General features: G+C 42.9%; 3 protein-coding genes across 4 annotated transcripts; all 3 read right to left on the bottom strand.

Annotated features, from left to right (window-relative positions):
• Positions 1–7,613: 7,613 nt before the first annotated feature.
• Positions 7,614–44,667, bottom strand: RDX (radixin). 2 transcript variants are annotated; one of them, XM_048935342.1, is made up of 14 exons: positions 44,549–44,667; positions 37,849–37,913; positions 29,646–29,729; positions 23,380–23,475; positions 21,854–22,128; positions 19,464–19,547; positions 18,842–18,988; positions 17,258–17,354; positions 16,488–16,651; positions 15,697–15,827; positions 12,619–12,779; positions 11,827–11,919; positions 10,949–11,191; positions 7,614–9,970 (listed from the first exon to the last, which is right to left on the bottom strand). In XM_048935342.1, exons 2-14 carry the CDS (start codon positions 37,858–37,860, stop codon positions 9,806–9,808), a joined length of 1,752 nt encoding a protein of 583 aa, XP_048791299.1. In that variant the 5' UTR covers positions 37,861–37,913; positions 44,549–44,667; the 3' UTR covers positions 7,614–9,805. The 2 variants fall into 2 exon arrangements, with proteins under 2 accessions (XP_048791299.1, XP_048791308.1); XM_048935351.1 differs by lacking the exon at positions 44,549–44,667 and adding an exon at positions 43,339–43,361.
• Positions 44,668–56,528: 11,861 nt separating this feature from the next.
• LOC125688906 (maestro heat-like repeat-containing protein family member 2B) lies at positions 56,529–58,700 on the bottom strand. The gene is made up of 7 exons (XM_048935526.1): positions 58,545–58,700; positions 58,203–58,325; positions 57,815–57,894; positions 57,423–57,558; positions 57,214–57,306; positions 56,755–56,846; positions 56,529–56,679 (listed from the first exon to the last, which is right to left on the bottom strand). The coding sequence occupies exons 1-7, from the start codon at positions 58,698–58,700 to the stop codon at positions 56,529–56,531; spliced, it is 831 nt and encodes a 276-aa protein (XP_048791483.1).
• A 161-nt stretch (positions 58,701–58,861) lies between these two features.
• Positions 58,862–59,947, bottom strand: LOC125688911 (maestro heat-like repeat-containing protein family member 1). The gene is made up of 3 exons (XM_048935531.1): positions 59,709–59,947; positions 59,345–59,434; positions 58,862–59,074 (listed from the first exon to the last, which is right to left on the bottom strand). Exons 1-3 carry the CDS (start codon positions 59,937–59,939, stop codon positions 59,045–59,047), a joined length of 351 nt encoding a protein of 116 aa, XP_048791488.1. The 5' UTR covers positions 59,940–59,947; the 3' UTR covers positions 58,862–59,044.
• Positions 59,948–62,337: the final 2,390 nt, after the last annotated feature.

The following is a 62,337-nucleotide window of genomic DNA, read 5'->3' as shown; positions in this document are numbered from 1 at the left end:
CGTGTGTGTACATAAAGTTATGTTATTGCCCTGCCTGATCCGAGCAGTGAGGAGCTGAGCTCTGAAACCTGGACGCTGCTGGGAGAACACGAGGAAGGGAAGCACTGCTCTGAGCTTCCTGCCCCGGGGAGCAGGCTGAGCTCCTCCATGATGGCTGCCTGTGGGTCTGCACCCCCCACCTCCTCTCCCTTCATTGTACAACACACAGCAGGCAACATACAGCTCCTTTGCACAGACATATCAGCAGACCTGTATTGATGGCAACCTCCTGCCTGCTATCCCAGCAGTAACAAAGCCCTTTCCAAGGTGAAATCTTCCCCGCTCACCCCTATAGTCAAACTCCCATGGTGTTCACCAGAGGCACTGCTTCTACCCTGTAAGCGTGCCCCCAAAGATATATGATGACAAAATCACTTTCCCCTTCCCCCCTAAATTCAAGCTGCTAAAACACACTGCCTTGTGCAATTCCTTCTCTGCAGCGCGGTAGCACATTCACTAGTGAACCTGAACACTGACAACAAAACCAATAAGACATGGTGGGCAGCAGAGATCAGAAAAGGAAACGCAGCAGTAGATAAAGCCCTCAAGAGGATTTTGCACATGGAAGTGCCTCATTACCTCTCATGGTTAGAAACAAAGTAAACAAGCTCTCCGAGAAGGCTGCTTCCAGGCGCAGTCACTGCAGAGGCACTCCAAGTCTGGTGAGTGGCAAAACGCACAGACAGCAGGGCTCCCTGCAGCACTACAGCAGGCACAGCCCAGGCACCATGGCAGCACCGAGGCTCGGCAGCAGCCTCGGGGACCACCACAGCATCTCCCTCTTTCAGCAGGTTTGGCCAAGGATTTCAGATGCATATGGCATCTACGGGCTCACATGTAAGTGCTGTGATGATCTATCCACACAAATCTCAGCCTGAGTAGCCAGCATGTGTGACAGCAATGTGACCAACACAGAAGTTTTCAGGGTTTGGTATTCCCAATAATTCAGGTGTCCATCCACTCAAGTCCCTTATTTACCAGTTCCCATCTTCTCCTTCAGGAATGATTTATTCTCAGCGATGAAAATGAAATGAAATCGGTGCCGTCTGACCATTAGTAAGACCGATCATCAAATGAATAGTGATTCTTCAGATCAACATTAAAACCCATTTATTCAGGCTTTTGTGCAGGGTGCACAATTCATTGCAGTTACGTATACACAGTATGCACGTTCTAATAGCATACAAAAGGCAGATAGCAACAGGTTCTTACACTGGAAACGTATGTACAGACATAGCAAATCGGTAGTTTTACATTAAAAAATACCTGACAGTATTCCTGCATCATCAAGGCTATTAGAAATGGCGTAGAAAACCAATAAAACTTGGAAAGTATCTACCCTCATTTCGCTCTACCCAGGCTGGATATGGTCAGACGCAGTGCTCAAAGCCTTCAAGTTCCCCAGCGCTCGGCAGGGTCACATCACCGCCCATCTAACACGTTCCATCACATGTCAAAGATTAATACATCAGTATTGGCTCCTGTTTTACGGGGGAAAACAACTTCAGTACTTCTAAGAGCTCATTTTCTCCCAGGAAAAGACAACAAAGGAAAGATTTCTAGAGAGCATGAGAGAACCAAACATGAACGAGATGTTGGAACAGTGCTTCCCGGTCCGTCCCGAAAAGTCTTGGTGGACCAGGCAGCACCTAAGGTAAAGTGCTGAAAACTGTCCAGATTTAGAGGCGCAACAGCAGGCCTTGGCTGACCCCAGGTCTTCTGTTGATCTCTACCTCGTTCCTATCCTAAGGGCTGCAAGAGATCGTACTTTTGTAACCTGTACAGAAAGACACAGAGAAATCAAGCAGATTTAGCAAAGATAGAAGCAAAAGCAAGAAATAGAATTACGTAGCAACATCAACAGAGCCCTGTTCACTCCCTGTAACTGCTGTGAATTAGCACATTCCCACATTCTGTGTCTGAATGGATTTTGTTTCAAAGATGTGAGCAGAAAAAGGGAGCGTCAGCAAAGAAAGACCGAGGAAAGGAGTTGTTCCTGTAGCCAAGTCCCCTGCAGGAACACGGAGAACCTGACTTCACCAAATTTCAGCACGGAAACCAGGTCCAACTTTGTTCAACAGCCACATGTCAGAGTCAGTTTTGGATACGTACCAGTAGAGCCTTAATACCAGACGTTCCCATTCCCATTACCCCAGCACCCCCCGGGGGTGGTTCTGCAGCATTAGCTCACTAACACAGACAGCACATCACAGCTGGTGGGTCTGTGTTAGAACTGCTTCCACGGGTGGCTGAAACAGGGTGTGCTGTGCATAAACACCCAGTGCAGAGCACACCTCTGCAGAACGTTCAATCACAGCCACAACTATTTCAGCCAGCCCTCTGCACGCCACGCAGGTGCTGCTCGCTGTGTGAGCTCTGTGGTGAATGGCTTTGCAGGAGGATGAAAACAAACAGGGAGGTAAACCTCAGTTTTATATCAAGGGCAAAACTGAACCCTACTCCCTCTGCACACTGTAATGCTTAAAGCTGTTTTTAAATGCTGTTAGCTTTGAAAAGCTTCATGTTAAAACCTACTCAAGATCAAAATTCATACAAAAAATACAGAACTTGCAGACTTCATCACAGTGCAGCCATGAGAAGGCCCGACGCCTTTAGAGATAGAGATGTACTCTATTAGAAATCTTCAGTTTCATCTTTTTACATGTACATATAAACACATACAAATACGTAAATTACCAAGCTCAGTTAGTGCACGTACTGTTCCCTACAGTACTGTTCCTACCAAAAATAGTTCCATCCATTAGTTGATAGCAAAGCGAGGGGCAGCATCCCAGGCACAGCACAGCTTTGTACCACGCTGGGGAAGAACACAGCCGTTTCACCCTTCAGTCCATGACCCAGGAGACAGCAGAATTACTGACAGGAAACACTACTGTAGAAAGAAACGTGTGGTGTTCTCTTCTCTGAGAGTAAGACAAGGTGGGAAGCAGGAATTGGTTCAGAAACTGGAAGAAATGTATATGACATCAGCTGCATCATATAGAAGTCACTCTTAGAAAGAAGAATTGCCTTTTGATAGTCCACTATTAAAGTGAATGGTCAGGAAAGAGATTTTTTAACCCCTGCACACCTGCCATTACATTCTAAATGCATGGGCTGAAAAGCCATTGGGTGACTCCTCAAAGGTATCAGTGCTTATGTGCCAGCTTCCATCAGTGACCTGCAGCAGAGGTTTGAAGGCAGGTAAAAACACGGCCGTGACTCTTTCAAACAAGAATCTGCAGGTAAAGTTTTGTGAGTTCATGCTTCCTCCTTGTAGGTTGGTTACATCCACAACAACTGCTCTGTTGAACACTACAACTACAGCATCATACAACCATGCCTGGCTGCCCTGCTGTTTGAGCACTCATGCCCATTCTACCCAGACTGTATATCAGGGAAAAGGTCTGCCCCAGAGGTGATGGGCATGGGACAGGCAGCCCACATGGGCAGGGGCAAGATCCTGAACTGCTGGAGCCCAGGGAGTGTTTGTACAGCACTTTCAGACATACAGTCTGATTTTTGAGTGCTGCTATGTGGAGCCAAGGGATTGGACACAATGATCTCTATAGGTCCCTTCCAACTCAGGATACCCCATGATTCTATTCCAGTCCTTTCCCTTGCATAGCCCAGCCACACAGATGAGCTACACAATACATCTAAGTTTCCTCTCCCAGGTGCTCACAGAATCATGGAATGGCCTGGGTTGAAAAGGACCTCAATGATCATCGAGTTTCAACCCCCTGCTGTGTGCAGGTCACCAACCATCAGACCAGGCTGCCCAGAGCCACATCCAGCCTGGCACTGAATGCCTGCAGGGATGGGGCATCCACAACCTCCTTGGGCAACCTGTTTAGGCTCACAGTTGAGCCTCATGGGTAGAAACAGTGACTCGTATCTTCTCTGATTTTCTGAAAGCATTACTATGCTTGTTTTTCTGACATTTTTTGCTCTCCAGAATGCTACTAGGAAATGTTATATAGTCAACACGTTTACTTCTTGTATAAGGTGGCACATATCAATTCACCACGCATGCCTGGTACAAGAACATGTAGCCAAAGTTAACCCAGTGATTATTCCAAGAAGCAGCAGAAGTAGTTCTGAATTTAAGAACTACGAGTTACCATGCTTTGTAGAAACTATCCCAAAGGCAAAAGAAGAAAGAGTTGTGTTTTCAAATGATGCAGGGAAGTTTACCTGGCACTTGGGAGCACTGCTCACAAGAGAAGAGATCCAGGAAGTTAAAGCATGAATTAAACTGAACTATCAATTACAGGAAGTAAAGTAGAGATGCAGATTAACAGTATAATCATTTCTGCTTCAGAACTTTTCTGATGTGCAAACCTTGCTTTCCCATCCCAAATCCATAGAACACAGAATCCATTCAAACACAAGTTGATTTATTCCCAGTAACGAAGACAGGACAGACCAGTCTGTGATCCCTGGACATTTTTACTTGCACATTCTGGACTTAGAATCATAGAATTGCTCAGGTTGGAAAAGACCTTAAAGATCATCAATTCCAACCACCACCTGGCCATGTTACTTACTGCGTCGAAGATCAAAGTGCACTTGGCAGAAAAGCTTTCAGCTTCAGCCCTGATGCAAATGAACTGGCAATACAACTGCAATTACCATATTCATAGAGATTAATTAATTAGAAGTGTTGCTTAGATAAAAGTAAACCTAGACTATTTCAACTCATCAAGATAACATACTTTAAGGAAACATTTGACAGAAATCAGCCTTCTACTGGAAGCTCAGTTTAGCAGAAAACTATTGATGTTATATAATAAGATGCTAAATCTCGTATCAAATTAATGAAGAAATGGGGGTGATTAAGAAGTATGAAAGCTGAGGCCACGAGGAGCTGCAGACCTGATAAGCAGAACTCTGTGGGATCTCATATGCAGTCCCACAGCCTGCCGTGAGATCACTGCTTCACATGGGGACACGTGGGATTCACGCTGCTGGGACAAGCAGTGGGGCAGCAAGAACAGTGCACGCACACAGCACATCCTGTGAAATCAGAAGTGCTCTAAGGCAAAACTATCAGACTGCAGAGCAAGTCTTCTGCTGAAATTTAACCAGCTATACAGCGGTCAGGCTGGGTACACGAGGTTTTAAAGAACTCCTGAGATCTCTCAGTGCTGGGCAGCAGGCTTCCTACAGGCCTTCAGAAATTATTCAGACAATAGCAAGCCCTCCGGTGTACACAGGATAGCTTTAAACAAACAAGAGCCATGTAGTTGTCCCACCTCTGAACTTGATGCCTTTCCACCGGATCCACTTCTCCACAGAGCACACAGAACTTAAACTGTTACACACACACGCGCTAGGAACCTTTGCATCACTCAGGCCATCTCTTTTGATGTGCATTTCCACCTCCTCTTGTTTCTACTGCTGCCTGACGCCTACTGCTGTGAACAGAAACTGACACGTTGCTTACCAAAGCCAACAGAAGCACCTAATGGGATCCCAGAGGTTCCAGACATTCCATTCCTTCGCTAACTCTCCCTTTGCTATGAGCCATGTAGCCATAAGCTACTTCCTCCTGAACATCTGGAACACTGCAGGCACTGCTGCGAGCACAGCGATCTCTTACTGACAAGAAATGTGGTGCTTTGGAGCTTTGAAGGAAGCAGATGTTATTGTTTTGGGGGACTTTGTTTTTGTGAGTCTACTCACGTTAAATGAAGCTTCTATATTTGATGATGTCGGCACTCCCAGGGAAGGAAAAAAAAACAAAACTCCAAGTTTCTCTAATCTCACTTCAAAAGAACGTCGAGCCTACAGACAGTAAACTGAACAAAGTGACAGACTCTGCAAACGAAAAACCTCAGTCAGCTGGCCTACACTTACAGATCTGAGCTCAGCTCTATCAGATGGAAAATGCAAACCCTAACAAATCAGTTGCTGAATTCACTAAATAACTCTCACAGTGAATTTACAGATGCTGCAAGAATACACTGAGGAGTCCCTGACACAAATGAACAAGCCTTCAGGTTAACAATCCTAATTCATCACATGCTATTTCTGTTTTAATAGCCATCCTTTTCTCGGTCACATCCACCCTTCACTATGACACTGAGATGCTCCTTGCTGCTGACTGGCTCCCAAACCCAACCAAGTGCTGGGCAGGGAGCTGCTGCAGAGCCCCTTGGGCAGAGCACACAGTGCCCAGCAGGCACCCAGCAGGGCGGGCAGCCAGAACCACCTCCTCACCCAGGCTGGCACAGCACAGCAGGTGGGAGGCAGATCCTCTGCACCTCTAACACGGCTAGCAAATATGCTCAACGTTAAAAAAGTCTGTCTGTGTATTAATCCATTAACACTGACCACATTTTCCTGAAGCATTTTATCCAAATACATCACACTATTGGACAATTTCTACAAATAAAGTGAACACCGTATCAGATTCTTTCAAAAGGAAGATATTTAGTTTCTTCTGTTGGCTCTCCTACCCAGAAAGCACTTATGAATGTCATCAACCAGCTGATTCCACGGGTCTCCCTCATCTCCATTAAACCCTCCAGCTCTTGAAACAAATTCAGTGTCTAAGGAGAACTGAAGGTTTTCTGTATTTTCCATGCATAAAGACAGAAAATCATGCTTGTATGGAAGCTCACTTTCAAAAGCAAGATTGTATTAGTGTGGCTTGTAAATAGTAGCACTGCTCAATGTTGTTCCCTCTCCACCTCAAGCACACACCTTTAAGACACGCTCTCAGAGCACACACCTCCCCTTCCAAGCACAACATCCTTCAGTTACGTTCCCACGCAGAAGCTAACAGATGAGAAACTTGAATCTAAGGAGTCAGCAAAAGGGGGCTCCAAGGAGGAAGTATACAACTAATACCAAGCACAATCAAATGTATCAAGTGCTTTAATTTATCACAACAATTCTACTACAGAGAGTACTAAAAAGGGTTATGTGCTTGCATTTAAGTGCAAGGGCAAATGCAAGATGGAATAAAACGTCACCTGAAAGGAGGTCTAATTTAGGTGAGATCTGCTTAGCAGAGTAAATTGCACACTTCATACAGAACTGTTTCTGCCCTTCTGTGAGGGCAGCAGAGGGATGAGAAAGCACAAATCTGCCATTACAAGAATGCAAGCCCTGTGTATATTTGACAGCATTGCCTACTATGATGTGTAGAGTCATAAAAAAAGTTTCTTCATGTTTAAGACAAGACATTGACTTATAATTAAACTTAATTTACCCTGGGGCTAAACAACGTGTAGGCAGTGATTGAAAGTTCTCACATTACTCATCTGGCTCTTATGTGGCCAAATTACTCTTCAACAGAACCCATTTGCTCCGATAATTCAAATCTTGCTCTGACTCAACAGCCACCAGTGCATCCTCCCAATGGTATGTGTTGACTTTGTAAGTGGAATGTCATTCCCTAAGGATACAATTTCAGAAATTTTATTTTTACATTTCAATTGGACTGACCTGTGAAACAAAAGACTGATTACCAACACTTCTACACTGCTCTGGAAAAAGCTTAATACATTCAGCAGAGCTGTTTGGGGAAAAAAAAAGTGCATTAAATAACAACAGACCTCAGAGAAATTTACTGTATCTCTTTATTGTTAACCAATGAATGTTATCCAAAATAGTAGATGTAATTGTAGCTTAATTGTACAACACAAAACAGGATGCTAAAGGAAAAAGCACGTGGAAAATTATGTCACCAAGTAATCATTCAATGTACTCTTAGTATTCCTGCACCAGTAAGCGCTCCCAGCTGACAGCAGCTGTTACCACTTTGTTCACTGTGAAGATCTGTATTACAAATGGTTGTTCCTGGTTGTTTTTAGAAAAAAAAAAAATCACACAGCTTTATAAATGGATCTAATCCATTCAGCCCTACTCTATATACTGTAGGTTTATGAACAGCAAACTTTCCTGTTACTTTTCCCCAACGCTGAAACTGATGTATCAATGTTAGTGCACACTGCCCAGGGCAAAACAAGGACTCAGTGGAAGCACAGTATTTCACCTGCTATGGCAAACTATCCAAATTCTTCAGGAAATGGCTCACGTTTGGATGAAGCCCGTGAAACAGCAACTACACTTACAGGGCACTGCAAGTAGAAACGCCAGCTTCCACCAAGCAGCATGTGGAAGCACGTGCACAGCCTTTGCACATCAGTCCTCAAGGTTAATGAGATATGTTTAGCCCCACAAACCAAAAATATATTAACGTATTTTTATTCTAGTTTCGTGATGTCACCCCACGTAGCCAACCTTTAACTCTGCAAAATAAAAAAAACTTAGTTGGACTGTTCATAAGAAAATTAAACCTATTGTGCATGAAAAAAAAAGGTTTAATAAAATGGCAAATTTTAATAGATAAGTGTAAATTTATGAGTGCATAATATCAAACAGAAAAGAGCTGAACCATCCTCAGAGAAAGCAGGGTTCTTCCATTGTAGATATTTACTAAGGTACTCTAACAGAAGGAACAACTGCACATTAACAATGAAGGTATTTCTGAAGTTCGTTTCCTAGGATTTCTCAGATAAAGGAAAAAGGAAAAAAGGAGCAAGTCTCCTTTTCAAGAAGGAAAGGACTTAATGATCTGACATCAGATATGACAGTAACAGTACTAGCTTCACTCAAAACTGAAGCTATAAATACTTTTAACTCCAATTCTGGGAACTTTCATTTCGTATTTTGAAGTCCAACACCAAATTAACTCATACGCACTTTCTACACCCCTCCCAGAAGATAGGATACCAGTGACAGGTTACACCTCTAAAAAAAATACAAGATGCTTTTACAATTTAAGCTCAACAAAAGGCAGTTAGACAGCGTTTAGCACTATAATTCCATCTTAATGTCAAAGAAAATCCTAGGAGCAAGGACTCCTAGAATTTATGATATTACTACACAGTAACAGAGCTTTTTCATGGTGTTTGAAGGACCAGTCATCATGTATGTAGTAGTGAGGTAGGATACTGTCCCCTCCCTGGGACTGATGTTTTCATATGCTCCCTTGCCAGAAAGGTCCAGGGTCTCCCTACTGCAAATAAAATAATTACTAGCAAATAGCATACAAAGCTTTTTTGTTGTTGTTGCATTTTGTTGCATTTAAACACTTTGGGTATCTAAAATAATCACCTAGGGAAAAGCAATACATATTCCAGCCTATCAGCAGCCATGTGCTGCCTACAGGTAGTGTTCCATTCAGACAAACATCTGGAACTACCACCTGCCATCCAGACCTTTGTGAACAGGTAGGCAAAGAAAACCATCAATGATGACAGGACATGAAACACCTAAGAATTTCATTTGGGAGGCAAAAAAAGTAACTGAAAGTCAGTGATATCAAACTGTTCGTGGTGTACCTATATTGAAAAACTTAACGTCAAACTTCATCATCCTGAAATAGTACCTATCCAGTTTTGGTTCAGCTCCTTTATTCTCTCATGTTTAAGCAGTATGTACACTTGTCAGTCATCGTACACTTCACATCAGTTTTCAAAGAAAAAAACTACAGAACAACAAAACTGAAGACATGATGGGGAAAAAAAAAATCGCTATTATTCTCCACACCCTCCCCCTGCAAAGCTAGGGATGGCAGACTGCCTTACTGTTGAATAGCTTCCCCTAAATTTGTCTTTAACCACTGTAGTCAAACTGGTATTAAGTGCTTTGGCAAAGTGGGGTGCAATCCATCAAATCTGCAAAGGCCTGCTTTTTTCTCTGTTGGTGGTTCAGCTTTACGAGGAACATATATGCAAAATAACAGCTCTCACATTGCTTCAAACTCATCAATACGCTGCTTTGTATTGCCTTGTCGGATTTGTCGAAGAGTCTTGTACTTATCACGGCCTGCTTTAACATTCTCAGCATGAAGGACATCATTTTGTGTTTTCTTGGTTTCATCTCTGGCTTGGGCCAACTCAGAACTTAAAGCCTGTTGAATAAAATATTTGAATTTAAGTGCTTTAACTAATCTTTTCATGATTCTGGAATTTCTGATAATACCTATCCTGCAGCTTGGACAGGGATTCCAGAATGTCAACCAATGAAATACTGCCTGTACTCTTCAGTAACTCAAACTCTAAGGTCTATCAAAAAGACTGTAGGACAAAGAAGACGACAGCACAAGATTCCTTCCTTACAGGTATGTGAGCATCAAACAAACAATAAAAACGACCTTATAACCTAACATCCAAGAGGGACCAGAAGATAAAACAGGAAAATTACATTATTTCTATTTCTGCTTGACTGAAGACAGCACGCTCATCTCCCTGATTCTGTCAGTGACTGGGCAAGTAGAAAAGATGCATTATGGAATCATGCTATTAAAATATTGCTGCCAGAAAAAGAAGCAACTTTCCACTTCTTTCCTTTCCATCCCAAACAGATATTTCATAACATGGCAAACTGTCACCACTAACGTTAGATTATTATACTTTGAGAGATAAGACTGATCTAAAAGGAAATGCTCTTTCAGGGAAATAAGATTCATCCTCAAGGGGAATATTCCAGTCTCTACTTTCATGATGTCCGTGAGCAGCAGCAAATAAACCCAAATACTATGAAGCAAGCATCTGTTCATACTAATCAATAGATTTCAGAGCTCAAAAGGAAAGCATTAAGTTTCAATGTTCAGTATCCCAGCTATTATATAATTACTTTTAACCTTCACTGTCCAGTGTGACAACACACTAATACTTCTAAGCTACAAAGCATAATCCTGCATCTGGTCTTTCCATTTATTCTGCTCTGCAGCACTATGAACGATACTGGTTGTTAAATTAGTAATAAAAGCCAGTAACTGATAAGAAGGGTGCTTCTTGGCACACCAAACTTCAATGAGACCTTTTAAAAATAAAGAACAAAAACCCAAAGCCTGAATTATGTTGATACAACCATATGCCTTCATTACCTGGAGCTGTTTCTTAACACGTTCATTTTTCTGTGTTTCTGTTACCCGTTCCTCCTCACTCCTGTGATTCATGACACCATCAGAGGACAGTTCTGCACTGGCTTCAGCATTGTTTTCATCGTGTTCATCGTGTTCGTTCTCTGTTGGAGGAATAACTGGTGGGGGAGGAGGCGGAGGAGGAGCAGACATCACAGATTTCAGTTCTTCTTTGGTCTTTTCTAAGTCCTCCTGGGCTGCAAAAGCCTAAATACAGTAAACAAGACAGTATTTTTAAAGTTGATTTAAACTAGTTAAAAATTCACAAGAAATAATTGAGAAATCTCTCCTCCCAGGAGAGATGCCCCAGTTCTTTCATCAGCTTGGTGGCCCTTTTCTGGACTGTTTCAAGTACGTCCAAGTTTCTCCTCTACTGGGGAGCCCAGAACTAAGCACAGTGCCCAAGTGTGGCCACAGAAGAGCTGAGAATTTTGCTTTATAACCTAGTGACATTTTATGTGCCTTTGTCCTAATTCTGATCCATCTTTTCACCACCACTCATGATTTTTTATTATTACTTTATTTACACCTCCCTTTTAATGTGTTTCTTTTCCAGCACAAAGCTTCAATCTATCATCCCACATAAGAAAGCCATTTTAAATCTCTGATCATATATTTGTGATAAAATCCCCCCTTTCCTGTTTATCTGTGAGTTAAATATAAGTACAAAGTGGCTTCAAATAAGAAAAAAAAAAAAAAGGAAAACAAAACTCTTAAAAAAAAAAAAAAAGCCTCTCTCTGAAGGGAATGAGACCCAATCCCATGGAATTTCACTGGTATTTCTGCAGTTATCTCCCTTAGTTTCTCTTAAGGTCTGACTTCCCACAACATGAGCTCATTACTTTGTGCTGCCATTCTGAGGCTTCCTCCTCTTTTTTTTTCTTGGCCTCCTCCAGAAGTGCAATCTTGGCAGTGAATTCAGCAAGTTCTGCTGCCTAAAACAAAAAACAGGACAGAAGTTTTAGTTCAATCCACTTCAGCTCTGCAGCTCTGCAGTGGAAGAGAGCAGAGCCTTTGAAGAAAGTCATTTACCATTCATCACTGCTCTGCTTATTAAAAATAGAAATTTTAAACATGTATGACAGACAAAGAGAATCAGTATTTTTGTCTGATAGGAGACTGTCTGGGATGGGGAATAATCTATCTTCTTCACTTCCAAACTTGCTGGGAAATAAAGACCTGCAGTTACAAATTACCATTTGGCACTGTTTCACTTTAATACAGCTCTAACAGTTTCAACAAAAAGCTGATGACTTTAGCTGATAATCTCAGTACTGTTAAGATAAATCTTGCCTCAAGCATGGTGTGCTGAGTTTAAAGACTACCAAAAGTTGTTCTACAGTTGAGAAATATTTTCCTATAAAATTTTCATTCCCTTCTCATTTACCACAATAATTCTTCAATAAGAAGTCATCCAGCACAGAATGCGAGAAGATAATGCTCTAAGCAGAGTAAAACCTAAGAGGTTTCAGCTTTTTTTGTTTTGTTTTTTTTGAAGTCCCACAACAGTCTGTAACAAAGCACAGGGTACTTCACATACTTGTTACATCCATTTTGTAAAGTTAACTAAAATTCCAATGCAAATTTCAATTACGTTTTTCCATTTGCTTCAATGCAAGATTAAAGGTTCTTACTAGCTGCTCCTGGTTCTTCATTTGATCAGCTGCCTGCTTGGCTAGAGCAGCTTTAGCTTCTTCAGCAGCTCGGCGCTCCTTTTCCAGGCGCTCTGCTTCTTCTTTCGCACGTTTTCGCTCCTGATCCAGTTCTAGAGCTCTTCTGGTCTGTTCCTCTAGCTCTGCCAAAGGGACAGTTTGCAGGCAACATATCTTTATTTCATTCTTAGTCATATGTAACACAGATAACAGCTACCACAAAGCTTTACAGGACTGCCTAAGTGAGCCTGACTTAAGCTAAGAACTGCCAGCACATCCCCTGAAGATACACTCCATGTCTAGAAAAAATACAGTTTTTTACCCTCTTTAACACACTTTGGATGTACTTCACCTCATAGCTCAGAGTTGCAGAAAGTTATCAGCTTTCTGATAAAAACAAACAGATATGAACACACCAATCACTACAGATGAGTTTTTACATATATTAAATCACCCTGTTACCACAAAAAAACCCAAAGACTTCTACTCCATTGAAATGCTTTACAGGATTATCTTAAATGCAGTTGACATTCTAGACATGCACATCCAGCAAAATGACTGAGATCCATTTGAGAGGTCAGAGAACAGACTTCCAAAAAGTGCAACAAGGAAAAACTGAAATCAAGGAAAGGATGGATAACAGTTGTCTAGCTGCCTGGATAGGAAAATACTGCAAGCTAAAGGGCAGAACTCTGACATAAGGGAGTTAAGAGGAAACAATCCACAGGTACTGTAATTTCAAGGGAAGAATTGAACAGGGAATATTTTTTTTTTAATAATCAAAATTTGCAGCCCAAATCAGGGGCACTGCATTACAGGTATGGTGAGTTGTACAGTGCAGTACCTACAAAACTAAACAAAATGCACCAATGTTTAAAAACGCTATTTGAACAGACAAATCCTCCCAGTGAAGATGGAGAACACTAAGCTACCACGTTAACTACAGAACAAAGGCACCATTTATATAAGCATGAGTCCATATCTAAAAAGAATGCTAACCAAGCTAGTAACACGTATGATGTACTCCATCAGATAGACTGTATTGCCTATAAATGTTACCAGAATTGAGAAATTATTTCCCCTTCCCCTTTTACTTATGTTTGATAGTTTCATATTTACATTCTTTCCTTTAGAACAATCTTCTTCAGAGTATGTTGTTAAATCAAAAGAAAGAACAAACAATTTCTGTCATAGCAACTTATTACTGAAGGTATTTCCAAATAAAGTGCTTAACAACTTCAACATAGCAAGAGTCTTATTTTTCCTTTATTACAATCAAGATTGAGCACACCGTTTAACTTAATGAAATAATTCCAAATGATACTGCATTCCATTCTGAATGACATTCTCAGAACACAGAGACCAAGAGGTGCTTCCTGAGTTTTCTTTGAAAACACAGCTCTCAAGGACTCTAAGCTACAATGTGATTCCTGTTAAAGTTCTCCAAAATTTCATGGTTTTGACATTTATGTCCTGCTCTTGTAAAAGCAGCAACTGGAACACGGTCACCAGGTCAGAGTGGCTTTGCAAACACTGCTCATTTTTCAGGTTCCTTAACATCTATTTTCACAAAAAATACTTCAGTTGACATTTTCCCTGCTGAATGTTTTGCCCAAGATCACTTTTTTGTTAGTCTGTTTGAAATTTAGACCCAAACTTTTTAAATAAAGCAAACATGAAACTCATTTCACCAGATAAAAAAGAAATCTAACACAAAGCCAACCAAAAAAAAAAAAAAAAAGCTTTAAATCTTTTATCAGAGAAGCTTTGGCATGAGGGGTTTAAGCAAGGGACGGAATACACATCCAGTATATGCACCCCTCACACCAACAGAAGTGCCTTTTCAGTGCCTGGTGAAAAATATCTGTGTTTAGTCAAACTACATACCTTTCAAAGACTTGTGAAACTTACAGCAACTCACTGCTGTGAAATGAAAATGCATCTCTGACTTTTTTGCCCTACTAGATGCATTCCACTTCTAAATATAACAATTCCAGTGCACAGATTTTGTGTTGTCTGTCTGGATGCATTCAGCCTATTTTGCACCAAAATACTGGGTGCTATGGAGGCAGAGCTAGAGAAAGTGTAGGCATATTTGCATAGCTACAGACAGTGATTGTCTTTATCGTGCTTGAAGCCAACAGTTATGAACAGAAGAATGAAACTTTTCTGAATACAAAGCAAATCTGAAGCAAAAAAAAAAAAAAAAAAAAGAGATAGTGATAGGACAAGGGAGAATGGTTTTAAGCTGAAACAGGAGAGATTTAGGTCAGATATTAGGAGGAAGTTTTTCACTCAGAGGGTGGTGACGCACTGGAACAGGTTGCCCAAGGAGGCTGTGGATGCCCCATCCCTGCAGGCATTCAAGGCCAGGCTGGATGTGGCTCTGGGCAGCCTGGTCTGGTGGACCTGCACATAACAGAGGGGGTTGAAACTAGATGATCATTGTGGTCCTTTTCAACCCAGGTCATTCTATGATTCTATAAGAGGAGAGGGAAAGCAGTAAAGATAGTGACTGCACAGAATAGCTCAATATAAAAACTGTTTACTGACCACACATGGTTTATTCACTAAAATCCATTCAGACTTGAATTTTGAAAGTTCTCAGCACCAGCAAGGGAATGGGAAAATAAAGGGATAAGGAACTTCCAAATGAAAAGCTAAATTCAACAAAATCCTGTAGAAATTACTCTGAATAACTGCAGACCCGCTACCTCCCCCAGCCTCAGATTTTCAGCACTTCAAGCATGTCAAAAAATCTGAGTTCAACTGTATGCTGCTTAATTTTCTTTTTATAAATGAAGATTAAGACTCTTGCTATATTAGGAATCGGTTTTATATTATGAAAATACCCACCTACCTCAACTTTCAACTTTGAAAAGAACAGCTCTTCTGAAATTAAAGCATAAACACCACTATCTTGTCTCGCTATTAAAATAAATTCAAAAAAAGCAAACAGAACACCACAAAGAAAAACACACACAAACCACAGAACCGCCCTACCAAGAGAACTGAACAGTGTTATCAGACAGAACAAATCCAGGAGCAGTGGGAGCTCACCTTTCTGAGCTTTCATTGTTTGTTCTTCAATTTGTCTTAAGCGTTCCATTAATTCTTCCTTTTCACGCTCTATTCTTTCCTTTTCCTTTTCTGCAATCTCTCTCTTCTTCTTCTCATTTTCAAGTTGTGCCCTGAAAATAATAAAAAGCTTTTTTTTTTTTTTTTTTTTAATATTAAGTACATGAATTAAATTCTACCCTGAGGATTCCGGAAGCATTTGTTCTCAGTTTACTCAAATAATAAAGAAACACTTAATTTTCAATGCTTTGAATTCATATTCAAACATAATAACTAAGTCTCTTCATTTCAAAATATAGTACATAAAGAATTATGAACAGAACCAATTAGCAGCCTTGGTTATGGTCCAACCAAGTAAAGCCAAGATTATAGTTGCATTTTACACAAGTTGCATGTTCCATCTGGGCTAGAAATAGTCACTGTATTTTTTGAATACACAAAAGGTAAGTTGTTACATTCTTTGCTAAACTTGCTTTCACGGTTCACATGAGTATAAAAGTCCCTAAGAATCAAGCAACAGAAACTTTAAATGCTTCACAAAAAACTTAATGAGAAACAACAATAGAGCTACTATTACTATGCTGAAAGCTCCAGAGGGATACGGCTTTCTATTAGAACAGGTGAACCATGCCAGCGCGCAAACCTGCCCACACGTCACAGAAAGAAAAGCAAATGTCTTCTCCAGAACGCAAGGATGTTTGATATTCTATGACTCCGTATTCTGAAAAGGAGAGAAGAATTTTCCTTCTGTTTCATGGAAGTTTGTTAATTACCTTTCCAATTGTTTCTGATGTTTCTCCTCTCTAGCCTGGGCCTTCATCTGTTGCACTTCAATTGTATCAGGTTTCCGCCTCCTCATGTACAATTCATGATTTCCCATACACAGTGCCAAAATGCGCTTGTTAATCCTCAGACGAGGTGCATAAAAAACAAAATCCTAGAAAAATACACACATCCATCAATTGAAAAACTCAGCTGTGATGAGAGTCAAAGTATTACTGCATTTGTTACAATTAAGTTCACTGACGTTTTTATACTCTTCCTCCAAAGTCCAGTTACCATAAGGAGCCTATAAGGTAAATTCAAAAGCCTACCTGTGCTCCTCTATGTAGAGGTTAGCTATTTCACTCAAAATTACCCTTTTTAATTTTGAAGTAGCAGCACTATTTTCTGTGTTTCAATGCAAAAAACTTCATGTTTTGTCCCACACAGTCTGATGGAAGGTGCTACTGTAATCCAAGCAAAAAAACAAAATAAAAAAGAAGAGGTAGGAGTGCAGGGAATTCAGCATGCTACAGAGCAGCTTTTCAATTCATCACAAAACATAAGATTTCTTTCTATAAGCCAGCTAAGTGTCAACAAGAAGGAAGAGAGTGAAAATAAATGTACCACATTTCAAAACTTGAATTTCTTTTTGATTACTGAATATTCTACCGACACAAAAAGGCATAAAATTATACTCTTATGCCATAGTACCAAAGCAGGCTCCTTCAGGCTTGAAACCCTTCACATAAAAAGGCATACTATTCCACAGACAACTTACAGGGGCCTTTTTGTCAATTGGCTTTATAACAAACTTCTTGTCATTGAAAGAGATGTTTCTTATTTCACTCCAAGGAAAACCAATCTTGGGTGTCAGCCTTCAAAGAGAAAAAGTTCTCATTAAAAGAAGAAAAAGACAGGCATTTCATTAATGTCCACTGACACATTAGCCTTATTTTCATCCTGTTTTCACTGCCACAATTAAATTACGTTTACAAAACCTACCAAGACAACAGTTTAAGCATATTTGAGTTGACAATTTCACATACTCATTTGATGAGTTTGTAAGAGTCAGTTTCACATTCTAATAGCACTGCAACAGAAGAACTTGAGAAAGTTTGGTTTTGACATATTCTGCTACCATTAAATACAAGCTGAATACAGGCCAAATACCATGATTCTTTATCAGCCACTGATAATTTTCTTGTCAGAGAAATGGACAACTATTTCAATGGGGATATAACTTTAGAAAAGCTAGACGTTGCAAAGACTGAAATTACATCAGCCTGCAGTAACGGTGTACTTCAGTTTAACTCAGCTGTAAGATGCATCCCATCACATTTCCAAACTTCACACTGGATTTCATCCACTTGCATTTTAAGTAGAATTAAGTTGAGAAGCCGTTACAATGCTTTGCACCAACTGCAAACTTTTAATTCTGAAAAGAAACAGTTCTTAAATTATAAAATATTGACTCCATCAGCACAGAAAGTTTTCTGAGTTTATATTATGTTAATTAAAGTATTTTAAAAAAGGTTTAAGTATTTGATTGTTATCCATCTGAATTAAAGTACCAAAAAAATGGTTGATTGTTCAACCTCAATTGACCATTTCCTGAATATTTTCATCATCTTTCAGGAGTTATGTTGCCATCTAACGGCAATTAAGGCTCACAGAATTTTGCTAAGGAGATATACATCCAAGCACGTAATTTCAGTTCAGATGACAGCTCTGATCTGGTGTTGGACACGTTTTACTTTAAATCACTGTGGAAGTACTGCTAAGACTAGATACGACTAACAGAAGTGCCTGAAAAGAAACAAAAGAATGAGTCTGCTCCTCAGTATTAAGACTAAGTTCCGTATATTTCAGCTCTACCCATATCTAAGTACGGCAGAATCTGATCTCTGTCAGAACAGAAGATCCATCTGCTTTCCTAGATGTCTAGAACGTTTCCTTTTTAGACACCAAAGTTCCTCCTGCTCTAAGAGCTCTATTCTTAATTGCAATTCTTGCAAACTTCTCAATCAATGTCCAGCTTCTCAATGTCCTTTTCACCCCGACTTAAAAGAGTCTTAACAGAGTGAAAAGTACAGGGGGAAAAAAACCACCACTGTATCAAAATGGCCTTGCTACAAACATCCATACTTCGCAACATCAATTTAAGTTTATACAGAACTCCATTCACTTCTTCTAATTGCTGTTCCTTTTATAAAATTAACTCCTGGAATGTTTTGCCTTTCACACAGATTAGAAGATCTTTGATACCCCATTCTGCTAGGTGTTATTGAAACATATGCTTTTGTATAATCTCAGGTAGGATTCTCCTAGGACAGAACTGTAAAAATGAGTATTTGCCACTTACTTATCATCGTGTTCATAAATATTCAGACCCAATGCATCAACTCCTAACCACAACTCAGTTCCTTTTTTATTCTTAATTTCAAAGTAGTTGACTCCATACATTTCCAAATCTTGTGCTATCTTAAGGTATTCCATCATAGAATCTTCCCTGATAAAAAGAACAGAAAAAAAAAGTGTAAATGCATCGTACAGACAAGTCAGAAATAAAAATGTAAGAATAGGGGAGCTACAGAGCAACTTATTAGTGAGAAATTTAGTTAGGAATGAAACACCTCCTGGAAATTCACATGTACATTGATTTAAATATTTGCAGCACTTTACACCCTATACTCAAATACAGCTTGATCTCTGCACTTTGTATTTTCAGCCTGAGGAGAAAAGAAATAAATGTATTTTAGAAGCATGCAACTACAAACAAAGGCAGTTGACAGTCCTACCAGAAATCACGTAGGTAGCCAACAATCCAACTGGAAATTCAACTCTCATCCAAACTTCCATGGAAGTTTTTGGTAACTGCTTGTGCCAGCCAGAGCAGAAGTTTCCAAGCAAAACAACACCACCCAAAACACATCTTGATAATAAGAAATACCCTTACAGGCCTTGGAACGTTTCCTATTGATTACCTTAACATTCCCCTGTGCTCTTCATGCCAGTTCTGTATTCTCTCTTCCCATTGTTCTTTTGTCAGTTTGTGCTGTTCTAAGACACTGTGAATAGAAATTGTTATTAAATTACACTGATTATCATTTCATCTCTTAAACTTTGTTTTTTTCAAACCTTGTGGCACAACATACTCTTGAAGAAATTTAAACATTACTTCCTATAGACTGCTCATCTTTTCACCCAAAAGCACAAGTTCTGAATTTCAAAAAGAAAAACATTTAGAAAATAGCATGGATTCACTTTCTTCATGGTGTTCTACACAGCCTTATTATAATACAAGTCACACCGTGGCATGTAGCAACTTTCACTAATGCCATAAAATGTAACATTTGGAACTCCCCAAAACTCACAGACTTCCTAAGACTTCACACACAATGCCACAAATTGACCTTCACGTATTTACAGATGCATTCAATTCAAGCTTTCATTCTGTTGTCACGGAAAATCAGAACAGTGAAGAAAGCTGATCTGAGCTTTATCTGCAGCAGGCTGCAATTATGGATGTAATTATGCTTTTACTCTATGCACCTAACTTTTCAAGCATTCCTGGAGAAATTACTTTAAAGGGCAATTAACTAAAAGAGGACTGCAAGATAATCTTACTAAAAGAAGTCAGAACAGTTTTTTTGTTCTTCATTTTTATTTAATCAGGACAATAAGTTTACTACTTTTCCCTATGTTTCTAGGGAACTACATAAGAAATAGACAGCATGATGCAGAAGATACTAACGCAGTGTTTATCTCTGTAGAGGATGTCTGTCTCACACTTGCTCATTTTGCTACTCTACCCCACATCTGGGTACACAGCCACCTCATCATCTGGTTCTCCCTCCACATGCTACTGATGAAATGCAGCCAGCAGTTTCACACAGACTTACTAGCCATCTTGCTGCTGCCCAACTCGTAACTCTGAGCCAAGAAATCCACAATATTCTGACCAGTGAAAGTAACTCTATAGTGAAGGAGAACTGCAAATCCTCTCACGCTTTTCCACAAGTTGAAAAGCTAGCCCGCTTCCTGAAACAAGTATTTCTGACATTACATTGTTTTGACGTATTTTCATTAAGTACTTGAAAGTCTTCTAGCAAATCTCTGGTGACTAGAGGCAAATCAGGAGTAACTGTGCTAGAATGAATACAAAAGCTATGTGCCCACCCAGCACAAACTGACACAACTCATTGAAAATGGTCTGGGAAATCATCTGAACATATGTCTACTGAAGAGGAGCATCTTAAGTATTTGAATCTATGTTGTACACAAGCACTCCAGTGTTCCAAAGGCTGTCATCACTATTATATTCAGTAATTAGTTGTACTGATTCTTAGCCTCCTTGCCTTCTACATTGCTCCAGAAGAGTATTTCCTTAGGAATCCACTGTAATAAGAAGGAAGCAAGCAGCCAACACTTACCCAAAGTTTTTAAAAAGACTGAAACATTTACAGAAATGTTTGTTTAAACATTTATCACCTTTTGAAATGCTTTTTTACTAGCTAGGAGATTCTCACTCTTAGCTAATCTCTACTTTTTGTTTTTGAATTAAAAAAAAAAAAAAGACTGTGTGAATCTCAAAGAAAACTGGAATTATTCCACAGTTCTCATCTCTTTGAAGATGCACCAGAGTTACATATTTAGTGAGCATACATTTGTTGACAATACACAGTCACAAATTCATTTGCACTAACAAAACTATCTAGCTTTGCAAATTTGTGTTCAATGCTTGCCTTACTGCCAATGCAGGGACAGTTTCAGCTGCGAGGAGGAAAGAAAAGCAACCCAGAACTATAATCCTGGTGCTTACCTTTCCTAGGCACTTACATGAGTAACTGATACAAAAACATTCACACGACAATTATGACAAGAACTCATTTTCTAAATTTTCTGTCCAGGTCAGCATTTGTAAGTTAAACACACAGCACAAAACGTATTTTATAACTATTTCTCAGGAATTTACTATCATTTACCAAAACTTCTTGCATAAAAACACCATGAATTGAAGAAAATGGATAAACCTGAATAACTTAACATGATTTTAATTCAGCAGAGGCAAGCCTCCAGCAATGATAGATCAGTACATATTCCACACAATCTGAAAATTTCACTGGTTAAATCTGTGCAGCTGGTTGAGGATGGGACAAGAAATAGGCCTCCAGAAACCCATAGTTGTGATGCTTTGATATTTAGTCAAAACTGGGATATTGCTTCCTTGTAAGTTCTACCAGCACAACATGCACTCTTTCAAAAAAACTACCATTAATTGCATTTTTAACTTTGTATTTTCACTATGAGTGTGCTGCAATCAAGTTTATACAGAGCAAACAATGCAAAAAGACGTATTTATGGTCTGTCTCACCGCTGAGGGAGAAGCCTGTCATTGGCTAGGTAGCCTAGTTTATGTATCTCCTTATTGTAATCTCCATACTTGGACTGGACAGCATAAGAAGCGAGAAGAACGGCCGTTTCTGGTGGACAATATATCTCATCATTTAAGATAGCTTCTTTGACTTGCAGGAAGAAAAGTCTTTGTGTTATTTCCTGGATTAACTCTTCAGATACATCCTCTGGAAAAAACTTGGCCCTGAATTTAAACTGCAAAGGATTTTCTTTCCTTACATCTTGCTGTGTTACCTAAGGAAGAAAAGAAAGAAAGAAAACATAGGAAGAGCACTAAATGTTACAATAAATACAATGAACTTGACACCAATGACTTGCAGGAAGAAACAAAATGTTTAATAAGGATTCCGTAGCAAGTATTACAGCATATTAACTTAAGAGTAAAGCTGAATTATTCTTTTAAAAGAAGTCTTTGTACTATTGAGCTAAATATATGTGCTTAGTTTCTGTGCAAAAATCATGGTTCCATTCATCACCTTTTTGTAGAACGTATGGACAAGCCTTATCATGATTTCCTTGAAGAGATCAGATGTGATCAGCTTATAAGTCTAGTCTAAGCTGTCTGGCCTATAATTTATACACAAACAGATCTTCTGTTACTTTTCTATTTTATTGGAGCTCAGCTTTCAGCACTGATAATGACAAGATCATTTTAACAGCAAGTAATAAGTAAAACAAGCGATTGTTAAAAGGTAAATTCAGAATAAACTTCATACATCCCAATTCCATGTGCACCTCACTTCATACTTAATTTCATGTGCACAAGCAGTCGTTTTACAACTTTATCCCACAGTTTGCTTGACTAGTAGAAAGTATGAAAAATGGTAACAAGTTACGCTGCAACCATGCTCATGAATTTCTCATGAAGTTCAACATGGCCAAGTGCAAGGTCCTGCGCAGGGGTCAGGGCAATCCCAAGCACAGATACAGGTTGGGCACAGAATGGCTTGAGAGCAGCCCCGAGGAAAAGGATTTCAGTTGCTGAAGGACTCAACTTCAGCCAAAAACATGAGCTTGCAGCCCAGAAGGCCAACTGTGTCCTGGGTTGCATCAAGAGAAGTGTGACCAGCAGATTGAGGGAGGTGATTCTGCCCCTCTGCTCTTGTGAGATCCCACCTGGAGTAGTGTTTTGGGCCTCCAACACAAGGAGGACACAGCTGTTGGAGCTGGCCCAGAAGAGGGCTGCAAAGATTTAATGACTTTCTACAACAAGTAATTCATGAAGCTCATGGGTAAACAGAGTGAACGGGAGTATAGGGACAAATATGGCAGTCATCTGTACCCTGGGCATCATCCAAAGCAGCACAGACAGCAGGGTGAGACAGTCTTCTAAACACTGTATTTTGTAATTTAAAGCAAACAAGAAGCTACTACTTGACTAAATTTGATAAATCTCACCTATAACATCAAAGCAACAAGTCTTATAAAAGTATATTTAAAAAATACAAAATTTATATATTTGCTTAAGTGCCAGGAAATTATTACCTTTTTATTTAGCTTCAGCCACGTTGAGTAGCCTTTGCTGTCCACGTACTGCAGACCAAAAAACCAAACTTCACGAAGACCAACAGTTTTTACAACCTAAAGAAAAATGATCCATAGTTATCAATGATTAGTGAACAGGAATTTTATGGTTGTTACCTTGTATAAGCCACCTCAAATTTAAATGTAACAAGATTTTTTTTTTTTTTTTTTTTTGATTTTTTTTTTTTACATAGGCAAGAGGAGCAAAATACATTCAAAATGAACACCGTGTAGCCAAAGGAAAAGCTCCAGTGTGCAACTTCCTGCATGGATCAAACTCAGCCCCTGAGGAATACAAAGCTGTAAACAGGATCCTGATCTTTGAAATCAGGACTGGGAAGCTACCTGCAGACCAACCAACAAGCAAGTCTACCTCATCCAAAGACAAGCAATGAAACTATATCACTGAATAATAACTCTGGACAAGTATGATGTGAAGAGTATGAATCACCTCCATTAGGTATTTCTGAGATCTTCTAACAGGTAATGATAAAAGAGGTAAGAGAGATCTGGCTGATAAACCAAACAGGGATTGCCTACACAGCTTCTGATTTAGGCAAAGGCTATTAAAGAACGAAAACTGTCCTTGAATAAAGGAAAAGCACCTTTATAGATGAACTAGATAGAGAAAATAAGAGATAAGCAGTCCCCACAACAGACAATGATTACTTGCAGTGCAACCATCAAGAAGTCCCACCAGACTGCAGATGAGATCCAAAAAAAATAAAAAGAATGAAACTGATGTGACAAAATCTGTACAAAACCTTCCAAGATGATCTCTGAATAGACAGTAAAAAAAGATGAACTTGAATAAAAGATGAAATTTAATAAAAACAAAATAATGTGCACAAACGAGGACACTTAAATTTTGTTAACAAAGCAGTTGCTGTAGAGGTAAAAAGCTACAATGCTGTTGTATACAAATCTATGGCATTCACAGATCTCTAGTACTATATACAAACCGGATACGTTGTCCTATAAAAGGATGCAGCAGTACTGGAAATCCTTCAGAAACATTCAAATGAAGGATCAGGGACATGGAATATCACAGCATAAACTAGATCGGAACACTGACGTGGAGAACTAAGAAAGAGGAAAATATTATACAGGCTCTTACAATGTGCATGGCAAGGAGAATAGGAAATGACCAATCAATGTTTCTCATAACATATGAATTAAGAGAATCAGATGAAATCATTACACAGGAGGTTCAAAGCCAACAAAAAAGAAGCATTCCTACTCTATGAAATAGAATGAAAACACAGAACTATCTTACAAGTCCTCTGCATGGCAGGAGTACGCCTGGATTCAATAAGCAATTCATCAGAAAGGTCCAGCAACGATTATTAAATAAAGTGAACTCTGGCTCCAGAAGCAGCAGTATGGCAGTAATTATGTTACATGCTCAAGTAGGACCAAGCTGGCAAGCTGGTTTACCGAAGGCTGTTTTATTTCCATAAAACATGCACTCAGATCATGTGAAGTAAAAAGAATTTTACATATAGATCCTTCTCCACCTTAAAGAAAGTACTGTCAGGTTGTTAAACTGAAATTTGGAAAATCAAAAAGTGTCACAAGACTGCCGTGTAAAATTTTTTCTGACCCCTTGCATGTGTGTATTGTTGTTTACATCAATATAAGTGCAGCTTTTTATTCTCCTCCTCTACCCTTCCACCTTCAAGCTCCACCAAAGCACAGAATTGACAGTATTCACGGATCCAACATGACTCTTTTAGTGTACAGATATTTTCTCCAAAGTCCCTACATTCCTATAATTTATCTTCCTACTTTGGAACATCAGAGAAAATGAGGACAAGTTTACTTTAGTGCTACCGTCTTGAATTATGTCTGGTGTCCCAACACAGAAAATCACAGACCTGCTGCTTCCTTTGGCACAGACTGCCTGTCCAATACTTATCAAACTATCATGGCTGTAGCAGACAACTCTGAAAATGCTCTTTGCTTTGTAGCCATATGAGTGAAGCCTTGGTAGCCGATCAGCACTGCGAGCTGCAGCAGAAGTCACCAAGAATCTCAGAAGCTCAACTGCCCAAGAGGCATGAAGAGCCAAGTGCATATGCTCTCGTCACAACACATCGCTCTCACCTGCTATGTACTGCCCTTCAATAGAGAAGGGCACTGCACCTTATTCAAAGCTATACAGTTTCTCCACTACAATACAAGGTTACACATAAGTCAGTACTGAACACAGCTCACATATGAGTTTGTTTTCCATCGTGCAACAAATAGGGAAAAAAAAAATACTATAACTGAGATGGTCTATAACTACCATCTCAGCCCCCAAAAAACATTTCTGAAACTTTGTACCAGGATAACACAGGCACTTAGACACTGCAGTAGAATGATACGAAAAATAAGTATGCAATGGGAAACTTCAGAATTTGATTTACAGTTCTGCCTCAACAGATTTATTAGACAGCCTCAGGCAAATTTTCATCACATCCATGAAACAAATTTATCTGCCATTACAGCCTATGGCTTGGCAATTAACAGGTAATAAAAACGTTGGAGACAGATCTGTGCCTTGGCAAATCAAAACATACATAGGAGGATAAACTAGCAGGAAATTCAGTTAGTCAACTTTTGAAAGATTGTAAGGGAGGCTTCTGAAATACCTGAAAATGAGAGCTGGAGTTTAACTTGAGATGAAGGAGACAATACTCCCAACGCTTCCTGACCTGAAACCACAGTAAACCAGTTCTGATGCCTGTGCCAATTCCATAATGAAAAAGAACAAAAACCAAACCCTCTGACTGTGGAAACACGCCTATCACAGCACTCCCTCTCTTCTAGGAAGGAGTCATAGATGAACAATTGGTTGAGAAACAGAAAATGGACCTTCTCTTGCTCATACTGACCGCTGACACGATGGACTAAAGGACTAATGAAAGGACTATGGATGTAGTAGCATTCTGAAAGAGTGGGAGTCATTATAAAACAGGCTTGTGCAATAAACAAGAACTTCAGTGTGTTTCAAAACAGAAAAGAGAAAGCCATCAGAACACCAAGTTCTTTTCTGCTAGCAGACAAAGATAAACACGCAAACAGAATGGGAAACAACTCCAGAAAACAGTATCTACATATTTGAAAGAACCATTGACTGAAGGAAGGACGAGTTGTTCACTAAAACAAAAAGAGCAATAGACAACAGCAAAAATCATGGACAAGTTATTTTCTGCAAGCACTAGCTAACAAGTGTATTGCCATGTTCATCATCTCTGCATGAACCTGGCACACCAAATCTCTCGATAGCAGTGTTACTCCATTATTTTTCTATAAACAGCACGATTAAAGCATGAAAATTTAATGCTGATTTGGCAATGCAGTTCAGCTCATAACACTACTCTGTGTAATCTATGTATAAATTTAAGATCAGACTGAAAGTATTGGGCCCCTCACTGCAAGAAGGATATTGAGGCTCTGGAACGTGTTCAAAGGAGGGCAACAAAGCTGGTGAGGGGTCTGGAACACAGGCCATATGAGGAGAGGCTGAAGGAGCTGGGAATGTTCAGCCTGGAGAAGAGGAGGCTCAGGGGGGACCTCATTGCTCTCTATAACTTCCTGAAGGGAGGTTGTAGTGAGCTGGGGGTCAGCCTCTTCTCTCGTGTCATTAGTGATAGGACCAGAGGGAATGGCTTCAAGCTACGCCAGGGGAGATTCAGGCTGGACATGAGGAAGTATTACTTTTCAGAAAGGGTGGTCAGGCAGTGGAATGGACTGCCCAGGGAGGTGGTGGAGTCACCGAGCCTGGGGGTGTTCAAGGAAAGGCTGGATGTTGTGTTGAGGGACATGGTTTAGTAGGAGCTATTGGGAATAGGTGAACGGTTGGACTGGATGATCTTTTAGGTCTTCTCCAACCTTGGTGATTCTATGATTCTATTTCTCTCATCACAAAACTATTTCAGCTAACTTAAAGCTTTTCAACTTAAATTTCCACAAGTCGATCCTAAGAGGTACCGAGACGTCATAAGACACACAGAGAGGTAAGGAAAGAAAGTAAGGCAAGTAAAGTTGTAGAGAACATGCAACGTGTCAGAAAGGAAGAAGAATTCACAGCTGTATCTTTGCTCCCTGCTTGCAAAAGCCCAATTTGGAAGAAACTGATTACCTGGGCACAAGATATTACACAGCAGAATGTTACCGCACCCAACACTGCATGGCAGAAGATACAGCAAAGGTTGGCAATTGAGAAGCAATAGCCTTGGGCTTTTGTGTCACAGGATATCATATTTTTTATTCGATAGTAGTATTGGCTAAACAAAAAGCAAAACAGCTGGCCATGCATTTGTTCCCCTCCCTTCAAGGCTTTCAGAGAGTCAAGAAGTGTATTACTCTGTTGAGGTTGAAGATGCACTGCTACTGACAGCAGTTAAAGGAGAAGGGGGTTAAGTGTGTCACATCTGCTTCTAACAGAAGTGACAAATTTACTTGATTATACAGTAAAAGGCTTAGTGTTAGAAACAAAGAAATTCTCATCCCCTCAATTTACATCCTGAGACATTTAATTGGTGAGGTGAAAACCCCTAACTGTCACTTTCTCCAAAATGCATTCAAAGCATCTACACTGGAGGGATAGAAGTGACAGTCCTACTAAAACAAAATATATATTTTTTCAATACAGTTGCACTGTTTGTGAAGAATAATTTGGAATACTTCTTCATTTTTTAAATGAATGCACACAACTTGAGCCTGGATTATATATTGTACTTTTTATTTCCTCAAGGAAAAAAGAAATGTCATATTGACAACCTTTTAAGATTTTCTAAAGCACTCCACAACCAGTAGCAAAAAATACACATTTCAAGGTTCTGATGGCTAATATCAGAAAGAATGAATGTAAGAACAATGTTTTTAAAGAAAGCATTTGTGTAGCTCATTTAACTGGTTCCAAGATACAGACAAGTGAAAAGGTGCAGTTCTGACAGGCCTGAAACCAGGAGCGCATTAAAAGCTGTAATTCATAGGTTTTCACTCTGAAATTCAAGTTTTAAAAGAAAGGAAACTGGATTACAGGATAGCACTGCTTTTCAAACATTCAACAGTCAATACAGCATCTACAGATTCTTGAAGAAAAAATGCTAGCTTCCCTTAGTTTTTGTGTTACACTCTTTTAAATAATTTTAGTTATAAGAAAGTTATAAGAATTCCTCATAGAAGAAATTCTAACAATCCTACAGCAATTAGTATTTTTCACAGAATCACAGAATCGTAGGGGTTGAAGGGACCTCCAGAGATCATCGAGTCCAACCCCCCTGCCAAAGCAGGTTCCCTACAGCAGGTCGCCCAGGTAGGCATCCAGGCAGGTCTTGAACATCTCCAGAGAAGGAGACTCCACCACCTCCCTGGGCAGCCTGTTCCAGTGCTCCGTCACCTCACTGTAAAGAAGTTCTTGCGCATGTTTGTGCGGAACTTCCTGTGCTGCAGCTTGTGTCTGTTTCCCCTTGTCCGGTCTCCACACACTGCTGAAAAGAGTCCGGCCTTGCCATTCTGCCCCCCACACCTCAGATATTTATAGACCTGGATCAGGTCCCCTCTCAGTCATCTTTCCTCAAGGCTAAATAGAACCAGTTCACTTAGCCTCTCTTCATAGGGGAGATGCTCCAGGCATCTCATTTTTGTCATCATCACTGTATAATAACATTACTTTGAAGCACTTCCGAAGAATCACTTTCTGTTATTCTATAACAAGGGAAGATTTAGGTTGGATATCAGGGGGAAATTCTTTACAGGGAGAGTGGTGAGGTGCTGGAACAGGCTGCCCAGAAAGGTTGTGGATGCCCTGACCCTGGAGGTGTTCAAGGCCAGGTTGGATGGGGCCCTGGGCAGCCTGGTCTAGTATTAAATGGGGAGGTTGGTGGTCCTGCACATGGTAGGGGGTTGAAGCTTCATGATCCTTGAGGTCTCTTCCAATCCTGGCCATTCTGTGATTCATTCTGTGAAGCAGTTCTATACATAATACTCAACTGACTTCTCATTGTTCACCTACTTATGCAGAATTGTCTTTGAATTTAGCACATTCCATTTGGATTAATGCTGAAGTTCAATCTAATCAACAGCATAGCTTAGAATCAGTTACATTAAAATACACAACTGTATACAGGAGAACAGTGCTGCTTTATCAAACTCTGCTTTAATAACCTCAATATGACGTGGCTGCATACATACACAGGCATATATATACACACATATAAATACAAATAAGTTACCTGATCAAAGAGCTGCTTGCCTGTTGTATTGGGTTGGATGGCAAATTCCAGCTCTGCATCCATTGTGGTTACTCTGACGTTGATCTACAGGAAACAATGAAAATTTTAAATCACACTGTAGCAATGCAATACTTCCATATACTTTGATTAGTTTGCAAGAAATAGCCTACAAAAAGTACATTCAACAATTTAAATGGTCTTGTACAAAGCTAAGAGTAGACAAAAATCTTTTGTTGTACATAGAAGCATACTCTGCATAATATTCCATGCCAGGCCTGAAGATCAAACCACAGAACAAAGTTCACATACCATTTTAATGAGAAGGCTGACATAAGTACTGAACTCTCAGGCATTAAGCTATAGGGCACTATCTTTTGGTAGAATTCTCAGATACCTGCTACAGAAAAAGTTCATGTCACAGATCATCACTTCAGCGTATGCTTGACAGGACAAAAAGCCAACCAGCATCCTGTCCTGCTATTTCTCAGATTCAGAGACTCAGTGTTATTATACAGATATATGACTAGAGCTCAAGATGGACCAATAAACACTTTCTCATGATTGGAAAGAAGAATCACACAAGCCAGCTTTCTTTATATTGATCCCATTTAATCTACTGTAGGACTGAAAACCCACTGGCACTCCGTGAGCTTTGTCCCTCTCCTATTATAGGAAACCATTTTCCACACGACTCCCAACAGATATTGTTTCTGTCTGTTCCAAAGGAAGCAGTCAAAAGCTCCAGGTGGTATCCAGAAGCCTACATACCTTACCAATACCTCTTCAGATGGTACACACAGGAGTGAGAATTTTCATGAAACAGAAATAAGTACCAATACACAGTACTGTCTTCACACAGCTAGAAAAGTCCTCCATCCTACTGCTAGGCAATCAGATTGTATTTATGTTCTGAGAAGAGTATAAAGCATTAAAGGTCAAATTTACATCGCCATAGATGCAGGGAAAAAAAATGTAAGGCTTATTTAAGGCACGTAGATATATTCTCATTTCTATCTTCTATAAAATATGGAACTGGAATAAACTAGGACTTGTATTGCAGGTTCCAACACTACTTGATCTATGTCTGTGTAAACCATTTCTATTCCTTATCTCCCTAATTCTGCCACCAGGTGGAATAATCTGAGAAGCAAGTCTGGAAAAGTCTCAGTCAGACAGAACACAGAAAAACAGATCTATGGTGGGAAAAAGAAAACCGGACAATAATTTGTCCCTACATAACAATTTGAGGTTGTTCACCCCTTTCCCTAGCATCAAGATAAACAGCTCTGGACATGAGCTGGAAGCACAAGATGAGCAGCAGGAGTCAGAAGACCTCTAGGTTATAGACCTACAAACAAGGAAGATAGCAGGGGTTGCAAACTTTTTGTGTGCAAATACTGATAAAGAACAAGAGTTGAAGGCTTTGGAGAAAAGACAGTAAATTTTTATTGGAAAAAAATAGAGGGAGGTGCGTGAGAGGAGGAGAGAAGAAGGTGTTTTTTGTATGTTTTGATCCTCTTTCCAAAAAGAGGCAGCTTTTTAAAAAAAGCACTTTTATTCAGCTTCAGAAAGGAAGCCAGCTTTAGCACAGCTAGCAGTAAGTTAAAGGGCTAAAATATAACTTTATTAAATGCCAAAGCACCTCTTATGTAACAACAGCACTGCCAAAACAAGAAGTGCCACAGAAGATTTAAGAAAACTCAGAATGTTAAACTGCAGCAGACTTTGTGAAGTTGCAATAGGGACTTCTGACATAAATACCCTTATTTTAAAAAAGTTCTTTTAGAAATGGAAGAGCTCCTGCCTGCAAGTCTGCATCCCTCACAAAAGCTGAAATAAATAAACAGTAAAGTAACAGATGTCATATTAATACTCTTCCAGAACTTAAGTTCTACTAAGAAGTATCAAATTAAATGACAGTAATATTAAAACAATCTCTTACGACATGGGATATTTTTCAACAAAAAGCCCACTAATGTAATATTGCCCTTGACTTTTTTTTTTTTTTTTTTTAATATATTTTTCACCTATAGATGTTTGGGCTAACTTAGATTTTGCCATGCAACTACCGACCTTCTGCATTTTTATAGCAAAAGCTTTGAAACAAAGTTGTTTCCATCCTGGAAAACAAGGTTACTGTTGGCAAAAGGTGACAACAAATCCAGAAGGCTGATCTCCCCCAAATCCCAATCACACCATTCGTTCTCAGCAAAACCAAACCTCTGCTCTCAGCTGCACCGTTAGCTTTATTTTGCAGACAAGGTGCATTAAGAAAGACAATAAGGAAAGACTGAAAGAACATAGAGAGAGACAGCCCAGTGACTTGGGCAATGGACTGCCTTTCAGGGAAACTGCCACAGGGGGTGGCAGGGGACATTACCTGAACCACAATTTATGAAGACAAACGCTGCTCTGAACATAACCGCTGAGCCAACTTTACCAAACAAGAACGGAGACAGGATGAGCCTCTTGCAGAAGTTCTAACACTACAACTGCTCAAGAAACAAGAATTAGTTTATGCCAGCTTCTCCATCTGGCCCTCACCAGGATTACACTCGTTCCCCTCAAGCGGCTGAAGCTGCCACAAGGCACTGGGAGCAGATGCTTTGTAAGGATGTCACTCTGTGCCTAACCTAGAAACTTGCCTGCTGGTTTCTGCAGTCCACAGAAGTTTGCCCAAGGAAGCTTTTTTTAACGTTTAAAAAGTTGTGGTGTTTGAACATATATTTGGTGTCACAATTTAACAGTTTATTCCATTTACTACTGACCTAGAAATATCCATGTGGTCACGGGTGGGAAATACTTAAAAACTTCACTGGAGGTTTCACAACTGGGTAGCCCTTGACCTTGCCCGAGGATTCACAAAGTCTGCATGGTGAGAGACTGCTCCCTGTTTGTAAACCAGGCTGTGGCACAGCTGACACACAGCTGGGCAATGACCTGCAGCACTGGGACCTGGCAATGCAGCACGTGGACACAAAAAAACACTGACTGCACTACACAGGGCACAGAGAGTTCCGATGCTGCCAATGCTCAATCCGTGCAGCTAGGACGAGTTTTAACACAAAGGATTTAAGACATCTTGTCTGCTCCCAGTTCAGGTATATGAGTATGCCAATCTCCATCCAGAGAGGTTAGGGCAAGAAGTGCACTCCTGAGCTGTAGGGAACAGTATTTGAAGACAAATAACTAAATCTATGCCCCAACCCACAGGGAAGATAAGAATGTGGTTAGAGTTTGCCTCTTTCTGGCAGAATATCATCCTGAATATACTACCTCTATGTATTTATAGGTGAATTTACATTAACCGAGCATCTGGACAAGCACTGTCTGTATTCAAAAGGCCATAATGGAGAAGATAAAAGAGGAGGTTAATGAGTCACTTGAAAGCATTTTAAAAAATTTCTAAGAGGAAGAGCTTATAGCATGGTGCTTTCTTTGGTTGGCTGCTTCTATAAACAAAGATGCGGTAGGAATGCATAAAAAACAGTTAAGATTATCATACCATAAAGTGCACTGGACATTTCTATTGGAAAGTTCCACCTAAGAGCATTAAATCGATGTTTAGACTACCAAGACTTATCTCACAGCTCCTACAGTAACTAGCTTGGTTCCTTGTCCACAGGTAGTAAAGGAAACAAATGGTCAGGGAAAGGAAAAAAGCCATTGCTGTCCTTTAGCCACTGTTTGCTGTGATGAGTTGCGGTGCTTCAGCTATCATTAAGAAGCCTAAAGCTGAGCTGGCACTAATAGGCTGCCCAGAGAGGTTGTGGATGCCCCGTCCCTGGAGGTGTTCAAGGCCAGGTTGGATGGGGCCCTGGGCAGCCTGGTCTGGTATTAAATGGGGAGGTTGGTGGCCCTGCATGTGGCAGGGGGTTGGAGATTCATGATCCTTGAGGTCCCTTCCAACCCTGGCCATTCTGTGATTCTGTAACAGAGAATAGGAAAACTGTTTAAAATCGTGTGAAAAAAAAAATGATGAAAAGATGAATGAGAAAAATTAAAGAATGAGAGAAGTTAAACGGTAAGGATCAAATGGCCTAAAGGCTACAGAATAACGCAACACAAAAATTGAGAAAACCCAAAGTTAGAAAAATCAAAAAGGTCCTCAAAAATAACATCAATTCTCTATTTCTGCTGCACAAAATAAATCATACGTCCAAACCATAACTAATGCACTGAATATCTAAAGATTGCCCTGCAAAACAAATCCACTTTTTATCAGAATGTTGCTACAATGTAAACCACTCAATTCAACCATTTCGCAGGAATTAACTTAATCCTGCAAATACTGATTCCAATTTTAAACATCCATATTACTTCACAGTGTGATAGCTACTGCTCCTAGATACACAATAGCATAAAATGCCACAGCCCCAAAGAGCTGCTTTTAATCTTCTGACATGTAGCCCTGTGACAACCTGGTATCTTGCTCCTTCGTGCCTTGCACAAAACTGTTGAAAACTATCAGGAAAAAAAAACAACAAGAAGAGCCGATACTTTTAACTCCTCTTACACCTTATAAATGCAACTAAAATTTCAGTCAATTAAACCTAATCTTCTTAGCCTATGAAATGATTAACACTTACGTAACTAATGGTGTCTAATTTTAGACCCCACGTTCCTATTTTTGGTGAAGAGCTGAGAGAATGGCATACAGCTGAGAAACATTTCGTATCTGTTCTTTTTGGAATGAAACATTGCAAGTAAGATTCAACAGATGCTCTGTTCTTCCCTGGGCAGAGAAGTGAGCACATTGCAAAAATCAAGCAGAGCAGCCCCAATTTTGATTACAGTAACAAAGACCTAATTAAAGACAAATCAGCAATTTTTTTTTTTTCCAGAAGGATCACTAAAGCTAAATGCAATTTAATTGTGCACTGACAGGCAGAACTGAGAGTATTCATGTCTCCAAAGTACTTATTTTAAAAGTAGAGATGCTGAGCAAGCTCCTTGAAAACTGCAGAGAGCTGCTTTGTTCCAAACACACATCAAGTACATCAACAGACTTTTCTACAGAAGCAAGAACAAGAAAATGTTTTAATAGTGGATGTTTTTCATACACATATTACCTTAATATCTCAAAACAATGCATTAAAGTTGCTTATACCCTTTTCAAAACACTACCTTGCACTCCAGCCACTTAACCTAGCAGCCTCTGAGAGAAAATCCCACTCACATAAGAACAATGACCTTTACTACCACATATAAGAAGATCATTCCCAGTGCCATGAACCTTACTGCAGACAGAGGCTAAACTTCCAGGAAAAATAGCTGAGTCTCAAAGCAAAATTTTTCCATGGTGAAACACTTCACTGGTCTTCATTTGTTTAATTCTGTTTTGAATATTACATAAACTTTCCACATAAAAGCAAGAAAAAACCTGCATTTATTTCCATTGATCTTCCTGTAATCAAGAGTTCAGTGATTTACACTGATCTTCAACTTCATTATTTGTTACGAGTAACATCAAAATAAAATTCATTCTAAAATGCAGAATTTGCTCAGTTTTATGCACAGATTCACTTACAAGCACACTGGATTTCTCAACAACTATCATTGGGATCAACACTGCAGGATCTGAGGGAAAAAAATCTCAACAGGTCAACTTTCAGGGGAAGCTTCACAGTGGCCTATCATTTAAGAAGCTACCAGAGCAAAACCTGAGGTTTGACTTCTACAGGTAAAGTTATCCCATCTGTGCCAGTGTGCTACTACTATGTTAACTGATTACAAGGTACAATTTCTGCAAGATAGGGTTTAGAGGAAAAAATCCGTTATGACATTTTTCCAGAAAAGTTACCAATTTCATTTCACTTCTTCACGACTCTCTTCTCCTGGTGATTTCTCAGGAGCGCCTACAACATCAGTAGGAAAAGGCCAACATCTGAAAAGTCTTACATAAAGCCCATCATAGAAGAATATATGTATGCATACTCACAACTTTAGCACAACTCCCGCTTTCTTTCAAAGCTCTGGTAGCAAATTTCTATTTGTAGGATGGATTGTGAGCCCTTCTGACAACTCCACAATGTCAATTCTAAGGATACGCCTTTGCTTCAAACCTTCCCAAAATCACATTTCCTACGATTTCCTCTCAAGTCCTTGAGGTAGAGGCTAAGTTTTGTGGTTCTGATCCCACAGTTTAAGAAAAGGTAACCTCACTCAGGCAGAGCTGTTCTCTATCAATCACACCTGTGAGTTCCCTGGGCTGTTACTGCATGGAGTTGGGGGTTTCAGGATCCCACAATCACTTTTTTCCCTTATTCTAAAAATACTCTACCAGTTAGGAAGCTCTATTCAAAGTACAACTCAATTAACATAGCCAGGATTGGAAAAGGTCAGAAAATAATACGTTGCCAATTCATTTTCTTGTCTTTAAGAATGCGGCTTTCTGCAGGAAGGGGTTAGTACACAAATAACTCATTCTCCTTTCATAAAGAGTTAAGATATTGGTCTAAATCACTGGGGGGGCAGAAAGGAGAAAATGACATTGACAGTTTGCCCGTGGATTGACAAGTAGATTAAGCTCCAGACACAATTTCTAGCCTTTGAACAGACACGCTCACATTATTCATTATGCCACACCATTTCCACATACTGGCGTGTAATACTGACTATTGGCATTTCAAATTAAGAGCAAAAAACTTCTACAAAAAGATACATGTACACTTACACACAACTGCACTCAGTGGTAGATATGCCCCATTCCTCATCTACTACCTCATGAAACACCAGTAAACAAAGGAAGTCTGAAGACTATTACAGAACCCAATTAAGAAGAAGAGAAAATCTTTGACAATTCAGTTCCCTTTCTGAATGTTTTGCTCACTAAGCACAAGGGAAAAAAGAGAACCAAAAGTCATTTAACACATGGTAGACAAAGAACTGAACATACAATATTACAACAACAACAGAAGAACAATTTCCTGAGTATATCCTTGAAGGATTCTAAAATCAGCATCAAGACAAAAATGAAAGTTTTTTTTTCTGGACACAAAGTGGATGAACCATATTTTAGCTGAAATGAGGTGTTCTCCCTTCTTTGTTTGCCTTCTAGATTTCACCTCCCACCACAGTAAAAACACCACCTAATGGACCCATTGCTATTACTGACACTTCATACGTTTTGTCTTTTGTCACAGACCCTACAGCAAAACCTTCCACTTATTCTAACAGACCTTGAGTCAAGAACAAAGTGCGCCTCCGCCACCCAGCGTACGCCATCTCACCTCAAAGTCAACAGTACCTAAAAGATCACTCCCCCTGCCAGCCAACCAGGCTTTAAGTCCACTGCAGTCTCTGAGCACTACTCTCCTCTTGAACTGCACAACTGACACACAACTCCTCAAAGCACCAAGCTTCCCCTACGTTTCACATGTTCATACCAAACTATCCAGCTGAACTCCACTTGTGTATTATAAGATCTTATGAAACATATTCTGGACACGGGCAAAACAACCAGTGCTGTTCTAAGATCACTGCATCATAGATGATAGAAGGGATCTCTGCAGATCCTTCAGACCAACCCCCTGATAAAGTAGGTTACCCATAGTAGGTTGCACCTGAAAGAGTCCAGGTAGGTTTTGAGTATCTCCAGAGAAGGAAACTCCACAACCTCTCTGGGCAGCTTGGTCCAGTGCCATCCTCAAAGTAAACATGTTCTTCCTCATGTTCATATGCAGCTTCCTCTATTCCAGTATTCCATTACTCCTTCATCTGCCACCGGTCACTGCCAGAAAGAGCCTTACCCTACCAACCTGACCCCCACCCATCAGATACTTTAAGCACTGATAAAACCCCGTCTGCTCTTCCCCAGACTGAACAGCCCCAGGTCTCTCGACCTTTCCTCGTAAGGGAGATGCCCCAAGCTCTTTATCATCTTTGTGGTCCTCTACTGAACTCTCTCCAGAACTTCTTTGTCTGTCATGAACCAAGGAGTCCAAAACTGAACAGAGTATTTGAGATGTGGCCTCACCAGGGCAGAGCGGAGGGGGAGGATGACCTCCCTCAACCTGCTGGCCACGCTCTTTTTAATGTGCCCCAGGAAACCATTGGCCTTCTTGGCCACAAGGCCACACTGCTGGCTCACGGTCAGCCTGCTGTTCACCAGGACACTCAGCTCCTTCTACACAGAGAATTGCCACTCCAAAAAACTGAAAGTTCTGTTAAATTTTAGATGACTAAGAGAAAAGCAACTTACTGGTTTTGGCATTTTGCTGGCTTTCTCTTGTTCACTTCAGTCTTCCGTAAATTCTTTGTTCCCTTCTGTCAAAAACAAATGTAAAAAAGGCTGTTTTAAAATTAATCATAACAGAGCTTGCATACATCAGCAAATAGTACAAATGCCAACACAGATAAACAGGTGTTCTGCACATACAAAATGCCCTTTTCAGTAGGTAACAATAACAAGCAGCTAAGTTACCCACTTCCAGAATGTACAGGATTCTAGAAAGTAGCCTCCTTTCCAGTGCTTATAAAATAATACTCCACTAAAGTAAGAATTAAGATAGCTCCCCAAGTGCTACAAGTTCTTTAAAAACAAAGTGATATTAGACATCTTTCAGTACTGAAAACCTTGAGCATTATGAGAAGAAAAATTTGTTCAAGAAACTCCAAAGCTGCAATTTAAACTGTCAATGCCAGACAAATTTGAAACTTCATGCAAACAAAGAAAAAGTTAACACGATCTTTAAGCATCACAACAGTTTCTTGTGTATAAAAGCATCCACTTCTCTCGGAAGAAACGACACACTCATTTTTCCCTAATGAAGACAAACACAAGTAGACCATTACAGTACAAATTAAAAATAAAAATTAAGCAAAGCAGATTTTCTTCATTTTGTAAGGAGGAAGGCTACATGTAATATCTAAATGGTTATGAAATTATCTACTGCTGTGTTCTACAAGATCAGAATGGTCTTTATGTCTTGCAAAAAAACCTACAATGCTTGTAATGTGGCTGGGAGATCTCATTCTGCCATGATTCTGTTCATCCCAACCTAGAAAGACTAAGTAGTGGTCATCTTCCTGCTCAGCTTTAAAGTACTGACTTCTGTGAACAAGCCCTGCAGCTGCTCTGCAAAGGGGACCAAAGGTAGCACTGCCTTCAAAAATGATAAAACTGCAATATCATTCATGCTAAGGCAAAGGAAGATGATGCACTATTCAGCATAATCTGAGATGCCAGTATTACATTTCCATTATTACACCAGAAAGGTAACATTCCCAGAAGCACTTAAAGAAATTCAGAGACAAAACCAAAGCAATCTATTAATCAAAAGTAAACTCCTGTAAAATGGATTTCACAATCACAAAGGAAAAAAAAAAAAAAAGCAAATACATTGTTACACATATATTTAAATATAAGTTATGTCTCCTTTGCTTCTTATAAAAATACAGAAAATAAGAACAAAGCTTTGCAGAGCAAGCTAAAGGGCACTGGCATTCCCTGGTTTTCTTTTCCTACTTTATAGTTTGTAAAGAAGGAGATTCTGAAGTACTGAACAATATCAGTAATGCTATTTTACTATTTGAATGCACAGTTTGATACAATTTTGAAAAACTTCAGCAAACTTCTCCAGAATTACATCTTCCCTCTGTTCTTATTTTTTACTGAAAGAGCTTTGTGGGGAGGAGGAGCGTGGGAATGATGTAAGATAAGAAATGATGTTTCTACGAAGTTCCCCGGGTCTGTACAGCACTGCCCTTTGATAGAATGCCACAGCACACACTCAATTCACAGAAGAGGTTGCCCTCCCTCCTCCCTGCCTTCTGTAGCAGCCCCCCAAAAATAAGAAGTAGAACAGCTTAGCTGTAACTTCTGCTATCAGCAGGAAGGATTCCAAGCTGCAGCAACCCCCACGCTCACCTTCTTGCCAGCAAAGGCTCAGCCCTGGAGTTAAGCTCAGAAAACTAACCGTTCCAAAGCTGAGTCTCATCCACCATTTTAGAAGTGCACCAACTCAACAGTTCTCAAACAGATAGTAAGCGGCACAGCTGCTTTTATGTGCCCGTATTTGCATTGAAAAGAAGAGGTGTGGTAGGATTACTGTTATTACTCAAGTTCAGGCTCCAGAAAACAAATGAGAGCACATGGCACAAGGCTGGGCTGCGACCAGCTGATCGCTTTCTGAAGCCTTTCTAGAAGAAATGTGCCTACCACTTTCCAAAAGGATTGTGCCATACCATCATACCTTTGCAAATGCTTCCAAGATATTATTTTTCTGCTTTTGGTTTTACCTAAAGATTTTATTCAACTGCTATAAACCAACCCTAAATTACCATTTGAAAGCAGACTCTAAAACCTTAGGGCAATCGTTTAAATCAGAAATGTCACTACAACATTTCATTCTATAGGATAATTTTAAGTCATCAAACCACAGCTAGTAGATATATAATTTAACTGAATTTACACAATTAACACATACTGTTTGCATGCAATAAAACAAAGCTACCAGTTGAAAGTTCAGAATCCTCTTGTCCATAACTGAACACAGTGTCACTGCCAGCCCCACAGATCCTATGGGCCCAACAGGTGACTGTGGAGCATAGGGAACAGAAAAGATCTATACAGAGCAAGCAGTATCTCAATTTTCACTGAAGCATCTGTTGTAGTATCTTAGATTAAAGCTGTAACTCCATTTATTTAAAAGAGAAATATCATAAGTTCCCCCAGTTGTGCTGAAGCCTGGTCTTACTGCAGATCATACAAACCATGTGTTGTATTTTAAGAAAAAAAGTCACATGAATCCAACACTGATGTTAATTGGAAATTTATAATATTGAAATAAAAGTGCACATAGTGCAGGAACAGCCTGTGTCTACATGCTTTCAATGCTCAGTATTATACAATTTCACAGCAATATATTCATATAAAAGCATTGCAACTAATTATTATCACTACAGAAAAATCAAGTTCTTCCCAGATCTCAAAATGGAGAAAAAAAAAAAAAAGAAAATAAAGCAGCAAATAGAAAAAACACCTTATCTTCCCCAGCTATCAGCATCAATTAGCATTAAAACAAAACAAATATAAGAAAAATATCTGACTGAAAGAAACCAAATATCACCACCAGGCAAAATACCTTCACCTCCACTATGACGACTGCAGTAGGAGCTCACTTCTGCCATTTACGTGTATCCAATTTATATTTAGCAGACGGCGTTATTTTGGCTCTCACTAAGCTTTTTGCTGACGCAGTTAATTACATTTGCTCAGTTTTATCTTAACCCCCATTCCATACCAGCCCCGTGGGGCTGTGGGTGCAGAGCTCCTGCTGCAGCTCCCCGGGCCTCGACGCCGTCATGGCACGTGCTGCTGTGATCCATGTCTGCACTGAGTCACCACGAGGTCAGATGCCACGCATCACAAACCAAACAGAAATTCTCTTAAAATGAACAATTGAGATTTCAATTCATTTAACAACATAGCAGTTCGATTTTTTTTGTTTTTTTTAAATCATTATCATCCATGTTCCCAGTTATGCCACAGAAGCCAACAAATAAAGCAATTGTTGAAAGATGACAAAGAAAGCTTTATCCAGAAAGCGATGGTGCAGAAAGCACACGATGCCAAAATTCTGACAGATAATTTATGCAGCAGCTGTTTTCAAAAGAAACATTCATGCACACAGCCGTGGGGCCGGGGTCAGGTGAGGAGGGGACGGGAGGCCCGAGATGATGGAAAACGGAGCCCCAGCATCAGCAGAGCCCTGTCCGACAGCACACAGCCTTCCTCCAGAAGTCTCTTTGCAGGGTGTCCCCGGGCTGTGAGCTCTCAGCACCTGCCTGCCGGCACACAGATGGCAGGACCACAGAGTTTCAGCCACGTAATGCCAGCTCAGCCATTTACAGGAACTTGTTTAACATAAATACACTTTTTCTTTGCAGTCTTGTAGCACTGCAATTGTTGTGATCTCCAACAGTTTTACAGGCAGCAACAGAAAACCTACAGGCCACTGTACTCACCCACTCGGCCTCAGCTTTCTGCCAAAACCTTTCTTCTAGCATAGCCCGCGCACACCCGTGGGACAACCATCCCTTCCACTAAGCTCAACAGATCCTAAGGACACACTTGGCAAGGTCCAATAAAGCTGTGCGTTCACACAGGCTATACCTCTACGTGTATCTGTCACTCAGGTAAGGAAATACCTACACAATTGTCTGAGATGCAGGCAGACCACAGGGGAACCAGGACAAGCAATGTTACAGGAAGAGGGATAAAATAAAAAGCTAAATTCTGTAAATAAAATATCATAATAATTTTAAAAAAGAAGAGATGGGACCAGTGCCAGATACTACAGAATTTTACATAGCAACACTTACACCTACACCTCCTTAAAAGAACGTTTCCCTCCACACCCGCCATACCTGACTTGCTGATTCTCTGAAAATAGTTACTATATAACAGGGACGATTGTTACGCTTCAAATATATTTACAGCCAGAGCCATTTTGAAGATGGAGCTGCTTTCTTCTCGACTGGAGATCCCAAGAACTTCAGAAGTACTAATGAGAACTGGGCAGCAGCCAGCATGGTAGTTAAATAGAAAGGAACACAGAACAGACAAATGATGTTTATGCAACACTTGATGTCTTACCAGTTAGAGACAGATGTGCTAAACAACTTGCATACTAAGCTTAATAAACTGTCAACTTCAGAATTTTGCTTAAGGCATCCAACCAAGATCTGGATGAGTTCTACAACAACATGCAGTCTTCCCATGTAAGTCTGATAAAGAAGTAAAAATGGAAATTAAGACATGTGATTGACACAAGTACTCTATTGTTTTAAGGTGAGAGACTTGTCTAAAAATAGCGTTAGCAAAGAATTGTGGCATAACTGAAACCCTGGGTACGTCCCATTGCAGAACCAGGGGTTGTGTTTCTCGAATAATGTGGTGCAAGTCTCTTAGGACTAGTTCCATAAAGCACAGCAAAGCCCTCACATCAGCCTCCATACGCACTAGCTAGAGTTCTTAAATCAAAAGTGCTCCCTGTTTGAGTCAGTGTTATAATTCTGTTTCTCCCTGAACTATGTGACTTTCACAGAGTAATTAATAATCACCTAAAACCGAAAGAGAAAGTTATTTAACTCACAGCAGAGCCAAGAATTAGCTGCTGCTAGAGTTACCCAGAGATGCAGCCCTTCAGAAAAGGGCTGTGCACAGAAAGCAAAGAGTTTTCTGAGGTCCCTCCAACTCTGGGAAAAGCTCGTGAGACACACCGGGTGCTGCTTTAATGCGCAGTATCTTTGGATAATCAGGTCTTTCTTCACAACTCAGTATAAAGTTTGGTTACATTTACAAACTTGAAAATCCTCCCTTTCCTCTACACCCACACACTTTTAAGGCAATACAAAGTGATAGGAAAGCTTTGATGTTTTTAACACATCCAATACAAAGCTGCAATGCCTTGAACAACTTCCCTTTTAACCCCTGCCAACACAAGTACTCCTTCTTAAAAGCTGAGCAGCAATTGAAGATCCCTGAAGAATAAAGCCACATACCTACCCTGACAATGACTGAAATGACTTCATTTGCTCTATTTACCAGAAACTGCCTCCACCAGAAGTTCACCTCTTTCATTCCTTACCCCTGATCACACACTGCGTGGACGAATCCACATTCTCACCACATACGCTGTGAGCAACTTTGCATTCTATAGCTTCACCACACCGGCAGTGAACTAACTTTATCTGGCAGCTCCGAACATCAGCAAGGCCGGCAACACTCCCCGCTGTGATACCAGCAGCAAATGACAAGAGCACTTTCTGTTCTCCCTCCAGACACTTTTCATACTGTTTCTTTCAGTCAGTACCCAAGGAAAAACTCCCTGGACAGCTCCTGAGGTGTCACACCGCGTCCCTTTCCACGTGGTTTTCGATGTCGCGTAGGGTACTTCAGCCCTCCAGCCTCCCAACCTGAGGGAAGAGCTGTGTCACTTCGGCACAAAGCTGGAAATGTGCCACCGCCTTGTGACCGCCGCTCTCCGGGAGGCCGCTCATCTGGGAACACCGCCGTTCATTTTTCCTCACGACCCCTCTTCTGCTAAATCGACAGCTCGATACAGACGAAAGTTACAACCCGACCGACGGCTTTCGCTCCTCCGCACCCGCGCCAGAAGCGGGGCCGATTCCCCGCGCGCGGCTCCACGCCCCGCCCGGCGCGGTGCCGCAGAGCGGAGCCCACGCACCGACAGCTGCGGCACCCGCGCGTGGGCAGCGCCGAGCCAAGACGCGCGGCACGGGGCCGGGCGCGGGGACACCTCCGGAGCCTGACTCAGCGTCACACGCACGGAACGAAGCCGAGTTCTCCCAACTCTCACAGCTCAGAAAGAAAACGCTTGCGGAAGGCCGTGCCCTGAAGGGGAACGCGAAATACTTGGCCGATGGGAGAAGACGGCCCCGCCGCAGCCCGCGGCCGGTTCGGTTCTTTCTGCCGGCACTAACAGGAGTAGTTTCCCACGCGCAGACTTAGAGAACCGGTACGGCCGGAGGCACAGAGCCGCGGGCTGCGCGCCTTTACGCGAAAGGCGAAGCGCAGGCGGCACAGCCTGCGCAGAGCACGGAGCCAGGCACACGCAGGGCACAAAGGCTCGTCGAGGGCCGCAGAGCCCACGCCGCCGGCCGGCACTCAAGGACTCTCCGAGTGTCCGTTTGTCGGGAACAATAGACAGCAACAGATGCTCGTGGCGCTCCTTCACGAAGCGAGCCCTTATCGCTCCCGCACGCAGCCGCCACATGGCCGCAGACCCATGAATAATGCAGCGGGAGCTCCCGCAGGACGCCCACGGCTCGCTCAGAGGGGACGGCGGGACGGAGCGCTCGCCGCCCGCAGCGCCCGGCCCGCCAAGCGGCCCGCCGCCCGACCCGGCCCGCCGCCCCCGCGCCACCGAGCTCACCTGGGGCTGCGCTCCCCCCACGGCGTCGGGGAGGGGACGAGGCGCGGAAAGGCAACCGAGAGGACCGAGGCGGGCGTTTCCCCGCCCCGCCGCGCGGCTCCCCCCTGGCAGCGGGGCAGGAGGCGCTGCGGGGCCGCCCCGCGCTGCTCGCGGCGCCGCCGGGGACGAGGCGCCGAGCGCGGCGGCCGCTGACAGCTCCGCAATATGGCGGCGGCGGCGCCGTTCAGATTTTCCCCCCTATCAGATTTTGCGGCTCGGGACGCGGCGCGCGTGCGTGGAGGGGAACGCGCGTGCGCGCTGGGCGGCACGAAGCCGCTGCCCGGAGCCCCGGCGGAGGGGCGCGGGGTTTCGGCGGCGCGGAGGGAGCCGCGCGCCGTGCTGCGGCTCCGAGGGCGGAGTGTCCCGCCGCCTCGGGGCTCGGTGGAGGGGATGCGCTTGGCGAGGGGGGTCGGAAGGCGTCCGGGAGTAGAACTCGAAAAGCGTCGGCCCGCTTAAGTGAAGCGATGAGGGGAGGCGGCTCGCGCGCGGGTTCGGCCGTCGGCCGGCCCTGAGGGGAATGGCACAGGCGTGCCCGGGCGGGAGCGGGGCAGCCGCGTGCTGTGGCACGAATGGGCGGGCGGGGAGCGCGGGGCCCTGCGGAGGGGGAGCGCCGAGCCCCTGCGTGCCGCCCTGCCCTCGTGTGCCGGGGGAGATCATCGCGACTAATACGTTGCTCTCAGATGGTTTCACGCGTCTTGGCTGTTCTGCAGTCATCGCCGCAGGACCCGAGTGTCTCGGTTTATTAAACGCGTTCGATTTTCTCCCATGGGCTGAAATTTCTTGGGGTAACCCCTTCTGTCTGCTCTTTGTGCTTGTTCTCATGAGCGGCCAGGTTGAAAACGGAGTGCTTTGCTGCACGTTGAACTTCGAAGTGCCTCGTGTCCTCCACAGGTACCACAGCACACACTTCCCTCTCGGGTGGCCCACGAGAGCCGGTGGAAATGAATAAGCTCTTCGGTGGAAAACCAGACGCAATCCCAATCAGTACCTAAAGACAGGAGCTTTGGTTTGAACCAGAAACTGTGATTCAGCGCAGAGCAGATAACGTGTTTATTTTAGCTGACTGAGTTTGGGACTGGCTTTTCCTCCAGAACAGTCCCTTGTCAGCTGGCTCAGGTATGGGATTATTGCTCTGAGGTCATGGCTTCATGCTGATAGCGAGTGTGAAAAAGCTCTTTTCAATGTGTGCATTATCATTTTAGGATATGCTTTATCTCTGGTCCCGTTGCACGAAGAATAATGTTCCTAAAAAAATGTCACTGTAAATAATAGTCTTATCTACCTTGTTAACAGTATAATGTGGTTTTCTTCTCACTTTGCTTCCTTAACAAGGTGTAAAGTTGCAGTTTGCCTGATAAAGCAGGGCAGTAAAAACAAAAGTGCAGTTAGTGTTTGTACTCTTTAGTCATGAAACTGAAACTACAGAAGGAGCTATGATCAATAAAGAGAGCTTTCAGATATCCATATCAACTTAAATTACACAGATCTTTAAGAAGTGGGTTATAAAGTTACTGATAAGACTGCTGTAACTGCAAGATATAAAAGTTTATCTTCCAGCAGTAATGCCAACATACAGCTCTTCATTAAAAAACATATTCTGAGCTTTCAGTGCCCTATCTGAGGAATCAATGCTACAATCGATTCTGACAGGAAAGGTTTCCAAGCCAGTGCATCTTATTTTTAGTGTATCTGCAAAAACAGAAAGCGTTGGTCAGTAAAGACCCAACTGTGAGTTAGATGTCACTTCTGTTAATGCTAAATGTGCAATCCAAGGGAGGTTTACTGGACAGCAAATTTTGGAAAGGAGAACTAAAAAAAAAAAAAGTAACTGAGGATTTTTTTTTTTTCGCATGTTAAATGTTACACTGTGCACTTTTACCCGTAATTCAATCAAGATTTGTGCCATCAGCTGCATAGAAGTGTGGTTCTGCCCATATCTCGCCACTAACGTGAGAAGTTATACATGGATTTGTCTGCAAGTCTGGAACCCAGCCACTCTTTCTGGGAAAATGTGTGCCTATGACTCAGTACGCACATACTTATCTATTAATATGTTTGCAGAAGCAGACTTCACATCTTAAAAAAATATTGCAGGGTAACTCAACTATTACTAATTGTATGGCCTAAAACCAAATTGTTTAATACTTCGTTAATATTTGAATACAACGGGATATTTTATTTTCATGTACATTGATAATGTTTCATTTTTCAACAACTATTGCCCCTTCAAGTTTCTGCTAGAAAGAAATGGAACTGAAGGAATTTTGTGGTCATTAGATGAATCCAATTCAGAGATATTTAAAATATTTGGATATATTACAGTAAATGGTGAGATGTTAAGTTTGTCTGTCATTTAAAGTTAAATGTATCTAATTCCAGAAAGTACCAAATTTCAATAAATGTATAAGGATTCCAGTAACGATGCTGAATATTCCAAATTCCTTTTATTGTATATTGATGTAGTCTCAGCTTTGATGAAGTTCAAAAGGCAAATTGTGGTATGGTTATGGGAAGAATTTGTCCTTTGCCCATTGTTGTAGTCGTGTGAAGCACATTTAGGAGTCCTGCACTGCCCTGATCTTGCAGTTTGCAGCACCTCTGCAAACATTTATTGCTGATTGCTTCAGCTCCAGGATGCAATTGTATCCAGAGCTCTGCTGCTGGATATTCCCTTTAACAAGTGTTACGATGAGGGAGGACAGCCCCAGTGTGCAGAAAGTGCAGGGAAGAGAGATTCTGCCTCCTCTTCAGGAGCACAGAAAACAGAAAGGACAAGCCAGGACTCCAGAGCCTAGTCAAAATGTCTGTAAAACAGTATTCAGGATAATCTGCTAATGAACTGCTGTGTTGGCAGCTAATTTGGTGTCAGGCAGTTCTGCCTTTTGTTTTAACAGCCTAGCTGAAGAGGCTTAACCTTTAACATTCACAGTGAGACTCTGCTGGCCAGCAGCCACCTTTACTGTTGAAAATCTGCAGAGTCGTTGGCAAAAGGTCTGTGCAGCAGTCCAGTGAGTTCCTGCCAGTGAGAGACTTAAGTACTGCTTCTCTTAATGATTGTTGCTACTGCAAGCAGACATGCTGTACTGTCTAGGGCCTGGGTGAGTAAATTGCCTGAAAGCTTTACTAACACCTCATGTATGATAACTGGTAGCACATCTTTGTTTTTCTCATAGGTATGTAGTCTCTGATATAACAGCGAAGATACTGCAGTGGTGTCAGTCTATCTCAGGGCCAAATTTTATATATATATATATATATATATATATATATATTTTTTTTTTTTCCTGCTCAAGATTGAACGTAATAAATTCATTGTAGAGGAGTGTGCTCATTTGAGTGTGTCAAATATGGTCCTGAACAATTCATATTAAGTGAATCAATACTTGCATCTCTGAGGCAGCAATTTGCTAATAACTTAAATTTTGCATACAAAATATGGATCACCCATTCATTATATTTAATCCACTATTCTAACTACCGTTATCACTATGGTTTTGTAACTGCTGATAACTGCACAAAGGGCACATTAACAAATTAAACTGCTTTGCAATTAAGGTTGGAGCAAGCTGGCTGATTTGTGGTACTCCAGCTGGGATGAATCTGTTTATGTCACTGCTCTTGTGTCATGTCACCCAAACATGCCTTCACTGATACATAAGGTTGTCATCTAACAGCTGACACTTAGCTGCAGTTCTTGCTGCTGGCCACTTCGTTTTTATCTCATTCATAGTTATAATTACTATGACAAATGCAAGTTGTTTTGCAGTGACAGCATTGTTTTTTTAGTGACAGTGTTTATTATAGCTATAATATGGTCAAGTCTGGGTCAGGTCCATAGCATTGGAAATGAAAGCCATTGGTAACCCTGGAGATATTAATTTCAGCAAAATAATGTTAAGAATTTGTAATGAAATAAAATAGGAGTGAGGTAAGGCAACAGGCAGAGTTAAAAGCAGCGGTTCAGACAGAATGTTTTTGATGGAACTACTTCTATGAGCAAAAAAAAAGGAGAAAGAATATGATTACCAGGGAATTGGATGCAAGCATTTGAAAGCTTGTATAATACATACAACTGTTAAAGCCAAAGCAAATGCTTTTGATTCCACCTCAACACACTCCCTACCCAGATTACATGTTAAAGCTTTCCTAAGATGCAGCCATGTGATTTTTGTGAATAAACAATATGATATTAAAATACAGAGCTTTTTACTAGGAATTAAATATTTTTAAGTCCTGTACCCTTCTAATTTTACATCCTCGACTTCCTTCCTTATTAAGAAACAGAAGTAACGAAGGCTGTGAGAGTTGAGAGTTTTCAGTTCCAAACACAGTCTCAAGACTGTCATCAACCTGTTCTACCAAAATAGATGTGCTGAAACCTTGAAAAGGAGGTCTACCTTTCCCCTCAACCCTTTCCAAACAGAGTGGCTAAGGTTCCTTTTCTAACATGAGCATTTCAGTGAATGTTTACATATATTTAGAAAAGTGAGAACTGAAGTGGACCGTTCAGTTTTGTGTTCTTGAATTATAGGGTAGTATTTCTCAATATTTGCCAGCGCCACATAAGATGGAAAAAGTGCCCATGGAACCAAAGGAAAAACCCTATTACCTGTTCAAAGGGAAACTACACAATCTCCCCAGCTCACTCTTACTAAGAAAGTGTCCTAGTTGAAAGAAAATAGAAGGCTGTTTTTGCCGATGTTATTTTCAGCTAAATTGTGTGCTGCCCCTGATGATGAAGTTCTGCTGAAAAAGACAATCAAACAAACAAACAAAAAATTGGTTAGAAAAAGTCACACCATGAACTTCAGGTAAAGAAGTAGAAAAAAAATGCAATTCCTTTCTTATTTTAAGTGCTATGCCTCTTTTGGAATCAGTGGTTTATTTCAGAATTAATCTGCTAGCACAGAGTAGAAAGTAGCAAGTCAGCAGACATTCTGGGCTTCTGAAGGAGCAGAAGAACAAGAAGGCTGAGCTGATGCAAAGAAAAAGCATGTGTCATTAAAGGCAGCTATAGCAATACTGCTTTAGTGAATAACCCTATGGAGTTATTTTCTTCAACTCCCCATCACAAGTGAGGAATATATTAAGACTTCATTTGCAGAAGCTGGAATATCTCAACTCTTTATCATCAGCACACCTACAAAGATGCAATTTTGAGTCTGAAAGGTAATTTGGAATTATGAGGGCAAATGTTCTTGTACAAGTATTATGTTGCAATTTAATGTTATCAGAACAAATCAGCCCTGAGTAAAGTTCAGCAAGAAGAAATATAAGTAAGGAAAGGGAGAAAGACAAGACAATTCTATGTTGCTAAGAACTTCAGCATAAAATATATAAAAATATAACAAACAAATAAATATTTATATTTACATTTACATTTATAAAAATATACAATTGTACAATAGTATTTTTAAAACCTGCTCCTTTTCATTTCACTACGTGTGAAGAAGGCTGAAAGATTTAGCAGTATTTACTTTTAGAAAAATTATTAAAAGATAATAATCTTAGGATGTCCTCCTTAAAGAATGCTGACACTTGAAGAACCAAATGAGTTAGAATATAGTGAGTACTAAAGAAATGAAATATGATATAGTTGAAATGAGTAATTAGTTTAATTTTGATTCCTTAAGGGTCTGAATTCTGTTAATGACTTTCTATGATAAGTCATTCATGAAGTTCAGGAGTGAAGGGTGTGAAAGAGAGTACAGGCACAGATACAGAAGCCAACTGTATCCTGAGCAGTGTGGCCAGCAGGGTGAGGGAGTGATTCTGCCCCTCTGCTCTGTGCTGCTGAGGCCTCACCTGCTGTACCATGTCCAGATGTGGAGTCCTCAGGACAAGACTCATGTGGAACTGCTAAAAAGTGTCCCAACAGGGGCCACAGAAATGATCCAAGGGATGGAACACCTCTCCTACAAGGATAGGCTGGGAGAGCTGGGGCTGTTCAGCCAGAAGAAAGAAGGCTCTGGGGAGATCTGAGGGTGGCCTTTCAGTATGTAAAGGGTGGCAATTAGAAAGAAGAGGACAGACACCTTACCAGGTTCTGTTGTGACAGGACAAGAAGAAATTCTTTCAAACTCAAAGAGGGGAGATTTAAACTGGAAATAAGAAAAAAGTGCTGGAACATTTTGGCCAGAGAGGTGGTGGCTGTCCCGTTCCTGGAGACGCCCAAGGTCAATCTGAATGGGGCTCTGATCAACCTGATCGAGCTGTACATGTCCCTGTTTGTCATAGGGGAGTTGGACTACATGTACTTTAATAGTCCCTTCCAACTCAAATATTTCTATGGTTCTATGATTGTATGAGATTTGGTAGTTCAGGTGCTGCTGAAGTTAAAAGTATAAAATAGATAAGTTGTTTCATGAATCTAAATCTTTTAAACAAAGCTTGTTTCTGCTTGTTCCCACCTAAGGATCAGGAGGACGTTAAGCTGATTGCACTGCTGATTGGTCATCACTGTAACTCTAAAGCTTTGCACAAAGCTGGCTGTTTGCTAACTTGCACATTTACTGATTTGAAGGTGTGTCCTTTCTTTCTTTATATGATATCCTGTCACCTAAATATAGTTGAGCATTTTGTTCTTCATTGTTCCAGCTGAGCCCTCACTCAGGCCTCATTTCTATTGCCACCCTGCAAAAGACTGGAGAAATTTCAGCAGCTCTGAAGAAGCAGCACAATGGCAAATGAAGTTTACACAAGGTAGAGGAAGTACAGACAACTCACATCTTGCACATGATGTGGTAACAATACTGCTTCCAGAAAAATGGTTCTAGGTCACCTTGCCTGAGTGGGGCATAGTACAAGATGGCCTCACAAGGTCCCTCCCAGCTTCAACTGTTCTGTGAAAAAAACACAGCTATTAATTTAGGCAGTACAGTGTGTGGCTCTGATCAACAAGGTGTTTGTCTGATATACGTAGAAATCACACAACCTGAGCCAAAATGTGCGCAGACGTGATCACCAGAGGTGGGCTAACTGAGGATAGTGCCCACCAAGCCACTCTCACTCTCCATCTTTAACAGGACAGGAGCCTGAAGGTCTGCAATATTAGGCAACATTTAGAGACATGAAGGGCATGGACAGATAAAAAAAAAAAAAGAAAAAGAAAAAAAGGAAACTAATGAATTAGAACTTTTAACCTAAGACATGAAATAAATAAGAAGAGATTCAAACATGCAAGCCTGAGGCTTTGGAGGAAGAACAAACAAGAAAATAAATAAACCGGTCCTTTCTGTAAAATGTCTTCCTTGGGCAGCAAGCATTACTTGTGTCTTCATACATGATTCCATATGAAAAGCACATCAATGAAAAGTGATTAATGAATAGCAGTAACCATTCAGTAAAAAAGGACAGCCAGTGAATGGAAGTGACTAACTAAAATTAAGTGGTGACATTTCAGCATACAGCAGCTTAAACTGCTGCTGGTCATTCACTGGACTTGACAGAAAGCACTAGCAAAGAAAGTATTACTTAAGGAGGTAAGGATCTGCCACCTGCCCTAAGAAACCAGGGGACAGCTCTAAATTACTACTTTAAGAAAAGAGTAGTTGCTGTTTGGTTGGCCTTCCTTTACTTTCCTCCTTTCAAAGTTCTGTCTTGTTACACTACATGATTTCTTGTTTCTAAGTAGTCTTCTGAAGGGCATCCTGGCTTGCATCAGAAATTGTTGCCAGCAGGAGCAGGGCAGTGATTGTGCCCCTGTACTCAGCTCTGGTGAGGCTGCACCTCCAGTACTGTGTCCAGTTTTGGGCCCGGCAAGAAAGACATTGAGGCCCTGGAGTGAGTTCAAAGAAGGGCAACAAAGCTGGTGAGGGGTCTGGAGCACAGGGCTTATGAGGAGCAGTTGAAGGAGCTGGGATTGTTCAGTCAGGAGGAGGCTCAGGGGAGACCTTACTGCTCTCTGTAACTACCTGAAGGGAGGGCTGGGGGTTGGCCTCTTCTCTCGTGTAACTGGTGATAGGACCAGAGGGAATGGCTTCAAGCTGTGCCAGGGGAGATTTGGGCTGGACGTTAGGAAATGCTATTTCTCTGAAAGAGTGGTCAGGCACTGGAATGGGCTGCCCAGGGAGGTGGTGGAGTCACCGACCAGTGCTATTCAATATATTCATCAGTGACTTGGATGAGGGAGCAGAGCGCGCTGTTAGCAAGCTTACTGATGACACAAAACTGGGAGGAGTGGCTGACACGCCTGAGTGCTGCCACACAGCGAGACCTGGACAGGCTGGAGAGTTGGGTGGGGAGAAACTGAATGAAATATAACAAGGGCAAGCGTAGAGACTTGTATCTGGGCAAGAACAACCCCAGGTACCAGTATAGATTGGAGACTGACCTGTTGGAGGGCAGCACAGGGGAAAGGGACCTGGCAGTCCTGGTGAACAGCAGGGTGACCACAAGCCAGCACTGTGCCCTTGTGGCCAAGAAGGCCAATGGCATCCTGGGGCATCCTAGAAGGGGCATGGTTAGTAGATGGAAGAGGTTCTCCTCCTCTTCTACTCTGCCCTGTTGAGACCGCATCTGGAGTATTGAGTCCAGTTCTGGGCCCCTCTGTTGAAGAAGGACAGGGAACTGCTTGAGAGAGCTTGAGAGTGTCCAGCGCAGAGCCACAAAGATGATGAAGGGACTGGAGCATCTCCCTTATGAGGAAAGGCTGAGGGACCTGGGTCTCCTTAGCTTGGAGGAGATTGAGAGGTAACCTCGTTAACGTTTATAAATATGTAAAGGGTGTGTGTCAGGAGGATGGAGCCAGAGTCTTCTCAGTGACATCCAGTGACAGGACAAGGGCAATGGGTACAAGCAGTAACATAGGAAGTTCCACATAAATATGAGAAAAAACTTCTTCATGGTGAGGGCAACAGAACACTGGAGCAGGCTGCCCAGAGAGGTTGTGGGGTCTCCTTCTCTGATGACACTCAAAATTTGCCTGGACACATTCCTCTATGACCTAATCCAGGTGTTCCTGCTAAGGTGAGGGGATTGCACTAGATGAGTTTTAGAGGTTCCTTCTGTATGGGAAGTGCTGAGTCACGGCCTGAACCTCTGATTGATCACCTGAGGCGAGCCATGAGTCAGCCAGAGGAGCACAGGTGAAGGCAATTCAGCTGTGCTGCCAGAAGGGGTGGAGCCAGTCTCCAACCCTCCTAGACCTATTGAAGAGCTGGCTACAAGGAGGGAAGGATCTCTTCTGGAGATCTGCTCTGCTAGAGTTTTGTAAGTGAGCCCAGGATGTGGGTAAGATTTCAATTCTCTTCTTGTTATCATTATCTGATTTACCAAACTCTATTGTTCTGTTTTGTAATTATAACATCTTAATATTGATTGATTATACATTTTCTGTGATTCTGTAAGTGGTATGGAGAAAAAAAAACAGCTGCTAAAATGAACACTTGATTTAAAAAAAACACTCTTCACATTTTAGAAAAGATTCTGGCATTTAGATAGTTTTTAATAAATAATACAATTTTCTTTAGCTCATTCTCTCCTCTCTCTGTTCACTTCTCTCCCCTCCTTGCCTTGCTTTTCTCCTCCTTGCCTTAAACACTGTTTTTCAACATAACCACCACCATGAGCTCTGCATTTTTGCCACTCAAGAACAACAGCCTGCATGTCATGCTCATAAAAATTGCACCATTAGAGGTGACCTGCTGCTGCTGTCACCACTGCTGAAACACACCACCCATGGCTTCACTATGCTCCCATCTACTGTTTTTGGTCTCCATAAACATTCAGCAAGCATCAATGAATGTCAGTGGGTGTCCTTTTCCTGCATGGAGGAACTCAGTGACACACTTCACATGCACTTCCACGTTGGATGCCAATTTGTCAGACTGTCCCACTGCTAACGCCTATCACACAGCAATAAAATGTAACAGAATATTTGTGGTAAGGTTCAACCTCTACTACCATACTGCCAACATCTGCCTCTGACATCTCAGGTCAACGTGACAAAATAGGAGGCATTACTTTTAGAGTAACCCTCATAGTTTCACTATGGTGTCTATTACTCCACCTAAGCCAGCAACATGGTTGATTCTTGATTAGACAGCTTTGATTCCAGATGGCTTTTATGTTCTTTAAAGCAGGTAGTCCAGCAAAAGAGAATTTATGACAGTGTACTTAGGTAGATATTATTGAATGCATTGCTTCATGCTTGCAAGGGGCAAACATTAGAGAGGCCAACGTGAAAAAAAAAAAAAGGTGATAGACGGATTTCTAGAGAACTTTACATATATTTATCAATGGATGTGTAAATGTGTTATTCCATCTCACACCTTTGAAAGGCTTACTGTAGCAAAGACTAGGATTAGAGTATTTTTTGTAGTTTGAGTACTCTAATTTGTACATACTAAGTCACACAGGCCATTAGACAGCACCTAACGTGCAGGATAAGGGAATTCAAGTTGGTAAATCAGCCATAATGGGAGCCCAACTCAGATGTCTGCATACTAATGCATGAAGCAAGGGGAACAAGCAAGAGGAGTTGCAGGCATGCATATACCTACAGGGCTATGATGTCATTAGCATCACTGAGACATGATGGGATGGCTCTCAGGAGTGGACTGTAGGAATAGACTCCTCAGGGAGTCTAGTGATCCTTGCCTTGCTTTTCCCCTCCTTGCCTCCAGCTCTATGGTTGAAGTGAAGACTCTCTTATTCTCCTCCATGTCTCCCTAGAAAAACGAGAGTCACAATTTCAGTAATTTTTACCTCAAACAGCCTTTGAGGGGGGGAAAAAAAAATGTTTCTTTCTCCCAGGATTTCTCTGGCATAGGCAAGCTACAGCTGTGACCGCAGCTTCAGCTAAAGCCGGAGTGCCAGTACCTGTCTGTGGGCCCAAGCAGCTGGAAGAAGTTGTCGATCGTGACCTCTGTGTGACAACTTGTGAGGATGAGCACCGCCTGGCACAGGAAGGGCATGGATGTGCTCTGCTGCACAGATGATGTGCAGCTGTGCAGGATGTAGAGGATTGGAGACACCTGAAAGAAGAAGGGGAGAAAGAATGACTTGCTGCATCTTTGACTCTGCAGGGAGTAGCCATGGACATTCAGTGCACGAGCAGTGCCTGCTCCCTTGATGTGCTGCCAAGGCGTAAGCCTAAATTTCATGCCAGCCACCCTGTCCATGCCCTGGCTCTGAGTTCAGGCTGTGCTTCTTCAGCACAAGAGGAAAGCAGCACAAGGCATAGCACAACAGCTAGCAAAAGTGCAAGACACGTGGAAGAATGTCTCTTACATCCCGACAGCTGTCCTTTCTGTACATCTGCAGAAAGGTGGTCATCCACTTCCCAGCAGCACGCACACGCACTCCTTTGGCTCTCCTGAAGGTCTCCTTGATGGCCATCATGAAATCAACGGTGCGTTCTAGAAGGAAGTTTCTGCACGTGATCTGCAGAGAAATGACAAGCAAGAGAGATCCTATCACTGCTCTGCGGCAGCTCTTCAAAACATAAAGCAGTCTTGAGGGCATTCTTAATTCAGCAGCTTGCCAGTCATTCATGCAGCAATCACAATGCTCCTGCTGTCTGTACCCTGCTGTTTATACAGAAGGCGGCTGAGCCTTCTCTCAGCTTCTCCACCCATGGTGTTTGCTTACATGCAAAGCCTACCTCCTAGCAGCCACAGTCAGACATGCACACAAAGACACACAGTCACACACAAACACACATGGAGTCAGCTCCTTGCACTGGTCACCTGAAGGCCAGGCATAGCTCAGAGCCTTCTGCTACTTGCTGAGAAAAGCAGTTTCAGGGTGACAGCTCATTCTGCTGTCATCAGTGCAGGGTTGTGCACCTCTCCCTCCTGTAAACAGGACCCAGCCCATGGGGCTCTGGTAGTGCTGCAGAGGAGGGCAGAGGGCTGGCGCACACCTGCTCTACTCACCTTGGATTTGGAGAAGGGAGCTGAGACAGGTGACAGCCAACTGGTGGGATGTGGGCATGGGGTCACATGTCAGAGGTGCCAGCAATCCCACCAAGGAGCCAAAGTGCTCCTAGGCATCTCCTCTCTGCAGGGCTGAGAGGCAGGAATAAAGCTGTAGGTGGCTCCAGGTTCTCCTGCCTGTGCCTTCCCCACACTGTGACACAGCATGCACAGCTGAATGGAGCTCGCTTTCCAGCTCAGGGGCACAGGGGAGGGAGCAGAGGGCATGTGGTGGGGCTCTTTACTCACTTGAAACTCTTCACAGTCAGCAGCTGGGAGCAGGTCTGCAGGGCCCTCTTACGCTCCCACACGTTGTCTGATGTCATTGATCTCTGCAGGACCTGTGGCAGAGCATCTGTCTCACTGAGGATGTCTTTTCTTTCCCTTCCTGCCACCCCTCTCCCTGTCCCTCCTTTCCTGACGCTTTCCCTCAGGGCCCCCCACCTCACTGAGCACCACCACTGCTGCTCCTGCTCTCTGCAGACACTCCTGCCTCCTAACCCAGGAGCTTTTCCTTGGCTGTGGCTTGCCCCAGGCATGGGCTCCTGCCTTTCCCCCTGCAGGGCTCATTTCCCTGCCCGTTTTTGACCTCACAGTGAGCTGTGTGTCAGCAGATTTCTCCCCCTCTGACTGTCCTCTCAGTCCCCAGATCTCTGTCCCCGCTGTTGACAGTTACCATGCTTTCTTCCTTACCCCGCACATACTCACATGGACTATGTTCTGGAAAAAGCCACGGGTGGGCTCTGTCTTGAGCAGAACTGCCATGAGCTGGCCCAAAGATTTCAATGATGTTTGCTGAAGCTGAAAGCAGAAGAGGGGATTGAGGTGTGGCATCATGGCTGCTGCCAGAGCATAGGTTGTGCGTGCTGAGATAGGGCTCTGACCAAGAGGTGGCCGAGAAAGTTATGATAGGTTACCTGCAGGCACTGAGCTGTTTGCTGTGGCTTTCTGATCTTCAGCATCATCTCCGCTGAAGGGTGCATCACAATGTTCTTGCAGCACAGAACCAATATTTCACGCATATCCTTGCTTTCTAAAGAGGGCTTCAGCTTGCTGACAGGAGGAAAAAAGGAGAAAGCAGTGAACTACTCCTGCTCTGAAGGGAAGGAGACTCCAGGTCTCTCTTCTCTTCCCTGCAAGGGAACAGAAGCACCAGGGCCTTTCTCCCTGCCCAGAATCTCAGCTTCTCTGGGCACAACAGCCCAGCTATCTCTCCTGTAGATGCAGCTCCTCACCCCCACCCCCTCCAGGCCTTTGGCAGCTATCCAAAATGGGGACCACCATCCTGCCTTGCAACCCCAGACCTCACCTCAACTGCTCCAGGGCCAGAACCACCTTGAGGGGCACTGGGGAGACAGGGATTCCTGAGCAGTACTTCTTCAGCAAGTCCTGCAAGTCCCAGAGGGACAGTGTCAAAGTGGGCAAGAGGCACACAAGAGCTTTTCTGTCCAGCCCAGAGACAGACACAACTGCCACACACCAGCCCCATCACTCCCACATTTCCCACGGTGGCACTGCAGGATGCAGCATCTCCACAGCTGCTGGACCTAGCCTGCTGCCCAGCTGCTGCCTGCCAGCACCCAACGTCCCCACCAGCTGGAGACGTGGCTGAAAGAGACCTTTATGCCTCCAGATAAGCAAGCCCTGTGGCACAGCTCGGAACTCTACTGCAGACAGCCCTGTCTCTAGGCACTCACCATCAGGATCTCCAGAAGCTTGCCCTTCAAGGAAGGGTTAAAGCAAGCAGAGTCATCCACAGCTTGCAAGGCTGAACTGAAGTTGGTGATGCTCTGCACCAGCGCAAGGTTGTTCTGCAAGTCCTGAGGCCCAAGAGAGAAGAACATTCTTTGAATTGCGGGAAGGGCCGAGGGCTGCAAGGGGGACACATGTGGGCAATGCTAAGGGAAAGCTTGGATCTTCATCTGGGCACAGACAATCTCCTAAGGGACCTTTGAAAAGAGAAGGCCCATCTCAGCATCCCCCCATTTGGAGGGGCTGCATCGGGTGCTCAGACACCCTGGCACGCTTCAAGTTCTCACCCGGCAGCTGCAGCTGTAGAGCATCAGGATGTTGCCCATGATGTCTCCCTCCAGGTGGACAAGCAGCTGTTCCTTGGAGGCACGCAGTGCCAAGCTGCCATGAGCGAGCATGAGAGCACTGCGTGTGGCATGAGCTCTCGTGCTGTCCAGCTGCATCTGTGTGGGGAGAAATGCCTTGAGACACTTGCTCCACGGCCCCCAGTGCCCCGCGATGCACCTGTGCTCCCAAGGCAGGAGCTGCTGTGAAAATAAGGCGGAAGAATGCCAAGATAGAAACCTGTAACACTTTACCTTCTTGCGCCTGGAAATCACAGAATCACAGAATCACAGAATTGTAGGGGTTGGAAGGGACCTCCTGAGATCATCGAGTCCAACCCCCCTGCCAAAGCAGGTTCCCTACAGCAGGTCGCACAAGTAGGCATCCAGGCAGGTCTTGAACATCTCCAGAGAAGGAGACTCCACCACCTCCCTGGGCAGCCTGTTCCAGTGCTCCGTCACCCTCACTCCTCGCATTCCGGCCTTTGCACAGCCTGGATGCAAACACAGTGAGTGTGTCCAGGACTGGGTGGAAGTTGCCCTCAGCAGCATGGCTGAGAAGAGAGATTATTCCCTGCACAAAAGAGCAGTTGGCGCAGGCCTGAACCTATTGGTGCAGCCAACCACAGTGACCAGCCGGTCCTTGCCTGAGGGAAATGGCAGCAGTGAGGAGATCAAAAGGCCTGGAGCAGGGCCAGGAGAAGCCCTCTGCCCCAGGGATGGAGCAGGGATGCTCACAGAAGCTGGAGGAGAGGAGAGTTCACCTGGGCCTCCGATGGCTCCTGCTTCTCTTGGACATGGAGGACTCCCTTACAAGCTCCCAGTGCTGTCCCCAGAGCCTTGTACAGGAAAGCCTGATGGGAAGGGAAGGAAGAAGCTGAAATGTGGCAGCAGCCTGACCTGCTGGGAGAGGGCCAGGTGGGAAGGACCCACTTCCTGGGAGTCACTGAGAGCAGCTGCAGGGCTGAGCTTTAGCAGCCTCTGGGCAGACTGCAGGAAAAGGCCCTCTGGGGGGCACAGACCAGGGAAGCAGCATGAGCAGCCCGCGTGGGCAGAGCACCAGCCGCAGCTCCAGCCCCAGTAGGGCACCTGCAGCTGAACTGCTGGGTAGAGCCAGGGGGAACCCACCTTTTCTCCAGAGCTGCTGGGAGAACTGCTCAGCCACCGGCTCAGCTTGCAGCTCAGGGCCTCGATCCAGGCCTCATCATTGATGGTGTCCAGCGACGCCCTCAGGAACTGTTGGAGAACAGGAGAAGCCAAAGTTCCCTTGCCCTCTGCCTCTTCCCTCGCTCCCAGGTTGCTGCAGACTTTTGGGGAGAGTGTCTGCAAGAACAATCTCTCTCCCAGCTGCCCCAGCATTCCCTCCATTAAAGCCGCCTGCCTCTCTCCTCCTAAGCCCCCCCGGGCTTGGGACAGAGAGGAACAGGCAGCGCCACAGAGGCATGCAGCTGCTCCACTGCAGCATTTGAGAGGCTGTTCCTGTCCCGCAGTGGCTCATATGGGAGCAGGGCTCCTTGAGGCAGGCAAGCACTTCTCTGCACCGCGCCTCCCAGCACTGCTGTACCTTTAGCAGACGGCACTCCCACTCTGCAGGGTCCAGGAAGCTCTCATCTTTCCCTGCACAGCAATAGGAAGCAAAAGACCTTTACTTGGGGTCAGGTCACAAACAAAGAGCTGCTGCAAACTTGGCTTGGCCAGGGCACTCGACGCTGCCAAGCTGGGACCCACACTCCCTCCACAGTGTCCCTGTCCTCAAACACTGTCCCCACAGGAACGCAGAACAAACTGCTCAGACTGCTGTCTGAGGGGACATGAAGGGCCCATCCGTGTTCTGGAACGGGCAGATCCCTGGGGGCAAAGGTACCTGGGCCTCAGTGCTGTCTCCCTGGAATGGGAACAGCAGCAGAGCAAGCACCGGGCTGCAGGAAATGCTTCCCCTCTGCCATGCTATAGAGCTGCATTTTCACTCCCCCCTCCTTCCCTGCCTTGGCCTCTCCCTCCCCACCAGCGCTTTTTACCTTGGAGACACTGCAGCAGCAGGGGGATCTCAGCAGCCCACATGGCCCCCACAGCTCTGTGGAACCTCTTGTGGAGGTTTCCAGATCTGCTATCTGCTGTCCTGTCAGGTCCTCTCTCTCAGCCAGGGCTTGGACACAATGGGAGACTGGAATAGCATGCCCATGTACTGGGCTGGCACCACAAACTGCAACAGCCGCGGCCACAGGAGCTGTAGGGAATGAGGCAGTTGATCATGTCAGCATTCCTGCCTCTGCTCAAAGATGAAGAGGACTCAGTGAGTTTCCCTGAGTCTTGTGTGCTTCAGAGCACGTTGGAGGAGAGAACTGGGGTGTTGGAATGGGATGAGGAACACGTGATGTGAAGGCAAGGAGCATCAGGAGGGTCTCTCACAGAGACATCCAGTGACTCCAGGATGCCCATGCACAGCTCCTGGAAGCTCTTTCTTCCTTGGCTTCCTGGGCAGAAAGGTCTCCAGCTGCCTGCACAACAGTGGTGTTGAAACACCGGTTACTCTCAGTTCTCAGGAGCCTCTCAGGAGGCTCAGGTGTGGCCCCACTGGAGCTTCTGTGCCAGCCTCTGACAGCACGGGGTCTTCCAAAAGAAGGTGCTGCCTACTGTCCTTACCCTTCTTCCTGTGGCGTGGCTGAACTCACTGAAGATGTGCCCCACCAGATCCCAAGCTGAGCAGCTCCGGGCGTTAGTGCTGAGCAGATCCTTGATGAAATACAGAACAGCCCTCCTCACCTAGTCAGTAGGAGCATCACCACCCCAAAAGCACTTTCTTTTCCCAAAAGAGCTCGCCTGGGTCCTAGAGTCATTGCACACACGCTGCACAGCCTCTGCAACCTGGGGCAGCATCTCTGTCATCACAGGCTCTGCAAGAGGTGCACAGAAACATGCGTGGAGGCACAACCCAGATGGCAAAGGGATCCCTGGAAATACCAACCCGTGGTACTTACCATCAGACCAAACCAGAGCACTGAGCAGACCCAGGGCTGCCACACGTCCAGCCTCTCACTCATCGCCCAGCTGTGACTGCAGAAACAGGAGCGTTTCCTCTGGGCAGATTCGGGCTGCAGGAAGGAAATTCTGCATCGCCAAAACTCCTCTCCTTACCCTGCAGCAGCATGCAGCGGGTCAGCTCTCTGCTATCAGCCTCGCTGTGCTGCTTGGTGTCATCAGAGAGCTATGGGAACAAGGTCCATTTGAGAAAATCACATCAGAACTGAGGATGGAAAAGACACTGTGCTGCCAGCTCTCATCTCCCTTGGCACTCTCGGGAAGAGGACACACACACAAAACCCAGCCTGCCCCACAGCATCCCTAGGGGCACACGCATGGCTCTGGTGCAGCCTTGGGCAAGCAAGAGCTAAGGCTGAGCAGCCATCAGAGGCTCGGAGCTTTACAGTCCTCCTGAGATTTAGCCAAGAGAGAAACAGCTGTAGGTGCAAGGATAGGCTCCCCTTACCTGGTAGAACACGGCAGTGGTGATGTCCAGAAACTTGTCCTTTGGGATGATGGACTCAACTCCCTCTAAGGCCTCCAGGAAGATAGTGAGGCTCTGCAAGAGATCAGGAGAGCCACATCTAGCCACCTGGGAGCGGAAAACTGTTTCCCAGTGGTTTGTCTGCTGGGAGAAGCTCCTGCACAGGTGTTCTTGTTTGTGCCCCCTTCCAGCAGCACCGAGAGAGTCTCTATGCTCTCAACTGAGCCATGCTTGGGCATTGTTTACAGGCAT

The sequence above is a fragment of the Lagopus muta genome, chromosome 1 (genome assembly GCF_023343835.1).
Source record: "Lagopus muta isolate bLagMut1 chromosome 1, bLagMut1 primary, whole genome shotgun sequence".
Taxonomy (NCBI): domain Eukaryota; kingdom Metazoa; phylum Chordata; class Aves; order Galliformes; family Phasianidae; genus Lagopus; species Lagopus muta.
The sequence above is the reverse complement of the archived record's forward strand: the minus strand, read 5'-3'. Positions and strand labels throughout refer to the sequence as shown.

What these genes read in the sequence shown, in the direction of transcription:
- RDX (XM_048935342.1), bottom strand. An exon ending in GGCTGAAGCTAAATAAAAAG is followed by an intron (nt 22,129 to 23,379) that starts GTAATAATTTCC and finishes TTTCTTCCTTAG; the next exon opens with GTAACACAGCAAGATGTAAG. An exon ending in AACAATGAAAGCTCAGAAAG is followed by an intron (nt 12,780 to 15,696) that starts GTGAGCTCCCAC and finishes TCCCTTTGGCAG; the next exon opens with AGCTAGAGGAACAGACCAGA.
- LOC125688906 (XM_048935526.1), bottom strand. Translation starts at nt 58,700, where the DNA reads ATGCAGCTGGACAGCACGAGAGCTCATGCCACACGCAGTGCTCTCATG. An exon ending in AGCTTCTGGAGATCCTGATG is followed by an intron (nt 57,895 to 58,202) that starts GTGAGTGCCTAG and finishes TGGGACTTGCAG; the next exon opens with GACTTGCTGAAGAAGTACTG. An exon ending in CTGGCCCTGGAGCAGTTGAG is followed by an intron (nt 57,559 to 57,814) that starts GTGAGGTCTGGG and finishes TCCTCCTGTCAG; the next exon opens with CAAGCTGAAGCCCTCTTTAG.
- LOC125688911 (XM_048935531.1), bottom strand. Translation starts at nt 59,939, where the DNA reads ATGCTGGGGCAGCTGGGAGAGAGATTGTTCTTGCAGACACTCTCCCCA. An exon ending in CCAGCAGCTCTGGAGAAAAG is followed by an intron (nt 59,435 to 59,708) that starts GTGGGTTCCCCC and finishes CCTTCCCATCAG; the next exon opens with GCTTTCCTGTACAAGGCTCT. An exon ending in AGGAGCCATCGGAGGCCCAG is followed by an intron (nt 59,075 to 59,344) that starts GTGAACTCTCCT and finishes GTTTGCATCCAG; the next exon opens with GCTGTGCAAAGGCCGGAATG.